This window comes from Pinus tabuliformis, chromosome 9, assembly GCF_031772625.1.
Source record: "Pinus tabuliformis cultivar Carrire ecotype Pingquan chromosome 9, CPIR1, whole genome shotgun sequence".
Classification (NCBI taxonomy): Eukaryota; Viridiplantae; Streptophyta; class Pinopsida; order Pinales; family Pinaceae; genus Pinus; species Pinus tabuliformis.
This window is the reverse complement of record NC_142307.1, coordinates 161448491-161520579: the sequence shown is the minus strand read 5'-3', so window position 1 is coordinate 161520579 and position 72089 is coordinate 161448491. Positions and strand designations below refer to the sequence as shown.

The 72089-nt window shown below is 38.7% G+C and overlaps 1 protein-coding gene across 8 annotated transcripts; it reads right to left on the bottom strand.

Annotated features, from left to right (window-relative positions):
- Positions 1–33451: 33451 nt before the first annotated feature.
- LOC149147628 (autophagy-related protein 9-like) lies at positions 33452–65256 on the bottom strand. 8 transcript variants are annotated; one of them, XR_016263296.1, is made up of 12 exons: positions 64842–65256; positions 61250–61923; positions 60808–61125; positions 41540–41762; positions 38509–38688; positions 38128–38334; positions 36108–36185; positions 35824–35894; positions 35586–35696; positions 34409–35439; positions 34236–34296; positions 33452–34020 (listed from the first exon to the last, which is right to left on the bottom strand). XR_016263296.1 is itself a non-coding variant. In XM_089443449.1 (11 exons), the coding sequence occupies exons 2-10, from the start codon at positions 61840–61842 to the stop codon at positions 34455–34457; spliced, it is 2766 nt and encodes a 921-aa protein (XP_089299575.1). In that variant the 5' UTR covers positions 61843–61923; positions 64842–65256; the 3' UTR covers positions 33452–34020; positions 34409–34454. The 8 variants fall into 8 exon arrangements, 5 of the variants coding, with proteins under 5 accessions (XP_089299575.1, XP_089299574.1, XP_089299576.1 ...); XR_016263297.1 differs by having other exon boundaries at positions 34443–35439; XR_016263295.1 differs by having other exon boundaries at positions 34236–35439; positions 64842–65255.
- Positions 65257–72089: the final 6833 nt, after the last annotated feature.

Genomic DNA, 72089 nt, shown 5'->3' with positions numbered 1-72089 from the left:
TCTGCATTCCCGCCAGTCCTCAAAATTCCGCTGGTGTGTACCCCACCATCTTGCGAGCGTAGCGTGCAGTTCCCATTTCAGAGCGTCGAAACGTTGCAGTTCTAGTACTTCTTTTTCAAATTTGTTTAGGAAACCATCTACCTCGATCATTCCATCATACATAGGCAGATCTATTGCCTTCGTTGTTACACAGTGTAGTGACTTTATCATCATGTTGCAATTGAGCGTGGTTACCTCATGTAACCGATTCTTCCATTGTTCTATTTCTTCATCTGAATCTGATGTGCAAGAGCTTTCGTACTCCCACGAAATCCTGCCATCCGCTGTAGGATTCACCCAATCCTGCTCCCAAGCGGTTATTTTGTAGATACAGTCCAGATCGTCGTCGTTGTCACAGTCCTGCACCGGCTCTATGTAGCGCGATCCCTCCGCAGGGTCTAGGGGTACCACTACGCGCCGTGACTTTTTCTCAAAAATCATCTTATGCTTCTTTAAATTTATTACTCCATTCATATCAGTGAGCCAATCTATTCCCAGTAGCGCGCGATAGGGATTTCTGTCATCAACAATATCTCTTACTTTGAAATATACAAGCGCGCTCGCACCTTCGATATCTACCGTTATTCCCTGCAATCTTCCCATCAGTGGGATATTTTTCTGGTTTCCCATTCACAATTGAATAGGAGACCATTGCAACGCAGGCCTGCCCATGCGCTCCCATGTCTGCTTTGGCAGAACGTTCACGTCCGATCCTAGATCCAAAATCACTTGATCCATTTCATATTCCCCGATTTGCATAGTCAATCTCATCTCCCTTCCTGTTCGCGTTATGCACTTTCCAAGCTTCCGGACTACGCGCGTTCTCCGGGTCCAGCACATCTAGTGATGAGTTCTTACAGCCCCTTCACCGCTTTGTTGTCACGCAGCAGCTTCATGCATGTCTCCAGAAAGGTAGTGAGCATTGATGGGTCCATTTCTGGTTCTAGATTGTCTTTACTACTTGAAGTGGAGGCCTCCGTGAAGCTCTTCTTAGCTTCCAGGAATGTCTCCTTCGCGCGCTCCAAATCGAACTATGGTTCCTTTGTTGGAGCCTTGCGAACCGAGGCACTCTCTTCGGGCTACTTGCCCTTGTCATATCCTGTCGTGATACCGCTTCGAAGCACGATGTTTACATTCGGATCCTTCATCCGGATTTAAATAGGAACACAAAAAAATATAGAGACAACCATATACACAAAGATGCAGCAGAAATAATAATTCATTTCATTAATGGAAAATATTGAAATATGCTTACAACCAGAAACGGAAATAAACCAGCTAGGGCGATGGTAGCTTATCTCTGAGAAGAGATGTGGTGGCTACATGCCTCTCAACTGTCTTACAATGAGGCTCGAAGGCCTATTTATTGTTTAGAAACAATGGAAAACCCTTCACATCCCAAAACCTAACCCTAGAAGATGAAACGCCAAATTATGGGCCCCGTTTGGGTAAATTGGTACATCAATTTCCCGTGGTCGTAACTTTTGCATACGATCTCTGTTTGACACGTACAATAGCTCGTTAGAAAGATCTATCCGAGCACTACAACTTTGGAAAGGGAAACACCAGTCCATGGACCCATGTTGCCCCCAGATTTCCCAAAAAACGTCATTTAGGGCCTCAAAATGGCTCCGGAAGTTCAGGACCCGAAAAACTGCTAAAAATAGTAAATTGTGCTACAATTAAGGAAACTGAAAAACTGAAAGAGATAGTTGTGGGGGTCCAAATGGGATAGGTGGGTGGCCACCAACATCCACCTGGATCATTCCTCCCCCCTTAGGAAGCAATGGTCCCCATTGCGTTGAGTTCCTCCATCTGCTGAACTTGTTCCCGGGTGAGCTGTTCTGCAATCTCTAATGTGTCTAGTAATGGTGGGAAGCATGGTCGACGACGGTCCACATTGAACACTCGGTGCAAGCGAAGGAATGGAGGAATGTTGTGCTCCAAAGAATTGTTTCCCATAGCCTTGGTAATGTTGTAAGGACCATGTCGGAGTGGTTGGAGCTTCTGATGGGCTCTTGTAAGGCGTTCTTTCTGCAGATGCAACCAGACTTTGTTGCCCACTTGAAGCTTTTGTAGTACCCCTGTGGGTGAGGAAAAGTTTTTCTTGTGTTCTGTCATGACCGTATCTCTTTGCTGCTGCTACTGCGTGGAGGAACCCTTCGCGGGGGTCATGGATGTGGTGACGATCTTCCCCTTACTTTGGGAGTGAACCAGACAGATGAATTTCCTGGTCTGGGAGATGAGCTTGCTACCTTTCTTAGCAATTATCAAAGAGGCGGCGGTAGGTGGGGCTACCTCCGATATACTGTATAATGAATCATCCAAATAAATAATAACAGCGCGAGGCCTTGACTCTTACACATCATGTCGCCTCCACAAGTATGGATGGCCTAATAGTACATCACAAACATCCAGAGGTGTAACATCAAACAATACCTCGTCTGTGAAGGGATGGATGTTGTAGGGAAGGCGACACTGTTGGCGAACTTTGAGATCTCATCCTTGGTGAAGCCAACTGATACTGCACAGTTGTAGGTGTGGTGTAGTCAGTAGGCCCAACCGCTTCACGACCTCTGCTGAAATGAGGTTCTTTTCACTGCCACTGTCGACAATGAATTGCAGCAGCTAACCCTTCACCCACATCCGTGAGTTGAAAAGACACTCCCCCTCCTCTGGATCTTCGAGTTCATTCTTCTGGATCTTGGCAGTGGCAACAATGGCACTGGGCTCCGCATCAATGACCTGCTTCCCTTTGCCATTCCCCTTGTCGGGTTCTAGCTCAGGGTCGGAACATGCATCTGATTCAGAAGCCTTCAACTCGGCCACCAGCAATCGCTTGGTCCGACACTCACTTGTGTTATGAGTGGGACTCTTGTGGAACTCACACCACTTTCCTGTGTCCTTCTTCAGCTTCGTGGTGTTGTTCTTTTCTTGTTGCTTCGACAGGTTGTCTTGGGTCAAGCCGCCTTGGCTTTGTCCTTTGGGCTTCGGATTTGCATATCCAAAGTCTCGCTTCTTCTGTTTGAACTTTTGCTCGATTTTGACAGCGTATCGATACGTCGTGCCAAGCAAGGAGATGTTCAGGAACTCCATCTCTTCCTGGTTGTATCTGTGTAGGAAGCCGCAATATTTGAGTACTGAGGAGCATCAGGTATTTTATTGTAGAGTGTGCCAGACTGAGTATAGATCAAGTCTAGATATTGTGCACGAGCAATAACTTGCTCTTCAGTGATGACTCCTCCCTTTGCCACATCTTCTGTGATAGAAGGTAATAATGACTTAATAAACCATTCAGCTAGCAGCTGATCAGGAACATATGTTTTTACCATTCTGCGACGACGTCGCCACTCATGAATATGATCAGATATGTGAGTGGTCGTTGTCTATTTGAAATTGGTAAGAAGCTATGTTCCTGTTTCGTACCTTATTGGTAACTGAAAATGGGTTAAAAAGGTTGTGGCTAAGGTGCTAAAGTTATCGAATGAAGTTCTAGGCAATTCGATATACCATTTTGCTGCCGGACCAGTTAACATTCGTTGAAAAAGGCGAAACCTAATCGAATCATCGTTTAGAGTGTTAGATGAACACAACAGATAAAAGGTCATCACATGATTCGACGGGTCTTCACCCGGATTTCCATTAAATTTAAAAATATCTTACGGAAGTTTATGCGGAATCGCTGGCCACCAAGGGGCGTAAGCAATTGGATCATTCATCAGCCGGTTTAGATCCGGTGATTCTAGAGTTGCTGCAAAGGGCAACTGTTGATTTAGGTTAGGCGAAGCATACCCAAGATAAGATGAAATCACCTGAGCAGTGGGTCTTTGCATACCAGCATAATGTATTTGATGTTGGTAAATTTGATAAGGTTGATGGGCATAACCATTATAGTATGGTTGTTGATAACCGCTTTGGAAATGCGGTTGCCCATTACTTACAAAGACTTGTTGCTAAGGTCCTTGATATGATTGCTGGAATTGCGGTTGTTGATATTGAACTAGCCATGGTTGTTGGACCATTTTCTGTTGTCCAATACTAGATGATTGACCAAGATGAGGAGTCATAGTACTTGTTTGAGCCTTAGTCGCTCCAGATAAGGAGGCACTAACCTGAGGTTGTGATTGAGTCGTTGAGACAAGAGGTTGTTGTATTGCAATCAGAGAAACTTGGGGTTGACATACAACAGATAGCGCTTGTACTTGCGATGCAGTCACCATAGCAGGTATAGTGGGAATATTCGACACAGGGTGGACTGGTTGCATTGAATATACAACCCTTGGTTGCTGAGGCAGTATTGGTACCCAACTGCTGGATGTAATTCCAGTTTGACCTGAACTTTGTTGTAAACTCCCATATGGTTGTTCTCCGGGAGGGAACAATGAAAAGGCATACTGCGCTCCATATGGTGGCAATCCAATACTTAAAGGGTAGATTGGCCTTTGAAGACACATTGGATCAATTTGTTGAGTTTCAACATAAGAAATACCATATGATAATCCGGATGAAGAAATAGGAACTGACCATGTCGTCGAAACAGTCCCTGATTAGACTCCGGCTTGTTGTTGATAACTTGCCGAGAGAGATGGTATACCGGCGAACATTGTTGGAGTAGCAGCAGGAGGCTCTGCCGCTGCTGCGTCAGATGAAATAGTCCTGGATGTCGACGGTTGTTCAAAAATATCTAGTCTATCCAAAAGATTTTCTAGCGATTTCAATTGACTTTCTTCCACGATTGCGGATTACTCGATCAACTCAAAATAAAGGGGAAAATGATTCCGAATTAAATGAATTTTAGATGCTTTGAAACAAATTGTTTTTTCAATTTTTAAGAGTCGAGAAAAAACAAAAGATGACTCTAGTCGCCTTCGATTTTTAATGAGACTGAAGTGACAAGTGCTCAAATGGACCTTTTCCTTTAAGGAGTCTGAAAAGGAACGAAAGAGACTACTCTGGAAATCGTCACAGAGGGATTACCAAACCAATCGCAAAACTACAGAATACTTTTTACGGTGCGGCAGTCAATCTTCCCGAATGTTGTGTTCAGTGCATTGCGATCGATAGGGCGGCAGACACGGCTTCCTATGGATAAAGGATATAGCCTATTGTGGTCTCCCAATATATACTCGACAGTACGTGGGAGAACAAGTCCGTACTGGCACTTATCGTCTCAAAGTGGAGGAATCACCCAACCAGCGATGAAAACAACAGTTACCAAGCTTTATGACGCCAGAATATGTCTCTAGCCTAGACTTCTAAATGTTGTGCATTAGGTTCCAAAGCGTTTTTAGATTCATTAAATTTATTTTACAGTTGATCTTGTTTAAGAAATTTGCCTTTCAGGTTCACCGCGTGATGTAGATATACAATTCCTAAAATGCAATCTAAGATGATAAACAATCGTTTAATCTTCTTTTTGCAATGAAAATCCTGGCTACTAAAGAAAAAGAGATGATATTCTTTCAACATAGAGCAGAGAGAACACACTATATGCACTATCCTAAATCAAACCAACAAACAGTCTAAATGCAAATGCGAATGCATGTATTTGTTTTCAACATTCTTAATGTGTGAATGATAAAAAGAAAGCTAAGCGCAAATCTGAATTATTTTTCAAAGTGACATTACTAACAAGCTTCTTTTCAAGACAAAATGAATACAATGGCAACACTTTGCGATTTGGAATTGAAAACTTGCTTTCGACACTTGAAAAAATACTAATTCAAATAAAATACAAGAGTAACAGTGTAATCGACTATCAAGAACAATCGGATTCTCTTCTATGACTGAAAACGACACTTGCGACACTTCCAAATTAAGAAACGACAGTTCAGTTACGCTACTTCTTTCTAAAAGAGAACTGAAAATGGCTCACAATACATAAAAACATTTACAGTTCTTTGCACAATGGAGGCGGAATAATGGCAAGGAAGGGGGATTCCAACAGAGGTATACTGACTACAGATAGCAAAACTCCTTAATAGAGCTGAAAAGAGTGAAGAAAAACCAAAGTCTGGAGGCAAAATTAGCCTTCTCTTATCAGCGCACCTGTTACACAGGGATTCCAGTATGCATCCCACCTATAGCACATGGAAAGTGTGATGCATACGATATCCTTGAAGAGAGGGTGCGATGGTACGGTGCGAGACTTTTGATTCAGTTCTTGATCACAGTTTGCAGCACAGTTCAGGGATTTAGGCCGAGCAAGTGATAATCAGTAAATAAATCACAAGGGTAGATCTAAGGAGGTTACTAGAGTCGCCACAAGGGAAATTAGAGAGTTTGTAAATCGATTTTTCAGTTCATAAACAAAACCCGGAGATAGATTGAAGCAGCATTGATCTAATTTGCACTTGCATAGCAAATGCAGTGCGAAGGCTAGCTGGCTTGACTTCAAGCTCCGTCTGTAAGTTTATAAAGAAAACAAATATAGACAAACAAACAATCTATTCGCTCACTAGCGGAGTCGCCATTTTGTTATCGGGAAATCTAGTGTCTATGCAAAGCTGCTAGTCCCACTAAGACTGGTAGCTATCTTAGAAACAAACAAACTAAAACTACTTTCGTTTTCCTTTATGAGAAGTAGATAAGAGGGGAACAAAGGAGACCAACCTCTGTCTTGCGCTTGGTTCCTTGCTTGATTCCTCTCCCTTCTGATAGATCTTTTCCACTCGCTTCCTCGTCTACCCAGCTTCAAAGAGCACCTGTAGAATCAAAGCAGCATAACACTATCCAAGAACAGAGATCTACTATCATAAACAATATAGGACCAGATATATATTGACCACACAAATGCATATATCATCAATCATACAAGAATGTGGAGGAAAACTTGAATAGCTTTATTAATATCAAGAAATAGCAAAGAGGATTACAACCAATTGTTCTGACCCAACGTCATCCTCTCAGCAAGAAAGCCCTTCTTCACCTTATGAAAAGCTTAGATCACCCAACACTATGATGTTACACCAAGAAACCAGCAGCACTTCCTTACAAGATACAAAATTCCAGCCCCCTAACCTATGGATCTCTGGGATGAGAGATCTATATATAGATATTTGCAGAGGTGTGAGTCAGCTCTAGGTTTTTGATTAGTGTCTTCTCTCTGATAGTTCTTGATTCCACTTGGAGATCTCATTGATCTCTTACCCATCCTTGGGCGATTCTGAGAGGAAAGTGTCACAGGAGAAGTTTCTGGAAGATTCCATGATCATCCACCTCGCAAACTGTCTCCGCCACTAGTCTATTCTCATCCATCACACCCTATAGAAGGACTTTTCAGTATGCATCGCACCTCCCATGTGCATTTAGGTGGGATGCATCTCACCCTCAGCACTGAGCAATCATTATTGTCCAGTTTTGACCATTTCTGAGTAGTTTTTCATGGAGAACTTCTGGGAGATGATGTAATCAACTGACCTTGTTTCTTTAGAGTGTTAAGCAACACTTTTAGGGACTTAGGAGCCCTTGGTTTATGGACATATATGATTGGGGTTGCAGTGGCCAAAAATTTCTATAACATTTGCCCCCTAAAGCATGAGGTCGTTAATCTTTTGATGTCAGGTGAAATGCTTTATCATGAGGATCCAAAGTTTTTTCGACCTGGAAGACGACCTGTAATAAGATACAATACAATACATTATCTTCATAATATTTTCATGATCTAGCTGAGGCGGGCATTCCCATGCTCAGCTTTATAAATTCATTTTCATGTACATAAGACAGACAATCATCTGAATGCATACTGATGATTCTGGTAGAGCCATCATCCCTTAGATTGGATAATTATCTGTGCAGCAATGATGTACATTTGATGTCTTTATTTTCCTGAATATATATCGTATCCCGGATGGATGAAACTAGATCCGGGGTCTTCAATCTCGTTCGATCTTCACTCAAAGTACAAGTCGATCCATGTGAGAGATGTTCTGGAGTCGAACATGGAAAGACATCGCCTGATTACCAGCTAGTGATATAAGTTATTAACAGGCGCGAGAGGAATCACCGATAATGATGATGACCCTCAAGGTATGACGGTACAATTCACGTTGTGTGAAAAAGGTACTTGGTGTCGAACACCACGCAAAATCTCTCGGTCGAAGGCCATTGATGTAAACCTGTCGCCGGAAGTGAGAAACTTGCCATTGAGGCATGCAAGCTTCAAAGTACTGAAAGGGTTGTTCCTAGATCAACTTCCTGGATAATGAGCTGATGTCGACAAGAAGCAATCAGTCATAGGAGGGCCTTAATGAATCCCACATCTACGACACGGAATGGAGCAAATGATTTTAATTGAGGTGAAAACGATATGATGATATAAGGTTCAGGGTGGCGGTCATGAAAGAATGGAGCGTAAATGTATTGCAGTGGATGAGACACAGGTGAATTCTCTGAGCGACTTCTCTTGAACATATCGGCGACACTGACATGATGGATTGGTAGCGTTAACCCCAAATATGGATGGTGTGATGGACCAATGGCGATAAGACCAATGAACGGAACAACCCAACCTAACTCAGATGCGGAGTGAAAGTGTCATGTTCAAGAGCGGCTTGCTACCAATAAAGTTTCTTCAAGTTTTCTTCCCAATTTTTCCCCAGTCATTGCTGACCAGTACCTCTTTATTTTTGTCAAGCTTGAGGAGGATAACATATGCTTGTTTTATAATTTTCCCTTCGGGAAAACCCATCGCTATGTTTTAATGAGCCTAGCGATAGTGAAACTCGTTCTTGTCTGTATGGACAAGTTTGTCGCTATTCGGTTTTAACGAGTTTAACGACAAAGATAACTCGGTCCTTTTCAATTTTAGAGAGTTTGAAAGGGATGTAAAGAAAACTCCAACAATCCTTTTTCGTCATATAATACCTTAAGTCCGAAAAAGTATAAAATAATACAAAAGGGATGAATTTTCGGTAATTTTAATGAGCCGAACAAAACAAGCGGTCGATCTTTTTGTGTAATAATCCCTCAGGTCCAAAAAGATTAAAATCTAAATGAGGGATAGCACTTCCGGTCACTTTAACGAGCTGGAGAGGCGAATTACTCGGAAATCTTTTCATATTTTACGAGTCAGATGAAAAGAGCTTAAAGGAGACTTGTTTTTCGAGGAACGAGTAATAAATTCGAGTAGCAGCTAATTCCAGGTAAGGTTTGGAATTTTCCAATCACGACGGTGTCACAAGGATGGCTAACAGGATCACTCTTCGCAGCTGTTCCTCAAAAAGGGTAAACAATCAAATGGAGGTGAATGATTGGCCAATACAGAGTGGAGGTGATGATGAGAACACAACCAAGGCTTCAAAGGTTAATGATAATTCATTCACAATGGTTATTTACTGGAAATTGGTTCATTTTTTAATGAATGAGCTTAAACTGTGGGGGAAACATTTGCTCACTGCTTACGTTTAATTTTTAACGAGCTTGAACTCCACATAAAAACTGCTCAAGGCGGGTTTATTTTTTAACGAGCTTTAACCCTGCGGTAACACTGCTCATGATAAGTTTGCATGCCCCCAACATAATAACGCAAATCGAGGTGCATGCCCCCCAAGCTTCATTGCATTCATCTCGGTGGTTGGAATGAAGGTTTACCTTCGAGATCTTTGAAAGACTCGACTTTGATTTTACGAGATCGTAATCAAAGACTTGATTTGGAAAGGGAGTCGTTTCATTTTTTAATGAGGTTGACACAGTAAAAGAACTATCCTCATGACTCCTTGTTTCATTTTTTAACGAGGTCGACACGAGATAAGAACCATCCTCGAAATCCATCGTATTTACAGTATTTGATAGAAAATCAAAAACTGAAGGATGATTAAGGTTGTTGGAATAATCTTCGTGGTAATCCGGAAGATGGGAGCGATGGTGGTAATCTTCCCATGGTGCCTCTCCTATCATCATTGATTGAATGATTTCTTCGTCTGTAGAATGTACATGCGACCAAGGATCTAGAGAGGTGCCATATTCCTTAGACCTATCTATCCAAACACTCCATGAGCGTTGATTTGGGTTTGACCCCCAGGCCAAGAAAATTGATTGCTACAATATTTCTAAAATGGCGATGATCCATGCTGACAAAATGTTTAGGAATCTTCTGAATCCATTAGATATAGAAGATTTCATATTGCAGGTTTCCATTGTGGCCACTTCCACCAGATTACTCGGAGGCAGTAGGGAAAAAGTACCCATTAAGGCAAGGTCTTTTAGGAGGTCTACTCCAATATTTTGAAGCGAATGATTGCTTCCATGGATCATTGGAATGCTTCCCGTAACTTGTGAACTGTTGGGGAGAAATGTTTGTTGGTTGACGATTGGAATTCCTCCTTGGAAGGGAAATGCAATCTTCCTGAAGTAGGTCGACACAACTGCGGCCATGGCATATATCCAGGGCCTTCCCAGTAGGATGTTGTAATCGAGGTTTCCGTCGATTACTTTAACATCAATTTCTATTGTTTTGCCCCCCAGTTCAACTTGCAAGTTACTTAAAATCCCGTATGGAGTGTATGATCGTCCATCAAATGCTTTTAACATCGTTGACGATCGCGACAAGGTTGGTGAGCCTAAATTTTTCCAGCAGCTCATAGACATAATACATGTAGATGCCCCCTCATCAATAATTGTTCGATGAACAGTTTTGTTGAGGGCTTTCACTTGAATAAGGAAAGCTAGTTGAGCTGGTAACTGAGGGTCATATCCTTTGTGATTAAAGGATACAAGATTGGAATCCTTTGGGTCAATCCCACCTATTGCTGATAATAAAGTCTGCTTTTGGGAGGGGAAATTTTGCAATACCTCAAGTTTCGACATAGCAGATGGCGATTGGGCCAGATCTTCCACTATGTTATAATGTTGTGCTGCTCTGGCACGAGGATTAAATATCGACTTGTGTACTACTCCCTTTGGCGGTTTTATTGTTAGCTCTGGAATGATGGGCGACGCACCTTCTGTCAAATTTGTTGTCGAACTACTAAGTTGATATTTATCCTTGTTGTTCGACAGCTGTGGATCCCCATAATCTTTATTCCTTGTCGTTATCAAAGCATCATTTTGTTGTTTCGAAATGGACAACATCAGCACTTGGGATGGGGAAGCACTTTGATTAGCAACCAATTTGTTTCCCAGGTTTGGAAACGGATCAGTCAATACCGTTGAGGTTTTTGAACTCTTAAATAGTTTCTTAACTTCAGCTTTATGTGGACAATCTCTCGTCCGATGATCCTCATAGCATATCTGACACCCCGCAGGGGGTTTCCTTTGCCCAGAAGGGTTTGCAGAAGGTTTTTCAGGAGATGACTCATCCTGCTTCTTTTTTCTCCCTTTCATTTTTTTCTTGCCCCCTGGTTGCTTCAGTTGTTTGCCCTTGTTGGTCGACACGGCATTTACCTCCGAGGCGAGAAGTTCTTCATTTGCATTTTGATCAGAAATCTTACGAGCTTTCTTAGATGTAGCTTTTGTCGATTTCGTGCTTGTCGTACCTATCACGCCATTGTCGGCATGAGAGTTTTTGTTTGATTTAGGAGGGGAAGGAATGAAAAATTCCGGTCTAGGAGCATCAGGTATTTTATCGTAGAGTGTGCCAGACTAAGTATAGATCAAGTCTAGATATTGTGCACGAGCAATAACTTTCTCTTCAGTGACGACTCCTCCCTTTGCCACATATTCTGTGATAGAAGGTAATAATGACTTAATAAACCATTCAACTAGCAGCTGATCAGGAACATATGTTTTTACCATTCTGCGACGACGTCGCCACTCATGAATATGATCAGATATGTGAGTGGTTGTTGTCTATTTGAAATTGGTAAGAAGCTTTGTTCCTGTTTCGTACCTTATTGGTAACTGAAAATGGGTTAAAAAGGTTGTGGCTAAGGTGCTGAAGTTATTGAATGAAGTTCTAGGCAATTCGATATACCATTTTGCTGCCGGACCAGTTAACGTTCGCTGAAAAAGGTGAAGCCTAATTGAATCATTGTTTAGAGTGTTAGATGAACACCACAGATGAAAGGTCATCACATGATTCGACGGGTCTTCACCCGGATTTCCATTAAATTTAAAAATATCTTACAGAAGTTTATGCGGAATCGCCGGCCACCAAGGGGCGTAAGCAATTGGATCATTCGTCAGCCGGTTTAGATCTGGTGATTCTAGAGTTGCTACAAAGGGAAACTGTTGATTCAGGTTAGGCGAAGCATACCCAGGATAAGATGAAATCGCCTGAGCAATGGGTCTTTGCATACCAGCATAATGTATTTGATGCTAGTAACTTTGATAAGGTTGATGGGCATAACCATTATAGTATGGTTGTTGATAACCGCTTTGGAAATGCGGTTGCCCATTACTTACAAAGACTTTTTGCTCAGGTCCTTGATATGATTGTTGGAATTACGGTTGTTGAAATTGAACCAGCCATGGTTGTTAGACCATTTGTTGTTGTCCAATACTAGATGATTGACCAAGATGAGAAGTCATAGTACTTGTTTGAGCCTGAGTCGCTCCAGATAAGGAGGCACTAACCTGAGGTTGTGATTGAGTCGTTGAGACAAGAGGTTGTTGTATTGCAACCTGAGAAACTTGGGGTTGACATACAACAGGTAGCGCTTGTACTTGCAATGCAGTCACCATAGCAGGTATAGTGGGAATATTCGACACAGGGTGGACTGGTTGCATTGAATATACAACCCTTGGTTGCTGAGGCAGTATTGGTACCCAACTGCTGGATGTAATTCCAGTTTGACCTGAACTTTGTTGTAAACTCCCATACGGTTGTTCTCTGGGAGGGAACAATGAAAAGGCATACTGCCCTCCATATGGTGGCAATCCAGTACTTAAAGGGTAGATTGGCCTTTGAAGACACATTGGATCAATTTGTTTAGTTTCAATATAAGAAATACCATATCATAATCCGGATGAAGAAATAGGAACTGACCATGTCGTCGAAACAGTCCCTGATTAGACTCCGACTTATTGTTGATAACTTGCCGGGACAGATGGTATACCGGCGAACATCATTGGAGTAGCAGCTGGAGGCTCTGCTGCTGCTGTGTCAGATGACACAGTCCTGGATGTCGACAGTTGTTCAGACATATCTAGTCTATCCAAAAGATTTTCTAGCGATTTCGATTGACTTTCTTCCACGATTGCGGATTACTCGATCAACTCAAAATAAAGGGGAAAATGATTCCGAACTAAATGAATTTTAGACGCTTTGACACAACTTGTTTTTTCAATTTTTAAGAGTCGAGAAAAAACAAAAGATGACTTTACTCGCCTTCGATTTTTAATGAGCCTGAAGTGACAAGTGCTCAAATGGACCTTTTCCTTTAAGGAGTCTGAAAAGGAACGAAAGAGACTACTCTAGAAATCTTGACAGAGGGATTACCAAACCAATCGCAAAACTGCAGAATACTTTTTACGATATGGCAGTTAATCTTCCCGAATGTTGTGTTCAGTGCATTGCGATCGATAGGGCGGCAAACACGGCTTCCTATGGATAAAGGATATAGCCTATTGTGGTCTCCCAATACATACTCGACGGTACGTGGGAGCACAAGTCTGTACTAGCACTTATCGTCTCAAAGTGGAGGAATCACCCAACCAGCAATGAAAACAACAGTTACCAGCCTTTATGACGCCGGAATACATCTCTAGCCCAGACTTCTAAATTTTGTGCATTAGGTTCCAAAGCGTTTTCAGGTTCACCGCATGATGTAGATATACAATTCCTAAAATGCAATCTAAGATGATAAGCAATCGTTTAATCTTCTTTTTGCAATGAAAATCCTAGCTACTAAAGAAAGAGAGATGATATTCTTTCAACATAGAGCAGAGAGCACACACTATATGCATTGTCCTAAATCAAACCAACAAACAGTCTAAATGTGAATGCACATGCATGTATTTGTTTTCAACCTTCTTAATGTGTGAATGATAAAAAGAAAGCTAAGCGCAAATCTGAATTATTTTTCAAAGCGACATTACTAACAAGCTTCTTTTCAAAACAAAATGAAGACAATGGCGACACTTTGCGATTTGGAATTGAAAACTTGCTTTCGACACTTGAAAAACTACTAATTCAAATCAAATACAAGAGTAACAGTGTAGTCGACTATCAAGAACAATCGGATTCTCTTCTATGACTGAAAGCGACATTTGCGACACTTCCAAATCAAGAAACGACAGTTCAATTACACTACTTCTTTGTAAAAGAGAACTGAAAATGGCTCACAATACATAAAAACATTTACAGTTCTTTGCACAATGGAGGTGGAATAATGGCAAGGAAGGGGGATTCCAACAGAGGTATACTGACTACAGACAACAAAACTCTTGAATAGAGCTGAAAAGAGTGAAGAAAAACCAAATTCTGGAGGCAAAATTAGCCTTCTCTGATCAGCGTACCTGTTACACAGGGATTCCACTATGCATCCCACCTATAGCACACAGGAAGTGCGATGCATACTGATATCCTTGAAGAGAGGGTGTGATGGTACAGTGCGAGACTTTTGATTCAGTTCTTGATCACAGCTTGCAGCGTAATTCAGGGATTTAGGCCGAGCAAGTGATAATCAGTAAATAAATCACACGGGTAGATCTAAGGAGGTTACTAGAGCCACCACAAGGGCAATTAGAGAGTTTGTAAATCGATTGTTCAATTCATAAACAAAACCCAGAGATAGTTTGAAGCAGCATTGATCTACTTTGCACTTGCATAGCAAATGCAGTTCGAAGGCTAGCTGGCTTGACTTCAAGCTCCGTCTGTAAGTTTATAAGGCAAACAAACAATCTATTCGCTCCCCAGCGAAGTCGCCATTTTGTTATCGGGAAATCTAGTGTCTATGCAAAGTTGCTAGTCCCACTAAGACTGGTAGCTATCTTAGAAAGAAACAAACTAAAACTACTTTCGTTTTCCTTTATGAGAAGTAGATAAGAGGGGAACAAAGGAGACCAACCTTCGTCTTGCGCTTGGTTCCTTGCTTGATTCCTCTCCCTTCTGATAGATCTTTGCCACTCGCTTCCTCGTCTACCCAGCTTCAAAGAGCACCTGTAGAATCAAAGCAGCATAACACTATCCAAGAACAGAGATCTACTATCATAAACAATATAGGACCAGATATATATTGACCACACAAATGCATATATCATCAATCATACAAGAATGTGGAGGAAAACTTGAATAGCTTTATTAATATCAAGAAATAGCAAAGAGGATTACAACCAATTTTTCTGACCCAACATCATCCTCTCAGCAAGAAAGCCCTTCTTCACCTCATGAAAAGCTTAGATCACCCAACACTATGATGTTACACCAAGAACCCAACAGCACTTCCTTGCAAGATACAAAATTCCAGCCCCCTAACCTCTGAATCTCTGGGATGAGAGATCTATATATAGATATTTGCAGAGGTGTGAGTCAGCTTTGGGTTTTTGATTAGTTTCTTCTCTCTGATAGTTCTTGATTCCACTTGGAGATCTCATTGATCTCTTACTCATCCTTGGGCGATTCTGAGAGGCAAGTGTCACAAGAGAAGTTTCTGGAAGATTCCATGATCATCCACCTCACAAACTGTCTCTGCCACTTGTCTATTTTCATCCATCGCACCCTATAGAAGGACTTTTCAGTATGCGTCGCACTTCCCATGTGCATTTAGGTGGGATGCATCTCACCCTCAGCACTGAGCAATCAGTATGGTCCAGTTTTGACCATTTCTGAGTAGTTTTTCATGGAGAACTTCTGGGAGATGATGTAATCAGCTGACCTTGTTTCTTTAGAGTGTTAAGAAACACTTTTAGGGACTTAGGATCCCTTGGTTTATGGACATATATGATTGGGGTTGCAGTGCCCAAAAATGTTTATAACTACTACGCGTGGATCTGTTGGACTCCTAAATTAGGATCTTGTATCGGGGTCTCGTGCAATCTCATTGCGATCTCCAAAGCCTCGGCCTAAGTTGACAGCTTCTATTGTGACAGCGCGTTCCTTAGATGCGGCGTTAGCGACACTACAAACCATGTGCGGTGTTTCCCATCTATCAAGGTCATGTTGGCTTCACGAATCATACACTTTAGTCTCTTATCCAGCTCCCAGGGGGTCTCACCTGGAAGCATCGTGATTTCCTTAAATCCAATAATGGATTGGGTCTTTGGTTTTGGCCTGCTAAATTCCATGTTTAGCGTAGCTTGGATATCGGCAATCCCTGCGTTTGGATTGTCATTGGAATGCTTAATGCACCACGTCAAGGCGCGATCCTGCAAGACACTAACCAATGTTGCCTTCTTTATATTATCATCTGTGACTCCTTGCGCTTCCCATACAGCCTTTACCACGAACCAAAATTGGTTCGGATCTTCATTCCCTACTCCTTTGAATACCGGCAACTTTATTGCGATCGCCATATTGAATTGTGGTGGTGGCGGAGGTGGTGTGGACGAAGATGGGGATGAAGATGGTGAAATTGGTGGTGGTGTAGGTGGGGGTAGTATGCGTGGAATTCATTGCCTTATCAGACTGATCACACTTCTTGGTGAAACTTTCGCGAGCTCTTCCTCGCTTTCTCACGGGGGTGAAATCAAGGGACTAGTCTCTAATTATTTGCTACCTTCGTTTCTGTAGATCCTCCCACTTCGCATAGCCCCAAACATCAATTTATTCGCATAACCTGTTTTTCACACAATAGCATTTTAATCCAAGTGTTCAAAGATTTAATGTACTTACCTTGCGGTCCTTTGAGGAAGCGTCATTCCACCTCGTTGTAGCTTACTGACGTACTACCGCGAACTCAGTGATAAACCCTCCTATAATTCGATCGAGCCAATGGTCCACAGCGCATGCGATCTTATCTCCTATTGCTTCTAGTCTGCGCACCAACTCTGGAGTCCACACAATAGGTTTGTCGAGCCTACACCTTCCTTGACTATTTGCTAGCTTCACGATCCACTCGTACAACTCAGAGGGGAAGGATGCAAAGAAAATTTTGTGGATTTCCGTATGGAGTCATGTCAAATCAACTTTTTTGTCCAATGATGAGGGAAAAGAGAGGATTATTTCCACAAGGATAAGGTAGGCAACTTTGGTGGTGGTTTTAGATTAAATTGTTGTGGAAGGTGAAGGAATAAAAAGTGAAGGACAAGCACATTAGAGCATCAAACAATAGATGAATTCTAAAATGTTGTTCTAAAGCTGAAAACATTAATAACTTGGCAAACTAATCAGAGCATCATTAAGGATGAATTCTGAATCAATCATCTGGTTTTTTCCAAGAAATAAATATGTACATTAAAGGGATGAAAAACACATAAGATAACTCACAATTCAAAGGAGCACAAGCCACCAAAATTCTGACACAAGAATCCCTGCAAATCACCTTCTATTCCATTCATTCACTGGCAAAAAGTCTTCAAAATTACAGTGCACAAAAATTCTTCTCTCTAAACTCAACCAACCAAACCTTTACAATGCTTTTGCTATCCTTATACATCATCAAATATTCGATCTCCTATCCTAGGTGGTCAAATTCATTGACCAAAACTAATTTTAACTAGATACATTCAAAATTTGGTGCATATACTTAAAAATAGGAACTATTTTCCTTGTAGCCAATCCAAGTTTAAAACATCACTAGCTTAGAATACTAACCAATAAACATTAAACACAATCCCTAGGATAATTTTCCATCTATTTACATGCTCAAAACTATTACTAGAAGTCAAAAATTTGAATTTTAAGACAAAATATGGCTAATTGTCCAAACTCACAATGCCATTAGGCAGATTCGCAACAAAACAAAGTGACTTCCATGCTTTATATGGTTGTGGCCTCTATCTGACAAAATGAAGCAATTGGGTATGCCTCAAATGCTCCTGTGATGGTGATGGTCCTCCTGAGCAAGTTTCAAAACACTTGTAGAACTCCCTTTGGCTTGTACCCCACTTTCGCAGCGCACTGTCTATTTTTGCAATGCCTTTACAAACTAAAAACTTGATGACCTTTTCCTCCATGTGGAATGCTGGAAACCTCAGAATAAGTACTAGAACCTTCATACAAATCCATCATGACAGCGAAAAACCTTGAACTTCACTACCCCATAGCTATCGAATTTACATATGGAAGCAAGCCCCTTGAAGCAATTTTGTTATTTTCATCAAAACTTATCTTTGAGCCAAAAATGAAGTTTTCAGGGCCAGGTTGAAGTTTCTTGCTGGAGTTTCATCTTTGTACTAGCCTCTACCAGCAAGTCCAACTTACCTCTCTTCCTCTTTCTTCCAGCTTCTCTGACTTCAATAAGCCTTTTCTTCACCAACCTAAGTCTTCTTTTCAGGACCAGGTTTTGCACATATAAATTCTTCACTTGCTTATGCAAAGGCAAAGTCCATTTTAGCTTGTGTTTGGCCTTTTGAAGAGCAGGCAAAGCAGCTTCCACCTATTTAAACAAGGTCGTCTTATCCCTATGGTCTTTCTCTGCAAGTTGATCACTTGATGTTGTACACCTTCAAGCTGCTCCAGTAGCTTCTCATAAACCATTTGTTGATCAAAAACAAAAGGCTACACAATCTCCTTTTCTAGTACATGTACCTTGGCAATAGACCTAGTCTTAGGTCTCCTTGAATACTAAATTGGCTCTTTCATCTTTTCAACATCAATCACCACTTTACCCTTTCCTTTGGCATCATGTGTCAATGCTTCCTTTGATGGTTCTTCTCTTCTAGAATGGATAGTTTCATGAGACACTTTATGTCTAAACTCCTTGTTCTCCTATTGCAAATAAGTTATAGTCACATGTGCCTTGTCTAACTGATCCTGTAATTCCCTAATTTGCTGGTCTTTTTCATCAATTTCCACCTCTCTTTGTGTGCTTTTTGATTCCATGATTTGAATAGGAGATGATGGAGGGATCACAGGTAATCTCTTAGCTACAGACCTTGTTCTTGGTACCCTTACCACCTTCTCTATCTTAAGGGAAAATTATAGCTTCTTAGCACTTTTCTTACCATCCAATTTGCCTTTGGTCAAAGGTTTCTTGACTGAGCTTGTTGCAGGTGAAACTTCCTTAATCACAACTAAAGGAGTGTCTTTCCTAGTCCTTTCACTGTTTGAAGATTGTGTTGCCCAACCTGAAGAGACCAAGAACTCCTGCCATGTCTACTCTCTCCTCTCAAGCTCCTTCAAGACCAACAACTTAGTCAATGCAAAATGAAATAAATTGGCCTCCACTTGACTTCCTTTTGTCTGCACTCGATCATCCATCTTACATAAAATCCTGAACAAATAATAGGGAAGACTCATAGCTTTCTTGCCAGTGAAATGCATTAAGAGCCTGATGTGGTAGTGATAAACCCTATTGAATCTTCCCTCACATGTAAAGTACCTTTGGATGACCTCTAGCAACTTTCCATGATGGTCCTATAAATAACTTCTAGGAACAGATGAACCATACCCTTTCTTGTGTTTAGGCTTGAGAAAATCCTTGAAGGAAACCAAATCAAAATCCATTCCTTTGAACCACTCCTCTCCACCTAAAGGAATCTTAGTGGTCTCAGATATTGTTTCGGCTGAAACTGGAAATGTTAAGCTTCCCACCTTTGCTTTTACACCATCAAAACCTTTAGAAATAATTTTAGTCAACTGCAAATGGTATCCCTGAATTCTTTCACAAAATCTCATACAGCCTACTTGCTCAAAAGCTACCCTAATGGTTGGGTATGCATTGATAGTTGAGATGTTCTATGGTTCAAAACGTGCAATGGCTCCTCCTTTATGTTTTGTGTCCTCTAGTGTTGACATATTTTCTATTAAAAATAGCAACAAGAAATTCCATGTTAATTTGTCCTTGAATTAAATTGTAAATTAAATCAAAATTTTATTCTCATAGAAACTTGTAATAGTTAATTAAGTTAAATTGACTTAGTAAACTCGATTTGAAAATCTATTTAGAGTCATGTCGAGTGATCCCTAAATTTTAGGGGCCCGGGTTGAGTTCTTTTGAGTTGTAATTAATTAACTCAGCCTAATTGAGTTATAGTCAGTTAAACTAGTTCTAACTGTTGGAGGAACTAGTAGAAGGTCTAGTAGTGGGGACAGGAACTAGTGCATCCTCAGTGCCACACTAGTTAACTGAATATTCACTCATAAATAACTCATGCATGACAGTTCAGAGGAAGACCGAGTTGAGATTAGAGTTCAAGGATAATGTACTATTAGTTGTATAATTTCTGAGTTGTACAGATGGTGCATGCAATCAATTGAGGACCTCTGGATGGATTGCTCAATTATGAAGAATGGATTTCCCAATTAAATACGGTCTAATTATCTCAGGAATTGCACAAGGAAGTAGGGGCTTGGTAGGCATTATATTTGGCGAAGTGTTGGCTTGAGCTGGCTTGTGAAGCAGAGAGTTAGATTGTACTTGTGCAGGAATTGTTCGGGTTGAACAAGCATTGTATTTTCTTCTCAGATCTTCTGGTTAATGCAATATATATGGTCGGGGTTTTGATTAGTTGCTTTCCCCAGAGAAATATTGTGTTATGTGTGATTGATATTCTTCATTTTCTACTTATTGTTTTCATCGATCAATTTTGACTTTTGCTAAAGAGTGGAGTAGATTCTTTTCTTGTGTTTTAGCATATCACATAAGTGGTTGAATCTACAGTAAATCTAAATTTTCAATTTTGTAGCAATGAATTTGGTAAGGTTATTAGGAAATAAATGGCAGTGTTCTTTGGTTCCCAAACCTTGTGACAATGTTTTAAAATATAGTCCAGCAATTATGTCAAGATTCACAACTACGGGCACTCTCAACTTATCACTATAAAACTCAGAAATTTGATAACTATTGACAAGTAATTTGACCAGGGACAATCACAACGCAGAGGAAATTTTGGTTTTTAACAAACTTTTCAGCATAAATTTTGAGGGAAAAACTTTGGTTATAGTCCCTAGGCTAAAAAACAATGGAATGCAAGGTTTGCATAGTAGAAAGAGGTAAATTGGAAACTTAAAAGAAGGGATGTGATCCACTATGTGGATTCGCAATGCTTTAGGATGAAAACACAGTGCCATATTAGGAGAAAACATAGAAACACAGCGATAGAAAATTTCACTTCTTTTACAAGCTTGGCATGGTCTATACTGGCTTCTAATCACAATTGCACAATTTGTTTCAAGTCCAAAGGATAAAAACCAAACTGAATTTGCACGTGTGAGCGAGAATTTGACCCCTACATGCAAGAAAAGTAGCGTTGTATGAACTCGCAGCACCCCTGCAAACTTTGCGCAACGAACAAAACAAGTGAACTAGAGCCTCTGATGAGAATTTTGAAGAACTAAGTGCTGAGGAGTAAAGATAATAACCCAATTGAACATGAAAAATAACTTGGAGTAGGTAAAAATGATGTTGATCATGATTTTGAAAGACCAATCACGAGAACGCGACGCATATCCAGATTCGTAGTACTTTGGAAGAGAAAAGGATTGTACTCATAACCGTTACCTCCTTTGCTGAGATCATTATTTTGTTGTTGAAAAGACTTCCAAACTGACTCATCACTGCCTCCAAATTTGTGTCCATTCCCTTGTCATGATTCTTTTTTATGTGGACTTGATTTCCATGCTTGGAATATGATAACTAAAGTTTGATTACATTGATACCTAGACTCTCTTATAATGACAACCGACCTTTTATGATTACAACTTTGAATCATGACTTCTTGTGACCATTACATTTCAAATGATGGAAAAAAGACTTTTTTGACTCTATGATACTTTGACAAATCTAACCTTTTAATTCCATGACACTCATGAAAACCAAAACAAATACACTAACATGACCTTGTAAACATAGTAAGAGTATCATAATCAAGATGCCTAGACCTAGGACACTAACAGTTGGAAAGTTATTTGTGTAGAATAGCACTAGGGTATGCAGTGATTACGTGAAAAAAGTTTCACCCAAAAAAAAAACATTGTTTAATGTCTCAAATAGCTTCTGGAAGGTGTAGGACCCTAATTCACCAAACTAGGACCCACCCATAAAAATGATCTTGTTACATGATTCTTCCACTTTTTCCATTATGAATTCATCAAGATGGGTGACAAATAATATAATGATCTAATCCAAATAAATCTGGAACATATCATTAATGTCAAAGTATAATGAAACTAATGCAAACTAAATAAACACATTTTTACCCAATAGACACATTAGACCAAGTTGAACTTAATTAACTCCCATGTGTCTAAATATCCTAACATTGGATACTTGGCATCATCATCAAATTCAACCTATACTCCTAAGTCTTTCTTTCTTAGATTAGAAAATAACTATCTAGCTAATGTCATATGATGAGAGGCATCAACATCCACATAGTATGCTTTCTTAGGAACCATGTTGTTAGAAAGGCAAGATACCATCAAAATATCCTTCTCAAATTTTATAGTAAACTCTTTCCTCTGAGTTTCTACAAACATCGCTACCTTCTTATGTTGTTGCTTCCATTTACACTTCTTATCTAGACAATATGATGCATAATGACCATGCTTAAAAAGCATTTAATTGTATTCAAGTCCTTTCTTGGCTTATTAGGTTGACTCCTCACTCATTTCCTTAACATCAATAGGTCCTTTACATATTCCCTTATTTATCCAATCAATTAATGCTAGGTTCTCATCATCGCCCTTATTTTTTACTTCAACTCCATCTGAGTCCCCTCTTGCATATAGTTATCCCACAATATTTCAAAGTTACAAAGATTATCACAAACGCATATTCCTTTGACAAATGGCTCCAATGAAGCTAGGAATCCATTCAGTGTCATTTCACTAGATCTACACCTAAAATATTCTCTTCAACTTCTGCAACTTGATCACAAATCTAAGTGACCTTCATAAGGTCATTGATAACTAAATCTAATTTTTTCATCTCTAGATCTAAGGTTGTTTTACAATATCAACCTTCTATTTATTTTCTCACTTTGGTATAGGCCAATCAAAGCATCCAATATCTCTACAGGGGTTTTCTTCTCAAATATATGAGGGATTAAATGATCATTAATGGCATAAATGATCTTCCTCTTGGCCTTCACTTGAATCCTTCTTCATGTGTTGCCAATTGTTACATATGTGTAATATAATACCAAGGTAATCCTAACGTAATATAATCCCAGTTCGATATTGGCTTCTTGGTGTGCTTGTCATTGGTCTAGACTAAACGACTGGAACAATACACTATCCAACCAATTAAGGCACAACATATGTTCTAATAAGAGTGTCACTCTCACTTTCCATGACAAATATTTTGAAGTGCCATAAAATTTATCCCCAAATCTAATTCTAATCAAGATTATCTCTGAGATCTAATGCACAAACACCTAGATCTAAAAATTAGTCCTTACAATCGAAACTCTCTAAGTATTAGTCCTTAAAATTGAAACCCTCTAAATGTTAGTCCTTTTCAACAATTGATTTAATATTGTAAGGGATCTTGACAATGTTAGTAAAAAAATTGCTCCAATACCATGTAAGGTGACTACTATCCTAATGTTCTTTACTTAAATAGCTTAAAACATAACCTATCTAATAGTAGAAAAATAATTTTTTGAACATTGCATCAATCACACAATGACTAAAAAATGAACAACGGAAGAAATAAAACACGAACACATAAATTTATTCTTCTAATCCCCATTTCATCCCTTTGATCAAAGCTGACAAAGTGACCTCTACATCTTGCTTGAATGGATAGTTGTACAATCAATAAAATCACTTCAAACAACAATGTAAGGCTTTTGAAAAGAGGTATATCTACAACAATATGACCCACTTTGTTTCTACCTTTCCTAGATTGAAAAACACTCTCCTCTCAACACTTAAGCACACTTTAGCAAGATAGTGTATGGCATATGCATAGAAAAGAAATAGTTGAACTAGTGATATGGCATGTATAGCTTGTACTTCTTGATCACTTTAGCAATCTACTCTCCTTCTCCTTAAGTGCACTTCATGTCCTACCAGCTCTCATGCTCTCTTTTCCTATGTGGTCAACCTCTCGCACCTTGTGCTCTTTATGCTTTGAGAGACATTACTATTCTCCTCAATCCTAGTTGCCCCCTATTTCAATAATGAATGTACAGTTAAAGATTAAATCCTAATCTAAATCACCAACACTCTATAACTTCTAGAACATTGCATTCAGATCTCTAAAACTAATTAGACTTCAAAACATTAGATTTTCACTTTAGAGAGATTGCAAAATGGAATTTGTGACCACCTATCCATGGTGGTCAACAATTAAATGTCTCAAACCACTTTCTACTCTAAGCCTATGTAATTTCATATTCGGGCTACATTTCTCAACATACCTTACATCGGTGTATGGTCCCTTCTTGGGCTCCCCTTCGTTGTTCTAGATCACATTATGTAATACTTTTACTAATACCACTAGCACATGCCTAATGTTATGCAATGTTAATTTCATATTTAAAATTCGCTAGCTAGGCCTTATCCTTGGACCCTTACTAAAAAATGAATATAGTTCTACGTAATTTTGTGCCTTCTCATCATTTTATGTACCGATATTCCAAGGAGTCATTTACCCCACAAGTGTCCTTTGTAGTACCACACATGCATGCCTTAGCCAAATCAATGACAATTTGTTGATTAAGAACACTTTGCTTCACAATACTACATAACCCACTTTGTACCATGTGACCCATAGATTATTACTTCTTGTAGATGCACCACATAGACAACACTCATGTTGTGTGTACCACATAAAGCATAAATACCACACTTGCACCACAAATACCACATTTGAGCCACAAGCACCACTTGTGACGCAATAGACACAACATACACCATTGTGACGCAATAGACACAACATACACCAAAGTTGAATCCCTTGCACCTCATAACCCTCATTTACACTATATAAATCATCATATCTACATAATAATGAGGTGGTGAGTCTTCTTATAAACACTTTGACCTAGATGATGATATGAATTTTACACATGTAAGCATTGGGCCTTGAAAACATATCAGTGGATGATTATTTTGTTTTCTAAGAAAAACCCTCAAAGAGAAACTAGAGGGAGGCTTCCCCACATCCGTCAAGGGATCCCCAGTAAAATTTGTTGTTATAGACTAGTGTGCTTAACCTAGGAGATTCAAATCAAGAACCTACCAAAGCGAAACTAGCCAAATGTGTGATAACATTAACCACAACTAATTCAGCAACCACCTAACATCCTTAAATTTTTGGAGATGTTGTGTCCTAAAGCACTCAAGCAAGGGTGAAATTGTTTGTGCGTTGCAAACACCAATCAGCTCAAAAAAAGGCAAACATCTGACAAATGAGATTAAACCCAAGTAGGATAATAAATCAAGAGATAATTATTATGCCAAATTGAGTGACCAAACAAGTGTGGGGCACTACATAACACATTAAATTAAATTATGAAGTTCATGTGGAATTGACTTTCCCTAGGACAAAAAGGAACACTACGATGCAATAAAGAGCAAATAGGTGTGAAAGAAAAATGCAAGTTAAAATTTGTTCCACGAGAAAATGGATTATCTCCATTTTTGTTATAACTTTGACATGTCATACCTAGCATGTGTGTCTTCATACAGAAATCCATGCATCACTTTTGGCTTATCCTTCCCATTATCATTTTTCATGTATTGTCACTTACATCCATGATTTTTGCATTGCACAAAGAAGCATTGTTTTATTAGAATTATATAGTTACCATATCCTTAGGAGGAAATTGTTGTCATTAGCAAAAACATGTGAGGATTCTTGATTCCACTAAGTTATAGGTATTATCTAGATCCAATAATAAGATATTTAGTGAGGGAATTTTTATGATATGTGCTATCTAAGCAAGGCCTTTACCATAATCGTAGCAGGGTTAAATCTTCATGCCATAATGGTAACCTAATTGGGAAGGGTTCCCAAGGTAAGGTGAGAAGCTTAGATAATTGAATGGTTGAACCAGGTGAGTGTCAGTGTGGGAGGTCTTCTATGTTGAGTTCCCATAATGGGTGCCACAAGAATAGAAGAAACAAAAGACAAGGTTTTCACAACCATCAAAAATAGGGTATAAGATCAAAATATGGCTTAATACAAAAGACGATCTAAGAATCAATGACAACATTATTGTCTAACAATGACCACAACATGGCCAACAACAATAGCAGTGGCAACACTAATGACAATGAAATTATATCTCATAATAAAAAGGTCATCAAAGGTGAGTAGTGGGAGACAACACCAATGAAGATAGCATCGATGAAGTTACTCACAAAATGGAGGAATGACCATACAATGTCCAAACAGCCACTTTAGCACCACATTGATGCCTCGCCAATGGTGCAAACAAAAAACAACACTAGTAGGCGCGGCGAATAAAGTGCCACATGTTAGATTTTGGGCACTAGACTCAGTGCACAACCACACCGGATCTGGTAACTGCTTCCTATTAACTTTACACAGCTAATGAACTGAAACACATTGATGTGTCTAACTAGAAACAAATTTTGTGCAACGCACAGTAACACACTACACAAGTTTTTCCCAATCAATAGTTCTTCATTAAATTCTTCTCAAAACCTACTCGAGCTCCCTTACTAGGATAATGGCCTTCAAGGAAATTACAGATACAATAATTACCCTAGATTTGATATGGCGGATGAAGCCCTTGATATGTTCTCGATCTGGCTAATCAAGATCTTCTTTGTTGCTTGGTTCTCTTTCCTCAGACCCAACACAACTGAGTATCTCAGTCATCGCAAACTTGCAATATTACTCATGCAATCTCTTGCTTACTTAAGAGAATTTATCTTTCAATTTACCATGTTCCTACATGTCTTTGTTCCCTACTAAACCCTCTCGGCTCTCCATAGGTCCTCTCGGCCCTCCACAAACCCTCCCAGCTCTCTTGTCAAGCTGCTAGAATGAATCACTCACCCTTGTACTTATACTTTTCCAATGGGTGCAATACCATCGGTCTATACCTTGTGTTATCAAAATACCATGGATCTATGGGTGCAAATCCCCATCACTTAGCCCACTTGCCCCAAACATGAGATTACTCCTAATGTTACCCAAAACATCAACACTCCCTCTTAGTGAGAGATGTATTCTCACAATACCACCTAGAAGTAGCTCTACCTCGAACCTAGAACATATTTCCACCCTTGATCCATAACCACAATTGCTACATATGACACAGATGCTCCATACGACACAGAAGCAATTCCCAATGTATGACAAGGACCATTCTTCGAAGACACCTTGCTCCTAGAAGCTTCTCGCTCTTGAGCATCCTGCATTGTCATATTGTACCATGACTCCCTGAACCTAAAGGTTGTCTTCCTCTGAGCCTCTTGACTCCCTCTAAAGGTCGAATCCCTCCTTAGCCTACTCACTCCCTCTAAAGTCTAACTCCAAATCGCAGGCCTTCTTGGCCCTGAAGGTCTCTACTTGAACTACACTCCAAGTTTCTCACTTGAATCTCCAATAGCTATCTCAACCCTTTGACCATTTCGTTCCTACCTTCTCGGCCACTCTCCTATCATAGGAACAAAATTAGTGTTTACTTGACACCTCCAAGCTTAGATCTCTTCAGAAGACCTTCACACTTGCACCATAATTAATCTCTCATTCTCGTGTGTTGATCTCCTCTCCAGATCCTAACACATTTGATGAGTAAATCTCTCATCCATTTCTCTTTGTCTGCCCACAAAGATGCAACTCCTTGTGTGAATGATCTTCTCCATGTCTCAATAGGCCTGTTGATTTTTGCCTTCACGACCCATACAAGCAGTGTGCCATACTTAGAAAACTCTCTTGCCATGGGTATTCAAAGCACTATTATTGCGTGCAACAATTCCTACAATTCCCTCCTAGAGTTGTCACATGTGTAAATCTCAAATCCAACTGCCCTTCTCAAAGGCCATGCTCTGATACCATGTTAGGTTTTGGGCACTAAACTTGTGCACACACACACACACTAGATTTGGTAACAACTTCCTATTAGCTTTACACATCTAATAAACTAAAACACGTTGATGTGTCTAGCCATTAACAAATTTTGCACAACGAGAACTAGCAATTAGATCATATACAGTAACACATTACACACAAGGTTTTCCCAATCAGCAACTCTTCATTAAATTCTTCTCAAAAGCTACTTGGGCTCCCTTACTAAGATAATGGCCCTCAAGGAAAATTACATATACAACAATTACCTTGAATCTGATCCAACGGATCAAGCCCTAGATTTGTCCTCAATCTGGCTTATCTGGATCTCCTTTGTTGCTTCGTGCTCTTTCCTCAAACCTGATACAAGTATCTCACTCACATCAAACTTGCAATATTACTCATGCAAATCTCTTGCTTATTTGAGGGAATCTCTCTCTCAATGTCTCATGCTCTTGCACGTCTCTATGCCCTGCTCGGCCCTCTCAACTCTCCACAAGCTCTCTCGGCCCTGCTCAACCCTCTCGACCCTTCACGAGCCATCTCAGACCTCTTACCAAGCCGCTAGAATGAATCACTCACCCTCGAACTGATACTTTCCCAAAGGGTGCAATATCATAGGTCTATACCATGAATTATCAAAATACCATGGGTCTATTGGTACAAAGCCCCATCACTTAGCCCACACATGACAATACTCCCAATGCTACCCAAAACATCAACACCACATGTATAACACACTAGTTTCCAATCAATACCACACTAATAGTGTAATTACCAATCAAAAATCAAGGTAGTAACAACATACAATGTATTGATTGGACTACCAGGGAACATGACCAATTTATATTCAAATCTTGGAGAGGAACTAGTTGAAAAGGAACTAGAGACAAAAAGATTCTACTTGTTAGGATATTTGGCCACTTTAGAATTGGATATTATCAACTTGATCTAGTGTATCTTTAGGTAAAAGAGTGTTTCTTTTATGTTTATTTTCTATGCATTTGTTGTAATGTTCCAAATGGAAAATTAACAATGATATTAAGCAAAATACACATGCAACACACACAAAAATCAGAGAACAATTAAACACCCATAAAATTGCACCAAAATTGCGCCAAGCTAAGCCATTTTATTATCAAAAATGAGAGTACAATGCATGGAATGTGTGCGTCTGGGATTGCCAAAGCAAGCTAGACAATCCTAGGTGAGAGAAATGTTGTCCGGATGCAAAGGAAAGACTTCTCCTCGATGCACTGCGTTGGCCCTGGAATTTCTGCAACTGTTGGCTAGAAGATCAAAGATCAAGGTAGTAACAACATACAATGTATTGATTGGACTACTAGGGAACATGACCAACCTATATTCGAATCTTGGAGAGGAACTAGTTAAAAAGGAACTAGAGACAAGAAGATTATACTTGGTAGGATATTTGGCCACTTTAGAATTGGATATTATCAACTTGATCTAGTGTATTTTTAGGTAAAAGAGTGTTTCTTTTATGTTTATTTGCTATGCATTTGTTGTAATGTTCCAAATGGAAAATTAACAACAATATTAAGCAAAATACACATGCAACACAAAAAAAAACACAGATAACAATTAAACACCCATAAAATTGCACCATAATTACGCCAAGCTAAGCCATTTTATTATCAAAAATGAGAGTACAATGCGTGGAATGTGTGCACCTAGGCTTGCCAAAGCAAGCTAGACAATCCTAGGTGTGAAAGACTTCTCCTCAATGCACTCCATTGGCCCTAGAAATTTGGTCACTGCTGGCTGGAAGAAAGCCCTGTTTGAGCCTCCAAAAGTGCTCAGAAAATTCTACCAAATTAATCTTGTGCTCTCCACCACAAACCTAGAAAAACCCAAGAAGGGTTTGGACAAATTTTACTGAACACTCGGGACCCAAAATTTAAGCTCACTGCCCCCGCTAGCTGTCAAATAATTCTGTTCTTTTGGAGCATCAAAACCCCTCCAAAAATTCTGCAAAATTAGGAGCAAACCCCTTGACCCCTAACCGACAAAACCCAAAAATGTTTTGGGCTAATTCTGACCTCCCGAAATTAACCTAAAATTGGTGCTATGCCCTTCTCCACTGGTTTTGCATCCCCCCTGAAATGGGAGGGAAAATTCAAAAATGCTTCCTTGGAAATTTAGGCCCAAAACCCTAGCTCCACTAGCTTCTCCCTACTGCAAATTTACCCTTGTTTCCTCCCTCGAAATGGGAGGGAAAATTCAAAAATGCTTCCTTGGAAATTTAGGCCCAAAACCCCAGCACCACTAACTTTTCCCTACTGCAAATTTCGCCCACAAATTCTGCCCAGAAAATTACCGTGTCGGCGCTAGACAATGAATTTGGGTTCTCTTTGTAGTTGTAGACTCCACCTCTACAAATTACCACAAATTCTCGTCCACCCTCGAGATTTTCTCCTAATTCCTCTAGCTTAAACTCCCTTGGAAACTCCTCAAATCAGTGGTACGAACTTTGGGCCCTACATCCTCCTAGAGATTCTAACTGGCTAAGTTATGGCTCCAAATGTCCCACAAACCCCAACAATCTCCTTTCCATTAAACTCTAAAATTCTCTCCTCTGGTGGCACTCTAAGTCCACCGAAGAATGAGCTGATATTTCCGCCCATAAAACTCCTTGTGCTAAGCAGCTCTAGTAGTCTTGGCTAAGCAGCGCAAGAGTACTCTAAATCAAAAATTCAATTTGTCACAAGGCCCCAAAATGAGAGCCTCACCTCAAGTTTATAGCCAACCACCCCTCATGCTCCTTGTGGGATCCACACATCAAATTCCCTCTCTCACCCAATTTAAATTCATCCAAGGGGTGTGTATTCCCTTGGAGTGGCCCCCACTCCACTTCCATCGAATTTCTTGTTTTTTCTAATGCTTGGGGGTGGCACCTTTATAAATTTTCCTTTGTCACCCGCTTTTCCTAAAGTGTATATGCCAAATATTTACTAACTGTCAAAAATTGCAAAATTGAGAATTCCCTTAGTAAAATTATTAATTGGGAACATGACATTTGTAGTTATGTAACAGCGACGATATGATCTGACACAAAACGATCAAACAATTCATATTCTCCTTGATACTTATGGTTATATTGATTTGTGGCTTAATCCTCGATTGGAGCATAATCTCTATTTAAAGAGCATGAAGGATCATTTTTTGAAGATTTATTGTGAGAAACACTTATGTATAGTATTTTTCTTTTATATTAATATATTGTGTCAAATGGTTGCATTGGCTGGGGCGATGGACTATTCCCTCGTTAAGGACTTCAACCATCTAAAAAAAATAGTGTACTGACCTTTAATCTGGTTGCGTGTTCAACCTGTTTGGAAATACAATGTTCGTTGAACACTACTTTGATTGTTTACAATATAAACTACAAACAAAGGAGGGTTTTACTTTGATTGTTTGCAATTTCTACTTAAATTTTGAAAGCAAAGAAAATTGGGTTTTGGAGAGTGAAGCACAATAACAAAGATCACTATAGCAAAAGCTCAAAGAGTTGTCCCTAGAGCAAGTGACCCAAATCAAGGTAGAGTTGAAAGCCAATGCTAGAACCATCGGCTTATGTGAGAAAAGTTGTCAATGCCCATGAGCCAAACTTGTTAAGGAATGTTGCTAATAGAATGTCGTGGCTTATGTGAGAAAAGTTGTGAATGCCCAGGAGCCAAACTTGTTAAGGAATGTTGCTAATAGAATGTCGTAGCATAGCTTGGATAGGGAGATATTGGGGTCTGAAGGCTTTAAAAAGCTCCTGGGCCTTTCCAAATAATCACAACATTGTTCAAAGAACTCGAAAAAAAGTTATGGCAATAAAGTGAATCAAAAATAGTGAAGATTATAATGAATTAGGTTCATAATATATTTGGAGTTAATTACTTGGACCCTATTTATTGAAACATGGGTCTCATCATTGTTTTCTTATTGAAAGGCCATGGTACACCATACATAAAACAAAAACACTGAATGATGAATGTTTTCGAATTTTTTTTCAATGAATCTATTTTCACTGCCATTAGTAATTTTGACTTGTCCATTGGACATGAGTCATGATTGTTCAACTCAAATAATGCAACACCTTATTACAAATTATGTTCAACTTAGATTACCTATATGCAGAGTTTCACTCATGTTGCTTCGTAGTTCCAAATTATGTTCAACTTAGATTGCCTATATGCAGAGTTTCACTCATATAGTCAAACTGATACCTACAAATTGGAGAAATAATTTTCCCCCACAGATCACAGGTTCAAATCTCATGGTGAGAGGTTGAGGGTGGGTGTCAATTGTGCTGGATAAAACCTATCCCAAGGGTTGACAAAGCTTGACTAATTTTTGCACAATCCTGGTGACAGCATCTTACAATTGGTCAGATCGTTCTTTCATCCAATATGTGATCTGACCTCAATCCAATATGCGATCTGACCTCGACCTAAACTGACCTTATATATATATATATATATATAGATATAGATATACACGCACGCACACACACAGCCATTTGTGCAGCATAAAAACTATCCCAAGGGGTGACAAAGCTTGACTAAGTTTTGCACAATCCTGGCAACAGCATCTTACAATTGGTCGGATCATTCTTTCATCCAATATGTGCTCTGACCCCAACCTAAACTGAGCCTATAGAGAGAGAGGGAGAGAGCGTGCAAGAGAATTTTTGTCTAATATAGAGAGAGAGCATTTTGCAATTAAACAAATCGTTCTTTCATCCAATATATAGTTTGACCGGACCTAAACTCTATATATATATACACACACATTCACATTCAAATTCTGCATATCGGATTGGGTGAAAATACTGATTTACGAGACGCTAGAAACTCCCGATGGTATAATAGTAATCGAGAGAAATTTTGGAAAAAATTCCAGTGGCTACCCAATGGTTGGAAAGTAGCCGGGGCAGGCCACATAACCCTCGAGTATATGCTCCAAATGGAGATATATAAAAATTGCTTATACAGAAATCTGAACCACCAAATCATCTCTACTTAGATATTGCTACTGGGAGCAAGCCGGCGAATCTTTATCAGAATTTAGTAACTGAGGTCATATAGGAAGAAAACATTATTAACTGAGCATCAACTCTTGAGGCAACTTTTAGGTCAACCCTAGGAAACAACAGCATTGCATAAGGTTTCAGCAAGTGGTGTTACAATCTTCCCCATCTATGACATACGACTATTCAGTAATTTTTCCAAGCCACTGCATGCTACCCATGGAAAAAAGCATTGTATATACATAATAAGTATATATAGCGAGCCTTAAAGATACTTAATGTCGAGCATGAAATGATATAATATCATAAATGGCACATCAAGCATACCAAAATTCTGTGACGCTGGAAAGAAACATCATGAACATTGCATATATGAGCAGGCTATTTGTCTTCAGGCTAATGGGAGCAAAAGATCGCTTCACGACAATAACTGATCCCAAATAAAAATAGAGATCAATAGTTCGATACATCACAGAGATATACTACACCACAGCTCTCATGTACTAGAACCAAGGATACTTCCCGGTGCTTCTAAGATGGGTGTAGCACACTTTCTTCACATCAGTTTGCTATGAAATAAATACATTCCTGAATAGCAGCACTTTTTTGTGTCTGCACATTTTATGAGTCCTAAGAATACGAGTCAATTTCATATTTACATATGCTGTTTGACTTTTTCTACCCAGAGTGGAAAAAAATCGTTATTACTTTGTGCTTGCAAAGAATATCTGTAAGAATGGAAGCAAGCTTTTCTTTTATGGCACTCCTTCGTTACCAACCAATCGGGTTGCTTTTTAGTGTAAAATGAAAGCTCCCAGATATCTGATGTTAATTAGTTGTTTTCATCCTTCCACAGAGATAATAGTGGAGTACTTCAAATAAAATATCTGGTTAAACCACAAAAGTTCAGATTCTTGCTGAAGGCTCAACAGCCGTATACTGGTGCTATCATGGTTTCCCTTACAGCACCTAACCAATCATTCAGGGAAAATCAACAGAATATATCAGCAGAGGATATATATAACATGAGTACAAATTCTGCAACATTTGGGCTTAAATCTTTTAGTACATAACAATGGTAACTGAGGTCAGAGAAATTAAATATATCATTCAGCAAGAAGCAGTTCATCAAAAAGCCCATCCATCAACCTGTTAAACTTTTTGATGGGCTTTCTTGAAATTACCATTTCAACAGAGTGAAACAGCTTTATTCTAAGAAGATGAAGAATCAAATGAAGGAATGCCCTGCAGAAACGAAAAATTACAAATGGGGCAATGAGATTTCAATATGGATGAACTGCGTCTTTTCTTACAATCATAGGAATGATTTTGAATATTTAAATCAGAAATCATGCACCTTTCAGGGGGGAATCGACACAAGACCAGCATACCAGTACTCTATTTCATTCTTCTTTATCCTCATTAGCGTCAAGTCTCAGCTTCCATTTGGACGTAGTAACTGGACGTTCATACACATCACCAAAGGGTAGATCAAATGCAGCACTGTTTTCATCTGTAAAAGGAAAACCTGCAGAAGATTCTTTCATTGCCAGTATTGTGTCGCGCATTTTATCACCATAGGGAAAATCAAATGCATCCAAATTGTCATCAGTGAAAGTACTTTCATATGCAGCAGAGGATCTTTTCATTCCCCATGTTGCATCGTGCTCTTTGTCACTCTCATAAGAAGCCTCGTCAATAGTATTTTCTAAGGGAGTATTTTCTAAGTGACCAATCCCAAACAATGGAGGCGGCTCCAAGAAGCTTCCCTGGCCATGAACTGATGCAGGTCTTTTTCTTTCCCACCAGTTTTCACCCACGCGTCCTGGCTGCCCAATGTCACTTTGTCGAATCATACTCTCGTGAAAAACTGTACTTGAAGTTGAGGCTTCCATGTTACTTCCTAAACGTTCCCCCATGCCAAGTCCATGAGCTTCCTTTTGGCCCCTTGGCAGTTGTCTGCCTGCAGAATAAGATATACCAAAACCACCCTCGCTTGGAAGCAAGTCATGTTGCAATCCAGATGTACCAGCATTGTTGTACCTCACATATGAACCATGAAGTGACTGGAAAGTATAGTACCGATCAAGCCAGTACAAATGATCTTTTTGTTCCATCTCGCAAGTTCTAGATGGGTCCAATTGACCAGGCTGAACTTCAATAGAATATGATCTAGGCAAGGGCCACCTGTACGGAAGTCCTTCCCTCAAACCTGAACTATAGCCACTGCCTGAAGCTCTTAAAGCTGGAAATCTTTGTGAAATTCGATCAGGTGAATACATCTGTATTGTTTGCCTGTCCTGTTCTTGCTGCCGGAAATCCAAAAGAGTAGATAGGAACTGCTTTCCCTGGGCATTTGGCTCCCAACTAGGGTAGCTGCTCTTAAAACTAGTCATGGCAAGGGTACTCATCAGTATTTCATGGGTCTGACAATCTTTATAATACTCACCAAAAAAATCACCGCATCAAAACCAAGTGAATTATCAATTTCACCATTTTCTTAATCTCAAATAAAACATGGAAAGCAAAAATACCTAAGGAATGATTTCTCCATTTTCCCTTGGCAGCTCCTGCGGTCCTTTGACGTATTGAAAGGTGACCCATACTTACTATTTCCATGATGCTCAAAATCAAAGACACTTAAACTGCCAGTGAAAATATAGGTTACGACAGTGAAAATATAAGAGAGAGATACATACCAGGCAGGGTAAAATAATCATTACAGTTCTCATCTTGATATATAACCATAACAATGCAGGATTGTCAACATACCTACAAACATCCCCAACACCTTCTACATTCACAGTGAAATCCATTATGAACTGCAGAATATCATCAACACGCTGCATATATAAAGAAAAACTTAGTCATTAAATATTTAAGAATGTTCTTTAAAGAAAAACTTAGTCATTAAATATTTAAGAATGTTCTTTATCTATTAGAAGACTAGCACCATTAGAGAAAAAAATTGATCACATTTAGCCAATTGATAGCTCGCTTGAAAAATACTCTCGAGACTAGTGAAATGCAAAGGAAAATAGCTTAAAAGACAACACCTTTGGTAGTAAAAAGAAAAGAACGTATGGGGTCACAAATATTGAGATCATCTCCTCCAATAACATCATGCCAGTATACTGCACCAAAACTGATACATAGGTCAGTCCTGACTCCTAACATAGTATCCCATGAAAATATTTGAACAAATCTTGAACTTCACCAAATAAATAGTTGTTGGATGACATTTAAGACAATATATGGTAACCTTAAAACTGTGCAGAAGTAGGAATAAAGGATCATTACTCCAAGAATGCCATGCTAAAATGTTCCTTCTAAACTGATACATATTAACACAGTTTCTTCAATACCGGCTACTTGTTATAATACAGTAATCCATCAGCCCATTCACAAAGAGGCACAGGTGACAGAAGACCATACAATTCAGAAGACACCTAGGAAAGTTAATATCATATGGAAACATAACCTTTTCCAATATGCTGGAAATAATTACTAGTCGTCCTTTGGAATAACCTGGGGTCAACCACCTAGTTGAGGATAAGGAAGAAAAAAACAAGCAGACTCAAACTGGACAGAGATTGACTATCATTGCTAATAATTACAACTTTCTTTCCTCCCTTTTTTTGTCATGTTCCTATGGTTGGTGGGTTTAATTATTAAAAATAAATAAATAAAACTCCTATCTCTAGTACTTAATGATCAAATGCTTTATTAATTAGTTTCATAACCTTCCGAATTTTTTATATGTTGATACATTTTAGAAACAAAAGCAACACGGATTCCAACAACTTCTCAGGAATAAACTCAATCTCCATAAAATTTCAGCAGGTATATATTGATTTATCATTATTTCAGTAACTAATCAATGTTAAATCCACTAACTTCAACATGCAGATATGCAACCTAACTGGCAATTAGGACTAACCATACTAAGCAGATAAAGACTGTCAAAGCTATTAAATTTCAAACAGTAAACCTTACTTTGAGAAATTCTCTCTTCTTTTTGGTTTCTGCTATATGCGGCTATCTGTAATTATACTACAAATTGATCATACGCAACCTACGTAAAAAATCCCATAATAAGAACCTACATTTTGTCTAAGACAGCTTCTGACCTTAACCATTTGGATAACAATGACTCTGTTTCATGTGGTTCGGCACTGTTTGAATTACATTTCACTGTTTCAGAGAGATTTTTACTAATCTCTGGAGAAAAATTCTGGCATCTCCCAATTCGCAGGCTTGGAGTACACGTCCATTCTGTTTCTTGTTTGAATTTAGATATTCCATTGCATATAAGATCATTCATATACATTTAGGTCATTCATGTTGTGTTTGAAAATCGTTTATATGCTGAAAGTAATGATCTCAAAATTTCAACTAGAATAGTTTCAAGACGTACTGATCTTTCCCTCTATTTAGCTCTGGTGTCTGAACTAATAATTACAATAAGGATCATTTCCTTGTCAACCATCCAGGGCATTTTTCTAAGAATACGTAAAGAGTATATCTAAAGGAGAATATTGACAAAAATCATTGAGGGCAGAATTAAGAGCAATAAGCATAAAATGCTTAGTATAATATACAGGCATACAAACTTCATGAGGTTGGTAATCAGACGGAATCCCAGAAACCGATGTTAACACTCATAGATATATGGCTTTTATGCAATATCTGTCCCAAATATGTACCATGATATGCAAGTCCAATATGTCTACAAAACAATCCAAACACAGACTACAAAAAATTTCAATAACGAAAATTTGTTTCTTTTGTTGATATGCATGCTTCCATATAATCCATCGGAAACATGTATATTGCTATAGTTTGTTAAACACCTCTATAGTTTAAGATAGTAGCCTAGATGTGTGGGCCTTTAGTTTAAGTCTTTTCCATGTTCAGTAAAGTTAATCTCACCTCTGTTCAAGGTGATCAAGATATGCGACTCAGTCATATCATACCAACTCAACTTGGCATTACATACATGATAAACACCGTTTATAACTCCGCATTGTACAAGAATTTTACTTGTAAACAAAAGGGACACAAACTTATTTCTACCTGAAAAAATGATTCAAATTCGCTTCGAACATCTTCAGAATTTTCTGCTCCACGCCAACTCTTTGGCATATAATGTGTATGTTGAGCTACTAATGCCATCGATCCTTCAGGATCAAATACTAGGAACTCATCAGTAATAGCTGCTCTACTGATTGCTGTCACAGTTCCAAAGACAGCAGCATACCAAAACAAATTGCGGCCAAACAGCTGTGGAATCAAATAACAAAAAACATTAGGAATTATTAAAATTTAAAACCATTATCCTACCTTCTGCCTTCTGCCTTCCCCACAGACAGTAAATGTCAGATACAGCAAAGAAGCATTCAAGTTAATGCAGACAGGTGATTCCCTTGTTAGTATTAAAAGTCACAAGTAACATACATGTGCCTCAAGAAGAGATTCATCCAAGAATGCAATAATGATAAGAATTGCCGCAAAACCACCCGCCACAAATGCGATGAACTTAGCAATCAGAGATACAATTGGAGAAGGAAACTGCTTCACATAATCAATTGCATGTTTGATGCTAGCATTTAGCCTGTGTTTGAAAAGATGGTCCAGCTGTAAAAAAAACCAATAAGAATGCCGGTTAAACCTACTCTAGAATGAACAGAAGGCATCTATAGGTCAAACTGGTTCCTTAGTTTTTAAAAAATAATTGTACATATCTATAAGTAATTTCTAGTCAGAAATGATATTAGAAATTAAACACCCTAGGGTCTACTTTTTTGTTAATGTGTATACATAAAATTATGAACAAGGTTCCTAGTATCTTCCAAAAGAAAAGTAAAATAGTCAATTAAATCTTATTTATGACCAGGAAGCAATAACAGAGTAACTCCCTGTACCACCATTCACACTATACATCTGAATAATACTAACATATTAACTGGAAGTTAAAAGCCTATCCTACATTTATATCATATGATAAAATTAAACATTTAATGGTCGTACTTAGCAGTGTTACCAGGACCGCGACTTAAACCCATGATTATCAAAGTTTGAAATGACTTTGTAGAAAATAGTGTCATGTAGCCCCACCTGGTTTCAATTTGTTTTGCTCATCAAGTTTAATGCCCAAACCCCATTGGTCATTGCTGAGATTTAATGATGCAATGGGGCCCCATCCTTGAGTTTTCTACTTTGATCTTCGATCCTTTGCATCCTTAATAAAGGACCTTCGATCCTTGATGGTAAAAGATTTGTGGTTAACTTATCTACTATTTTTTCAATGTTATGAAGAAAAATCGACAGAAAATTTTAGAGCCTTGTCGCTCCACTGCTCGATAAAAAGAAGGTTATGTGGCATATTTCTTGCCTATCTGAGGGGTGTTTCCAGCATTTTGCTTTGCCGAAATGGGGGGGTGTACTAACTTTGTCCCCAGCAATGGTGCCAATTTGTTACATCCTAGACCTACACTCAAAGATATTCAAATCCATGAACAAAGTATATGGAAGGTGTAGATAGGCCATCACAAACATGCTTTAACCAACTACATGGATTTACTTCAACACACAAAAAATCGAGCGAGGGTTCTTCCGAAAATACCCCTCACAACCGTTACAAAATCAGCCAAGAAATAACACAAAACCATGAATGATTGAAGGGCAGCCACAGGTCAAACCATAAAAGTAGACAAGATTTGGAAGCTCCATGGAATTGGAATGTCCATCATCAAGTGATATTGTTTGACCAAATCAGTGCCCCAACCTATTGCATTTTTGCTCTAGAGATCCCATGTGTCAGGCATGCCTACATTTTGCTATATTTGACCCATGCCTTATAATAAATCATGCGCAGGAGGCCACATCATTCTGGTTTTAGGGCTTTCTTCTTGCACATATCATCCATCAACGTGGTCCCAAAAAAGCCTCCATCAAATTGTCACTATTCGAAGGGGTGACAATAGCCATAGGGTGGGAATCTACGGTTGTAAAATGACTCTCTATACGTTATGGCAATTCCCATAGGTTTGGTTCTTGAAGTCTACTATAATTGATACCTAGGTGTAAAAATAACCAGCTTTAAACTTTTCGAAGTTGATATCTGTTTCTACATATGCAGTAGGTAGACTAAAATTTTCAGCTAGCTTCAACTCTCATCTTATTGAGAAGAGTAAGTGATTGTTCAGGTGGTTGGTAAGGTAACTGACTTCACAAGATGAGGTAAGCATTGCTTTTCATTTGGCGACAACCTCATAATCTGATTTCTCCAATGAATTTGAGAGGCAGGCTGCAGACATCTTCGCACATTTGGTCCAAATAATTTTGCATTTTGAAAGCCATGAGATGCAAGCCAGCTCAATGAAAGTGCAGCATTGTTAATCACCCACCAATGTTCAAATCCTCAAAGAAACGGCAGGTTTTCCTATGGCCTGGCACACTCCTGTTGCAAGGGGGCCATTGTAAAGCAATAGAGTCATGGCTGTTAAGTTGCGCCCAGCCTCATGCCTCCAAGTGTCAGAAAGGTGTCCCAACTCTAAAAAAGTGGTGGGTGCTCAACAATTAAGACTCTTGAAGCATCTTGCCAAGAGTTTTCTTTGTTTGTATTTTGAAACAAACATTTGAGTTTCAAATGACTATTGAGGAAGGGCATTGACTATTAACTTTTGCATTTAAGTTGGAAAGTACAATGTGGAATAAAATCAATTTATGAGGTTAGATTAGATAGTTTGATTAGTTAAGACTAATGGGAATACAAAAGTGAACAGCCGTTCCCTTGAGAACTCACAATAAAGGTTTTTCAAATATTGAATCAATGGCCCCATTTGAATGGTTTCTCTCTCAAGTGTTAATATGAATTCTCTGATGTTGTTGTATGCAAACTACCAACAGACACATAACATGAAACAAGACCAAAAAGGTTGGCAATGCTACAGCACAATTTCCAAAGTAAGAATTTGAAGATTATGGCATTCATTTAACGGCAGACGCAACACAGAATTTGAAGTATGAGCAGTGCAAAATTCACACCTCATACTCCTTGAATTTTGAGCCTTAGTGTACACCAATATGCAAATTTCACACTGATTGTATTAATTAACTTAGTTCTGGTCACTATAAACAAATGAGTTATTTGACTCAGGCATAGCATATCCTTGTAAATAGTGTTTGTTGGTATTCTGGACATATTTTTCTAAATATAATCTCTGCATATTCGTATAATTTTAGGGAAAGATAAATCTAACTAACCACTGACAATTTATATTTTCCATGCATATTCTTAAAATGGTAGTTTAAAATAGATCTATAGATTAGAAGGCCTTCAACATTAATATTACCTTCTAAATGGTTTTTAACTCTCTATATCAGTTCATGCATGAAAAAACTGCAAGCAAAACTGTTAGAGCAGAAGAAATATCTACTTTTTTATTTTGAATCAAGTAGAATATTTAAACATTTCAGACTATACCTCATTGAACTCTCTGAAAAGCCACCTTGACAAGTTAGACCACCTCGGTGATGCCACTGTGCTTGGACAGTTGTAAAACTGTTCTGCATGCCTTAAAAAGAAATATACCAACATAAAAATAATAAGAAATGGGGAGAGTATGAGCATTCCAAAACCAACAGCTATAAGTCTCTTTCTCAACAATGCCGGGTTATTGATGAAATCCATTCGGATAGAAAAATTCCTGCACAACCAAATAATTGAGTATCAATCTCCCAAAACTGTAGTGTTAAGTTAAAATACACCAAGAAAGGGGGGAAATAGAAATCTTGTTGATCTAAAAGAATTGCTTTTAAGCAAACCAATCCTACAGTATAACAGAAATACACTAGCTTGACAAGTCACAAATCCATATTTTTCTTTTTTGTATGTCTTTGCATCTGAATTTACATAGACTACTTTAAATTTTCTATTACTTGCAGTTCACAAAATGATTCTTCCCTTGTCATTTTCAACAAAAATGAAAGTAAGTTACAAGAGATAGGCCCCAAATCCATTGAACAAGATATACAATATGAGATCATTTTATTAATGTACGACAAATGACCACAATAAGTAGGTCAAAAGGACTCAAAACATATATCCATGTAAACACATAATGGGAGTACAAAAGCATCTCATATTGCTACTCTATGAAATGCAAAGAGAGTACCCGGGGCCAAGGGAGCACTATTGTAGGGGGATTCACTACAATAGTGCCTTGAACACTATTGTAGGGGGAGACACACACTATTGTAGCGGGATCCACCACTCTTAACATCCAAGACCAGGGGAAAGAAGCTTCGGACAGAGGACTGATTGCTCAACTAAACATGGAGCATAGTACTCTATGCAAGGAGAGTCCAACTCTAGGACCTCCTAGAGTTGATTTGTCCATTGGTTTGGCAGTCTGTCTTGAACTTTAGAGCATGAGCTCCTCAAAAATCTCAAGGAGGACACTCAACCTATTGAGGGAAGGGGATCAAGAGGAAACTCAAGGTCTCGCCAATCTAGTATCTGATGTGGAATGGGCATTTGTTGCCCTAAACAAACACGAATGGGGAAGAAAGAGGTTTTCCTTCACATAATCTCTAGCCAAGGTGGTCCACATAGGGACCACTATCTATGCTTGAAAGTCTCCATCACAAAGAGAGTTGAGGATCTTTGTTATGTAAAAAATCAAATATGTATAATTAGGGTTTAATTAGGAAGAAGGGCACAATCAAAAGATCATGCCCCTTTGCGAAAAGGCACTTCGTCTTGAATCAAAGCCTTCGTTCCTCCGGAGATTGTCTTCCACTGCCTCCCTATTTTCCACACTGTACCGCCCCCAAGTCCACCGCCGCATGCTACATCACACACCATTATCATTGTCTACCACCAACATCTCCCACATATCTTGTTCTATTGTTTTCGAGTTTCCTCCCGCTCCTGCACACCTGGCCCTGCTCCCCTGCACTGACCTACCTTATCCCTATCGTGTCTGGTCTCATTCCGCCGCCAATTCCTTACTGTCGTTTGTTGTTCTTCACTATCCATCAGTTGTCCAACACGGCTTCTGTCATCACACTTGCCTCCCCGTTCATCTCATTGTCAGTGTTTGTTTCCCCGCTGACCATTCCGCCCCACTGTCTTTGTGTTTCCCCCGTTGTCTCTGTCGTCTTTTTGTCCCAAGCATCTCACCCTAACCTTCAACGATTAGTCCTTTAGTTGTAGATATATAAATTCAAGTTACATCATATAGTTATATAATTTAATTATTTTATTTTATTTTATGTTTAAATTTACTATTGTTATATTATAAAAAATAATACTAATAAATAAATAAATAAAATTAGGTTCAAGTTAAGAAGCGAGTTAAGCTAGATAAATATACACCACAACACACCCAACCAATGTCATTAATGATGATGAGCAACATAGTAAAAAAAATTGACATAACTTGAAAATAAGGTCACCAGAAATGTCGAGGATATTAAAAAGCTCCAAGATACAAAGGTGAGAATAAAGAACCAGGGCCAACAAAACTATAACAAACTTAAAAAGGAACATGCAACCCTTTCAAATAAGGTTGATCAGAATCACACTGAAGCAATGATGGCGTTGAACCTTATCTGTCAATGGTTGAAGATCAAAATTGATCAACTACACCAAAATAATGAAGCTACTAAACACCCCAATTCTTCAAATACATCAAACCCATCAGACTCGCATCAAACCCCTAAATCTCCAAATGCATCTTCCATACCCAATCCACAAAACAATATACCGAATCTCTCAAATATGCAAATCTCAACCAAATTCCCCTTCACTCCATCGATTGCCACATATCAACGAAGGGAAAAACTTGAGCTTTCCAAATTTGATGGCAATGAGAAACACAATGCTGCATGGTTCAATAAGGCAGAGGAGTATTTCAAAATTTATAGTATTGACAATAGCTATGAAAAAAATAAGCATGCATCCATGCAAATGGAAGGCAAAGCTTATGATTAGTATATGTGGTGGAAGAAAACGACACATGTTATCAGTTGGAGGAAATTCAGAGATGCTTTCTTTAAAAGATTCCAAGGTGTCAAAGAAGAAGAGTTCTTCACGACACTCACCAAGCTACAACAAAAAGGAGATGTGGACGAATATACTAGAGAATGGGAAACTCTAGCTACACAAGTACCTGGATTATCAGAAACACATCTTATTCAATCATACCTCACTAGACTTAAACCATATCTCCAGGATGAGCTTAAGCTTCATGACATCACCTCTATAGAAGAAGCAAGACAGAAAGCAAAAGCCGCAGAAAAGAAGTTCAAAAGAATACAACTGCCAAAAGTTGAAAGAGTATATTCAAGACGAAGGTTTCCCCAAACTTCTGATGTGGAGAATACAAAGTATGTTCCACCACAGCTACGTGAAGGAGGAAAAACTAATTTGGAAGTGCAAAGAATAAAAGAGGGTAAGTGCAAACGTTGTGGCGAAAAATGGGATTCTAGACATAAATGTGTTAAAGGAAAAGAGACCAAGAACTTGTATACATGTGAAGCAACCAATGATTCAGATAGTGAAGAATCAGACATAGAAGAAGTTGAAGATTCTCAACAATTTTCCCTAGAATCAAACAACGAAAATATTCTTAAGTATCATTATCAGCCATGACAGGAATATCTCAACCCCAAACCTTGAAGTTAAAAGGACATATCAAAAAGAGCAATGTAATGGTTCTAATAGATACAGGGAGCACTCACAATTTTTTGGACTCAAATATTGCAAAAAGGCTTAACATCTTCACATATCCAAATGCCTAATATGAAGGTAATGGTAGCAAATGGAAAGAAAATCGAAAAAGTAGGGAAATACCATAAGCTAAAATTGCAAATTCAGGACGACAATCTAGAATCCTCGTTCTACATTGTACCACTAGGAGTGGATGTGGTCATAGGTATCCAATGGCTACAAACCTCAGGCACTTACTCCACCAACCATCAAAAGCAATTTATAAAGTTTAAATGGGAGGGGCAGAAATATAAATTATATGGTTTTCAACCACCTCAAAATCAAATTGTATCATCCTACAAAATGATGAAGTTGATCGGAAAAGGAGCACCAACATATATAGTGCAGTGTCAACAAATGGAAATGCTAGCTTCGAAATTGGTTAGCGAAGAACCACCTGAAGTTCAAGAAATGATTCAAAAATGCAAAAAGGTGTTCCAACATTTTCCAATGCATGTGCCTCATTAAAGAGAAATCGAGCACATAATCCAAGTCAAATCGGAGTCAAACCCTGTCAACATCAAGCAGTATAGGTATCCACATCATCAAAAAACTGGGATCGAAAGATTAGTCTCGAATCTGTTAACGTGTGGTATCATCACAAAAAGTAGAAGCCCTTACGTTGCTCCAGTGGTTCTAGTCTGAAAGAAGGATGGATCATTTAGACTATGCATAGATTATCGAGGGTTGAACAAGATAACAATTAAGAACAAGTTTTTGATTCCCTTTATAGACGAAATGCTAGATGAACTTCATGGAGCCAAATATTTTTCAAAATTGGACTTGAGATCCGGATACTACCAAATCATAATAAGGTTAGAGGACATAGCGAAGACTGCCTTTCAAACACATGAAGGTCATTACGAGTTTAAGGTAATGCCTTTTAGGTTAACTAATGCTCCAGCAACCTTCCAGGCTACCATGAATGAGGTATTTCATCCATATATAAGGAAGTTTGTGTTAGTGTTCTTTGATGATATTCTAGTCTATAGTAAAACATGGAAGGAGCATCTACAACATCTGGAGCAAGTTGTCACTATATTAGAAGAACATCAGTATTATGCAAAGATGTCCAAATGCACCTTTGGGAAGGAAGAAGCACAGTAACTCTATTAATTTTAGTTAAAAATGGTATGTTCTATGCTTATAGCACAATTTACCTCAATGTTCCTTTAGTAACCCAATACCAATTTCCAATTTCCGATAGCAATCACAATAATCACATTGCCAGTAAATGCAAATAAAACATAAAACAAAATGTAGAAGACAAGCCAAGACAAGTGAACACAGGATTTGGCAGATGCCGAGGAAAAACCCTAATGTGGGGAAAGCCCTTTGATCAATTCTTCTTATTATTATTCAATAGTTCAGCAAAAAGAGAGTACAAAAGTCAAATAGACTAGCCCAATACAAAGTCAAATCAACCCTGTCAAATTCTATAGTCAATTGCAGTCAAACTTAAATCAACGCTAGTCAAAACAACAGCAAATCTTCCTCAAAGCAACTCAATCTTCCTTGGTCAATCTCGGCCTGATCAAGAAGATAAATTCAGCCCAAAACAACACAGTCAAACTCGGTCAAAGGAGAGATAAGACTATTAATTTTCTGCGGTCAAACAACAATCAAACTTGAAGTCAACACAGGTCAACCAACCCAAAATTACTCAATTTTTGTGCCCAACAATGCGGCCTGAGAAAATCAAATCTTTGACCCAAAAACCAAAGTCAAACTTGTTGAGAAATTTAGGGCTTTGATATGTTAATGATTTCTCGATCTAGGTAACAACTTGTGAAGTCCTTTTTAACTTTTTATTTATACAAACAATTTCTTCCTTATGTATGTGTTCATTAACTTCATCAACCAACTACCATGAACAATAAACAAAAGAACAATAACACAAGATATAGGCAGCAGCCAGGGCAAAACCTCTCCAAGACCTTGGGAGGAAAACCCATAGAAAATATTCTTATAGAATCTTCACTTGACAAAATTTCCAAGACCTAGACAAAGACCCTTTGACTGATGTGTCTCCAAGATCAAGGCAAGTACCTTTGACTGTCGTTGTCCTCTTACGGCTACTATACAGTGAACTAGATCAGCGTCTAGATGAGCTAGGAGCAGCTTCAACCTTCCTTGTACCTTTCCTCAAATTGTACTTGTTTAAAGGGTGATTACAAATCGAGTTTTTACCCAACAACTTGATCTTCCTCTTGCAATTTCAGTCAGCCCTGTAAGTCTGCATGTTCACTGTGAATGACTTCACTAGATGTCAAGGAGTGGCTCTCCTGGCCCTCCTATATCTTCACTTGCCTTGAGGATTAGTCTGATTTTGACCGAGTCCATGAGTATGAGAGAGTGACCGAATTGATCTCTTTGAATGAGGTGAGAGGGGTCCTTTTATAGTCTTCTTGTGATGTCTCATTAGGCCAACTTGATGATTGTCCCTAAGTCGACTTGAAATCTGCCTTTAAGTCGTCTTCTATCAATGCATGTGTAAGCCTTCTTTGTGCCAAATTAATGGCTCTTTTGCCTTGCTTTTGGAGGAGGAATTTTACATGGTTATTGCCCTTGATCTTGGAGACACAACTTCTCATTTTGACAAATTATTTGCAAGTGTAACAATTACAATAATGACACAATCCTATCACCTAACCTAGAGCTCACAATGGGAGCTACTAAAACAATTTTGAGCATGAAACCCGTGACTCAAGTTTTACAAAATAATTTGCTAGATACAAATTTACATCATGTGCCATTATAAATACCAAACCTAATTACACTTTTTTCAACATTCCCTCTTAACTAGGGAGGTATTTATACATACATGGTCCTTGGACAATTTTTCAATTTCTCAGAAGAATTCTCATAAGAAGATCGGATTTGCAATCCATTTGTTATAGCATCATTTCAACCAACATTGTTTTCATTTAGCAAGGCCTTGACTAACAGCTCTATCTCTCACTTAGATTAGAGCACACAATGTTGGCGAGACCAATGAATGATTGGAGCCTTTAATTTGGGACCAAGGCAACTTCAGAGAATAAACCTAATTCCTTCAAGAAAGTAACTCTCTATTAAATAGATGCCACATCATCACCCCCTGGGGATTTTGCCCATTTAATGGGGTTTTGACCTTTGAACAAGCATATCTCTCAAACCATGATGGATCTCATGACGAGCCACATACCATTGGAATCGGCATGACAAGAGAAAACTAATGATAGAGGTCCTGAGCCGAAGATCCTTGATCTTCATCCCCAGATGCTTCAACAAGTGTGGGGCTTCTAGGATTTTCCATGGGCTTTGACCAATGGAGCTTCCAATTGATGATGAATATTAAGAGCATTCAATAACTATCGTTGGCATAAATGACAACACCATTCAACATACTATAGATAAATGTACATGTGGAGCATACATATATGGTGCACAATATCTTTTAAGGTTGTATGAACCCATGGTTTCTATTGAAAGCAAAAGTATTAAGCTATGGACTATAATATTATTGCTACTATTCTGAGTCGCCGATAAGCTCTTACAACAAGACAAATTGAAGAAACAATTATATAGCAGCAATCAAATAGAGGGTTCAAAATAGACCTTTACAACAAATGTCTAGGGCAAAGGTGAATGTGTAAAGAGAAGAGACTCAAGTGGTGGTGGAGATGCAACCAAGAGCCTAAAGACCATCACCTACCACTATTGTGGCAAGATGGACCATATGAAGAAGCACTATAGAAAGAGATTGGTTAATCAGAAAACCAAATAGGGAGGGCCTCCTCAGAAGGCTAGTGTCGGAATATCTTTTAAGGTTGTATAAACCCTTGATTTCCATTAAAAGTATTCAGCTATGGATTGTAGCATTATTGCTACTATTTTGAGTTGCAAAACTATGCAATAAGCTCTTACAATAGGATAAATGGAAGAAACAATTATATAGCAACAATGAGACTGAGGGTTCAATATAGGCCTTTACAGCCACTGTCCAAGGCAAAGGTGAAGGTGTAAAGAAAAGAGACCCAAGCAGTGGTGAAGATGCAACCAAGAACCTAAAGACCATCACCTACCACTATTGTGGCGAGGTGGACCATATGAAGAAGTACTACAGAGAGAGGTTGGTTGATAAGAAAACCAACCATGGAGAGCCTCCTCAGAAGGCTAATGTCACAAAGTATAGAGGTAAAGGAATCAACCTTCTATGCATTCATGGCCAAGCAGCCAGCAAATCAATTCAAGACATCTGCTTGGTACAATGATTCAAGTGTATCACAACACTTCACTTACAGGTAGCATGGGTTCACAAAGCATATTGCTTGTTCTTCCAAAGACTCAATGGTCTACGATGGTGTGGAAGAGTACACAGTCATTGGCAAAGGGAATATTTTAATTTCCCTTGAGGCAAAATAATGACTTTCTTGAATGTGTACTATGTGCCAAGCATGGAACTAAATCTACTATTAGCTAGTCAAATTATGAGAAATTGCCCTCAACTATTAGCAATCACAAATGCTACATGTTGACAAGGAGACAAAGAAGATTATTGCTCTTGGTGTGGGGGATTATGGACTATTCGGATTGGTTGATATTGGACAATTCAGGGTGCATGCATTGACCCCCAAGAGTGCATCAAACATCAATACCTCTCTTAGCAGTATAGGTATCTTAACTTGACCTACCTCTCTTAATTATCTCGAAAGGATTTGGTAGATGGACTTCTTAACATCCAACACAATATTTAGGGTGTATGTGGAGTTTTCCCAGCAAGGAAGCGACACAGTGTCATTTGATAAAGTGTCATTTGATTAGAGAGTACTGCAATTGGTGCATGTAGACATTTGTGGACCAATGAACACAAGATTGGTTACCTGCACTGTGCTAGGTATTTCCTTCTTTTTGTTGATGGCAACATTAGGAAAATGTGGGTGTACTTTTTGAAATTGAATCTGAAGCATTAGCAGAAAAAGAGACGAGGTGTCACATTACCACTATTAGGTCAAACAATGGCATTGAATCTTATGCAAAAAAATCAATAACTTTTGTGCTAAACATGGGATCAAAAGATAGTTTACTACAGCCTACACCATAGAAAAATGGAGTGATTGAGAGACAAAACCATATTGTCACAAAGATGGATCTGTGTATTAAGGAGAACAATTGTGTTCCAACAAGTTTTGGGCTAATGCAATGTTTATAGTTGTATACCTATTGAATTGATCTCCAGCAATGGCATCAAAGCAAACCCTAAGGGAAGCATGGTCTGGGAGGAAACCCAGAGCGAGCCATCTCAAGGTCTTTGGCTCTACTGCTTAAGCCCAGACTCCAAATGAGAAGTGTAGTAAGTTAGACCCTAAGAACAAGACACTGATGATCACAAGGTACAACGACAATCATAAAGACTATAATTTGGTTGATGTTAACACCAATCGATGGAGCTTTAGTAGAGATGTTGTAGTTGATGAGGAAGTTAGACCATTCTAAACTTCTTCAAAGATCAAAATCATAGAATAGTAGTCTAGGGTTCTGCAATTTGTAAAGGTTGTCTCCCTTCTTTTGGTACTTCCTGCTCTTAATCCTTTACCTCAATTGGCATCGATCCACAAGACTTTCTGAAAGCCCTATCCTCCTCAAACTTCACATCCCTCTGCACCACTATTCTCCTAAGTGCAAGAATATAGACACTGTAAGCCTTTGAGGTTTCATTCTACAGTAGGCTCAAGCTTGGTCTTCTTCTCTGATGGGATGTGGCAATAAACCAAGCACCCACAAATACGAAAATGCCCAATCTTTGGTTTCTTCTATGTGTATGCCTCTTCAAGGATCGGCTTCCCCGACACCTTGGGTGGACTCTTGTTTTGCAAATAAACTGTCGTGTTACATGTTATTGCCCATAAGAACATAGGCAGATCTTCCCCAACAATGGCTTTATTCTTCCTTTTTGTACTCCATTCTCCTAGGGTTATATGGAATTACCAATTCCCTCTTAATTACAGAATCTGCACAAAACTCCTTTAAGGCATTTGAGTTGTACTCGCCACCATTGTCAAATCTACACAACTTCATCTTTCTCCCCTTCTAGTTCTCCACAAGAGCTTTAAAATCTTGGAACCCACTGAAGATATCGTCCTTAGTCTTCATAAAATAGATCCAAGTCTTCCTAAAATGGTCATCTATGAAGGTCACGCAGTAGTTGAACTGTTGAACCCTCCAATAAACATGGCTGACATGGGCCCACATACATCTAAATGGATCAAGTCAAAGATCCCCTGGGACCTGTTGTTATTGTTGGGAAACACAATCTTGGTGTACTTTCCCATGGCACACCCTTTGCAAACCTCCTATTGATTTGTAGTGAAATCTAGAAGACCTATTACAACCTCCCCGAGCACTTTGAGTGCTCCATGGTGCAAGTGTGCCATCCTCCTATGCCACAGCTCCCCCACGTCATGGCTATTGTTGTTGTTACTCACCAATGCTTTATCTGGCTCGAATTGAAGTTTGTACAACATGTTCCTTCTTACTCCAAGCACTTTTGTTGTGTTGAGGTCAAAACCTTCAAGACAAATATACACCTTCCCCTTCCAAAAAGTCACCACATAACCTTTGTCCTCCAAAGCTAAAATAGAGATCATATTCTTCTTTAATCATGGAATGTACAGGGTGTTGAAAAATGTGTAACTAGGTTCGATCTTCATAAGTATGAAATGTATTCTTGTAAATTATAAAATGAAAATAAATTATTATTATTGGAGCATGGGTTTCATGCTAAAGTTCTTTTATTTTATAGGTCAAGCACCCATTGAATGCTTCTAGGGTTTGTCCTAGGTTTAAGAGTCATTGTCATATATTGAAGACCCTATGGGCACATTGTATCTTGTAAAGAAAAATTTGTCTTTAAAGTGTCGAAATTCCCTCCAAGATCAAGTCAGCCTAGAAGTTGTCAAGTTGACCTACATGAAGAGTCACGTATACCCTTGAAAAAGCCTATATATAGAGAGGAACTCGTCCTCCATTAGACACACTCACTCACATCTCATTTTATGCGAATAAGAGGACAAGAAGAGGTCGAAGAAGGACAAAGAAGAAGTCGAAGAAGGACGAAGAAGAAGTCGAAAGAAGTCGAAGTGCTTGGGCTAGTTCTCTCTCTCCCACGTGCAAGTCAAAGCTAGGGTTTCTGCATTGGGGTTATCTTTAGTTCGATCTTGGAGGAAAGAGAGAAAGGAAGTCAAGCGAAGGTCACTTAGGGTGTCTCACTAGCCCTAAGTCTCAAGGAAAGGCAAGTGAAGGAAAGAGGAGGCCATACGAAGAAGATTGAAGTCTTCAAGAGGAGCAGCAGCAGTTGCCGAGAAATAAAATTTTGGATCTACAGTAGGAGGTCGAAGTTCTTACAGTAGGAGGCCGATTGATCTTGATCTTGGAGGGTATTTGTCTGAGACACTGGGTTATGGTATTCATCTATTGAAGGATCTATAAGAAGAGAATAGATTTAAGGGTTTTCCCGTCAAGAGGAGGGGTTTTGGCCCTTGCTTGCAACCTATATACTGTGTCACTGTTCTTATTGTTTTGATAGATGTTTGATGTATCTCACACTATAATAATAAGGAACAAAGCTAATAAAGTAGAAGGTAACACAAACAATTATCAAGTTAAAGAGAATTAACATATTCATTGCCCTATTGAATTCTCAACATGGTATCAGAGCTAAGGTTATCTAAGGGCATCATGACGATCTCCTCTACAGTGAAGAAGTTCATCATATCTCCTCTACAGGCGAAGTTCATGAAGATCTCCTCTACAGGCTAGTATCTCTTGTGGCCCAAGCCCTAGTTCACATTGAAATTAGCCCATGTGAACTTTGGCATAGAAGATTTGGTCATTTGCATTTAAAACCCTTCCAACTCTAAGTTCCATAGTAGATGGAATTCCTTATTTGAAGGAAGATCATGAAGGAGTGTGTAAGGGATGTGCATTGGGTAAGAATACCAAGAGACCATTTGGAAGCAGTGCTTCAAGGTCAAAAGAAATCTTGGATCGCATTCACTTTGATGTATGTGGCCCTATTACTCCTAAATCACTTGGAGGTCATCTAATATATGTCACATTTATAGATGATCATTCAAGAAAAACCTGGGTTTACTTAATGAAAACCAAGGATGAAGTATTTACAAAATTTCAAGAATTCAAAGTGGAGAACCTTACAGAAAGGAAAATCATGATACTAAGATCTGATAATGGAGGAGAATATATATCCAAAGAGATTATAGCATTCTGTAAGGAGTCTGGGATTAAGAGGGAGTTGATAGTCCCGTATAATCCCAAGCAAAATGGAGTTGTAGAACGAAAGAATAGATCCATTGAAGAAAGTGTAAAAGCAATGTTACACAATCAAGGGCGACCTAAGTTTCTGTGGGGTGAAGCCACAAAGACAATGTCTACTTTCAAAATCGAAGTCCCCACAGATCTCTAAACAACAAAACTTCGAAAGAAGTGTTCACTTGAAAGAAGCCATCTGTAGATCATCTTCGGATCTTTGGGTTGTCCTGTATATATCCATATACCAAAGGACAAAAGAAAGAAGCTAGATCCTTCAGGCATGAAGGGAACATTTGTTGGGTACAGCAACACATCGAAAGCTTCTAGGATCTACATGAAGGATGGACATCACATAGAACTCAATCGTGATGTCATAATTGATGAAAGCATAGCATTCAAGAAATCAAAGGAACTTTTCATAGACTCTGATGATGAAGAACTTCCAGTATTTGAGGAGGAAGTTGACAAGGGGGAAGAAGAATCACACCATGAAAAAGAAGGTCCTAGTGAGCCTTTTCAACCTGTGGTCATCCCTGAAACAATAAAAAGACCTAATTGGTTGAAATCTACTCTACTTGATGCAAAAGTTCATGGGGCAGTGAAAGGATCATCTAGAGAAAGCAATAAACCCTAAAGATATTCTAGGTATGTTGCATACATGACAAAACTAATAGAAAGCAAAACCATCCACTTTTGAAGAAGTTGTAAATAATCAAGAATGGAAAGATGCCATGAATGAAGAGTATCAATCTATAATGAAGAATGGAGCCTGGGAGATCGTACCTAGGCCCAAAGACAACTCTGTGGTTACTTCCAAGTGGATCTATAAGATCAAACATGTGGCAGATGGAAGTATAGATACGTATAAAGCAAGATTTGTGGCTAGGGGCTTCTCTCAACTTGAAGGCGTCAACTATGAAGAGACATTTGCTCCAATAGCAAGATATACAACGATTCGATCATTAGTCTCTCTAGCAGCATCAATGGGATGGAACATCCACCAATTGGATGTCAATATTGTGTTTCTGAATGGCACAATACGTGAAGAATTCTATATAGAGCAACCCTTGGGATTTGAAGTTAAAGATAGGAAGGAGTATGTTTGCAGATTGAAGAAAGCATTATATGGCCTCAAGCAGGCACCAAGGGCATGGTATGCTAGAATGGATGCATACCTACAAAGAATAGGCTTCGCAAAAAGTTCTGCTAATCCGAACCTTTATATTAAGGTTGTAGATGGAGAACCTGTAATCATTCTTCTGTATGTAGATGATATTCTCTTGACAGGTGTAGAAGGTAGAATTGAAGAATGTAAAAAGAAACTCGCAGCAAAATTTGACATGAAGGATCTTGGGTTGATGCATTACTATTTGAGACCAGAAGTCTAGCAAGGACCGAATGAAGTTTATTTGGGTCAAGGAAAGTACGTGATCAAGATGCTGAAGAGGTTTGACATGATGGATTGCAAACCTTTGACCACTCTGATGCTCACAAACTTAAAGAGACTAAGGAGTTCTAAATCAAGCCCTGTGGAGTTTAAAGAGACTAAGGACGAAGAAGAAGTCAAAGAAATTCAAAGTGCTTGGGCTAGTTCTCTCTCTCCCACGTGCAAATCAAAGTTAGGGTTTTTGCGTTGGGGTTATCTTTGGTTCGATCTTGGAGGAAAGAGAGAAAGGAAGTCAAGCGAAGGTCACTTAGGGTGTCTCACTAGCCCTAAGTCTTAAGGAAAGGCAAGCGAAGGGAAGAGGAGGCCATACAAAGAAGATTGAAGTCTTCAAGAGGAGCAGCAACAGTTGCAGCAGTTGCCGGGAGACAGAATTTCAGATCTGCAGTAGGAGGTCGAAGTTCTTACAGTAGGAGGCTGAGTTGATCTTGATCTTGGAGGGTATTTGTTTGAGTCACTAGGTCATGGTATTCGTCAATTAAAGGATCTATAAGAAGAGAAGAAATTTAAGGGTTTTCCCCTCAAGACAAGGGGTTTTGGCCCTGGCTTGCAACCTATATATTGTGTCATTATTCTTATTGTTTTGATAGTTGTTTGATGTATCTCACACTATAATAATAAGGAACAAAGCTAATAAGGTAAAAGGTAACACAAACAATTATCAAGTTAAAGAGAATTAACATATTCACTGCCATATTGAATTCTCAACACAGGGTACAGCCCGTCCTTCACCAATAAGGGTTTCCAGGATTCCCTCTAAAACTTGAGGATTCCACTGCCTACTGGCGTGTACTTGGCATTGTTACCAAAAGTTCAATGTGGAATTCCAAATTGTGATCCCCTAAACTGGTAAAGTAGTCTCGCACTTGAGTCATGTGACACGAAGCGCCACTATCAACGTACCACACACTGGTGGACAACAAACTAGTGAGACATGCGATGAGTGAAAACTCATCCTCAAATCTACCTGCAAACACGTTTACCTCAATTGTGGCAGCAAACTGCTTCTTTTGTTTGTTCTTTTCTTGTTAGAGCACTGGCTAGCATAATGTCCCGACTGGTGGCAACCAAAACATTTTACTTTGTTGATGTCTAACTTCCTTTTCTTGCCCTGTGAGGTAGCTCCTTTAGTCGAGCCTTTCTTGGCCTTTCCCTTGCTATTGGATGCTAAAGCCTCACCAAGTTTTCTTCCTCCTCACCCTTCTTTTGGTCTCCCCACTAAGACCCTTTTCAAATCTCTTCATGTATGAAATCATCCCACAGCCTTTCCCATGTGGGAAGATGCTCTCGTCCAATGATGCATTTAATAAATACATCCCATTGCTTTGTAAAGCCATTCAAGGCTTTTCACACTAATTCAGTGTCAAGAATTGTCTACCCTACGACTCCCATCTCATCTCGTACCTATGTCAGCCTAATAAGGTAAGAAGTCACACTTTCTCCCTCAGACATATTGGTGCTATGGAGTTTGTCCCTTAGTAACATCTTTCAATTCTAGTTGTCTCTAGTACAATTTTGTGAGTGCATCCCACATCTCCTTTTTTGTCTTCTTCTCTAAGGAATGGGGAATTAAGTGATCTTTTACCCTGTCCAAGATGATCCTTTGTGCCCTACCTACTTTCACCTCGTGGAGGTTTAACACAATAGGATCTGATGTAAACACATCCACTCTGGAGATAATTTGAGGCTTCCTCTAGTATGTCTTCATACCTGACAGTGGTTGCCATGGTAGATCAAACCCTTGATTAATTGTTGTTGAAGACCACGAACACCTTTGAGCTTGAACCTGTGCAATGCTTGAATTTCTTTCAAAGTCTTGGGTCTGATACCATGTTAGTTTTTCAAAACCCAGCAAAATGATTTAATGTGCCAATTAATTTTTATACCCAGATTTTCATTTTAGCAGAAAACTCAAATCTGAATTCCTGCACAGAAAATACTGCTTAGCTTCTAACAGATCTACACAGCAGAAACAAATATCAAGCACATTAAATTTGCCACAGCATTTTACTCTGAAAACCTAACTTGGGAAAACCAGCAATCGTGGTTTGTATTTCAGCTTGCAGAGGAAAATCAGAAGTTTTATTACAGCAACGGAACCTGTCCCAGCATCTAGAAATTTGAGCCAGACAGATCTGTCGAGGTCTGCACACCAAGCAGCAATCTGCTGCCTCGTGTGTGACAACAGTGCCGAGATCTGTATGCTGACAATGCCTCGATCTGCATGTCAACAGTGCCTAGATCTCCATGCTGGCATTGCATCAATCTGTGCGTTGCTGTACGCTCTTCAATATCTATGTACAGATCCATGTGCAGCCCTTTCACACGTGTGACATATCTTGGTTTGCGTGCCTGGCTGCCTAGACCTGTGTGTCGCCCTTTTCCTCTCCTTTTCCCCGCTGCTCCTAGGCTTGTGTGCCAACTTCCCGGAAGTTCATGTTGCCTTTGGAATGCGTGACAAGATCTCCTCAAGCAATAACTTTTATAATTTTTCCTTTGCCTTGAGATCATAAAGTCAGAGATTAACGAAATCATCGTCGCAATTCACAATCTTGAGATCTTTAACATTAATTAATTAATGTGCTTAGGAAAAATAAAAAGTCACTTTGCTCAAAAATTTTGTCAGGCATCTTCTGCATGCTCAATATTATGCCTATGCAGAATCACTTGTCCGAGCTACCAAACTTTAACACTTTTATGGTCTGAAACAGGTACTGCATGCATGGTACCCCAAGATCATTCAATATCTTTCAGATTTGTGTTTCAATAAGACAGATGCAGATTCCAATCCTTAATATTTAGTTGATCATTCTAATCTAGTTGGTTTAGTCCTATATGTAGATGATCTCATACTTGAGGGCATGGTGCATTTTGGACTAAGGTGTGTTGGTAATGTTGAAGTGTTATGAGAGGTCTTTCAGTTTAGGCTGTTTAGTTTCCAGTAAAAATTATTTTAAATTGCAGAATCTGTTTACCGTGGTTTAGAAAATTCTACAGAAATCTCTGAAATAATAAATCCCATAGGTCCATGTCAAAGCTTAGCAAAAATCTCCGAACAGCAAAAGACCATGTTTAGTGGTCTTTGTTTTCCTCAATAACAACTCTCACTTGTTTGATGGTTCTGTCTGGACTCTGCTTGGTCGTTTGCACAACAGTGCAGCAAATATTCACCAAGAGTGACATCAATTGCAACAAGGCATGCAATTAATGGAACAATGGAAGTGGAAGATTATATATAAAAAAAGGATCAAATCACTCAGACCACTAAAATCATTTATAAGAAAGAAAAAAAATGAGACACAATCTGATCTCCTGAGGACCCACACAAGACTTTTTCATTTAAAATTATTTAATCTGTGTTTTGTCTTATCTGCATTAATAGCAATATAACTAGAATTCAGGCACAAATATCAAGATTTCCTAGTATTAGGATGACATTGTAGGACTGTCAGTGGGATAGATACGTGGTGAATACCAACAGTTTTCTCACCTAACTGCATTTATGGCAACAAGCTCTGAATAAAGTGAAACGAGCTCTCTATCATGAATTTGATGTTACAGTTGAGAACGCCAGTAATTCAATAGTTATCCAAGAGGTTTTGTGGACTGATAAATAATGTCAAAGACAGGCAAACAAAAAAAAATAGCTGTAAATGGACCAACAAATAAAGATATTATTAAAAAAAAACAACAACAACAACAAAAACACATGGTAAAATAAAAACCTCAAACTATAACCTAGTTTAAGGAGACACAAAAGCAACCACAGAATTTCCAAATAAACATAAAATCATGCACAATCAATCAATGCCACCACATCAAGGTTCTTAAAGGGCTTCAGGCTCTTGATCAAATGGCAATCTCATACCCTCACGCATGATAGAATCAACTGGAAACATTGCAAACCCCCCTCACCAAAACACTGCTTGCAAGATGATTCTGTTTGCAGTAATGTAAACAAACAATCAATGGGATTGTACTCTAGACACATTGCGAGGTTTGTGCCTCCTTTTCCCTTCACTTTTGATTGCATTTCCTTCCCCGGGTGAGCGAAGTAAAGGAGAAAGGGAGCACTATTTTCAGTATAACTTTGAGGACTAACCCTTTCTCGTTTTCTTTGAATTATTCTCTCTTCTTCCGTGACTGTAGGAATGAGGTGTTGTTCAGATTACTGTTCAGCTTGGGTAGTCTAAATATCTTGATATCATCAGGTGACTGAAATAGCATTTTTCCACCTCTGCTAAAGGGGACCCTGCTTGGAGGTTATCACTACACTTGGACTCAATGTGCCTTTGTGCTTGGGGTGTACCCATTGGAGGAAATGACTCCCCTCCTTCCTTAGCCGTCCTGAACGCCCTTGGACTCCTACAGCATGAAATCAGCTGGAGGTAGACAGGTCAATCTTGGGATCTTTTTTATTTTTTGATTGTACAAATTGTTTTTCTTCTTACGTCTTTGAGTCTCCTAGAGCACGAAATCAAGTGTAGCTAGATAGATCAATCTTAGGAGCTTTTGATTCTTTGATTGAAAAAATTGTTTTTCTTCTTACATCTTTGAGACTCCTACAGCATGAAATCAACTGAAGCTAGACGAATCGATCTTGGGAGCTTTTGATTCTTTGATTGTACAAATTGTATTTTCTTCTTAAACATCACTAGCCGAAATTGAGATTGATCATCTTCATTGCTTCATTCCTTGTTCCCCTAAGATTGATTAGGAGCAGAAGGAGCATCATGCTAGCAATTCCTAACAAAATGCCCAAATCTGTGGCAAATATTACACCAGCTATAGATGAAATGCCTCCAAGAGACCTTCATCCAACTCGACTTCAACACAAATACAAGCACACAAAAATTGGCATCCCTTGTGTTCTACCACTTCAAATAACTTCCCAAAGTCACCATTGATATCCTTTGGAATAGCTTTGTCCCAAAAGATCAACAAAAAAGGGGATGCAAACCCATACCAAAACGAGGAGAATTCCTCCATTGGATTGAAGTTTAGAGACTGATGATTTAGATACAGTGCAGCAGTGCCTGGAATCCTGTAAAACAAGGGCCTGAGCAAAAGATTAAATCCTAATCTTCTTCAGATATGGACAAGAAAGCAAAAAACAACCTCTTCAACGTGCAAAAACAGAGAGTTGTCCCTACATATTTGGAGCCCAATAATCTGAGAACCATATGTCTACTGCAATGGGACTATGACGCAACCCAGTGAATTTACATATCAATGCTCATCCTGTGAGGATGGACACTTTCCATCAAGTTTCTGAGGTCTAGATCGACAGAGATGGGATCATTGCCTTCTTCACAAATTGACTTGTTGGGGGCAACTTCACAGGCATCAATAAGGCGGCTAACAGATCTTCAAGAAATGTATTTGGATGATCAAAACCAAGTTTGGACAAATTAGTAGAGACTTGTGACATGAGCAGAATCATCCAGCTCGAGCAGTACCAAGGAGGGGTGTCCTAGTCTCAGGGAGGCTAGAAACCCTAGCCAAAAGGAGATTGAGCGGAGCTAGACAGCATGTCATTTGCTCTCTTAATCAACCTATACCTTACAAATTTTACGTGCAAGATGTAAGTGCTATTAGTTGTCTTTAATGTTGAATGATCTATGACATATTCCAATATGGTCAATTGGGTCTCTAGGTTGAGTAGTTGGGAGGAATGATTGTTATACTCCCCACCCAGCTTCAATTCTTGCAAGTGCAAAGTTGGGATCTTAATGAGCATATTGTTGTGATGGCCTTAAGCCCTTTGTTCAGAATGCCATAAGCTTCTGGGGAATGTGCTTTGCCCTGGGTACCATCCACAGAGAGAAGAAGGGCTACCCAATATTTATTTCATGAAAAAGAAAAAAAATAAAATTTAAATATAAAGATCTCTCTCCCCTCTCTACACACACACACAGAGTGTATATGTACATATGTATGTGTTTCAAGATGGCAATGAAATAGCCTAAAAGAATTGGAATTTATTTGGAGCTTTTCAAAATTTCCCTTTGCATTCATAAATGAATAGACATGCATATGAAAGAATTTAAAATGCAATCAAAGTATTGCAATGAGGGAAAAATTAACCTGAACAGCAATCACAAGACTTGTGTACCCTTGCAGAACATACATTAATGCAGAAACCAATCATATCACAATATGTTACTTGCATGAGTATTTATGTTGCAAAAGACATCTTGAGTCAAAGTGATATGGTTCAAACCTGTCAAACATGTTTTGCAATATACACCAGTTTAGGGTCCATTCCAGAGTCTTTGTCAACATCAGGCGATTCTCAGTGCCATTGGCTTTATGAACCACAGGACCTGCACCAGGAACCCACCGAGGAATAGGCATGGCAAGCACACCCTTGTTCAACATCCCGATTAAGAAATTGTCTTTGCGCATGATACGCATTACAACATCATGAGCTGAAAGATCTTTGACAACACAGAGTCGCTGAATGCTTTGAAATTGAACGGTCTTTTCCAACACAGATGACCAGGAGATAGTTTGCATTTCCCGATCTGTAATTTTGAGGCTGCAAAAGAGGCACACACAACAATGTATCTAGTCATTTGAATGCAATATTACTCTGCTTTTGTAAATCATAAACTTAAATGCTAGTCTACAATCAATTTATCAAAAAGAGAGAGAGAGAGGACCTGTTCTTATAAAAATCGCGGATCTCAAGTGTGTCTTTCAGCTGGGCAAAAAATCTCAGAAAACAGAATATCCAGTATAATGAAAATATCCCTAAATATACAACCACCACCCCAGTGAAAACAGTAAATGGCCTAAAGGGATTCTTATAGAATGCCTCCTTAGCAAGATCACAAGGCTTACTGCCTGATCCAACTGCAAGTCCACATTTTCTGAGACCGTGCCAATCCAAAAATAATAAGATCAAACCTGAGACACCAATGGTGAAGCCCAAACATGAAATCTCAACTATCCACCGAGTCACAATACACCAAAGCCCCTTTTCACAATAGTAATTGTATAAGCGTTCAAAAAAGCGATCTAGATCTGAAATTGGCCCCACTTTTACTCTTTCACCCTTAAGAAGGTCCGAAGGATTTTCAATGTCACCACTTGGCAATCTTTGATAATCAGAAAGCTCAATCTCAGGGGGTTCACTACTTAACAGCCCTGCTGTTGAAGAAGCCTCGCCATGATACATTGTTGACGGCCATTTAAAAAACCTCCTTGACACATTTGCACTCCACCTCTCACTGGACATTTTCATTAACCACATGGTGCAGTTTGAATACAACACGCCATTATACAAGAAGATCACTTCCTAGTGCAGGTTGATCTTAATTGTTGGAGCATTAGCCTACAAAAATAACAACACAGTGCACAACTCTGTCATATAATTTTGAGGTCCTAGATCAGAAAGAAATGTAATATTTCCACAATCAACTCTGTATAGTTGTGCATATCATAATTCCCAACACAAGCAACTTCTCATCCTACAAAGACAAACATCTTCTCAACAGACAGAGTCAGAGTGTGATGACCCTTGTCAAGGTTTTATGCATAAACATCTATAACAACTCTCAGGGAAAATCATTTCTTCAGTTTGCCATATTTCAATAACAGATTAGAAAATAGCATAGTATAAAATGTTAAGTAATTCAAGATTATAAACAACTCTCAGGGAAAATCATTTCTTCAGTTTGCCATATTTCAATAACAGATTAGAAAATAGCATAGTATTAAATGTTAAGTAATTCAAGATTATAAAAGACACATCCACTGCAAGCATTTATACATTCACTAGTAATGAGATTCTAATTGCAAATTTTGAAACACAAACGCACAATGCAACTCCTAACAGAATATTTATAGAGTATTATAACACTCTCAATTCTTGCCTGACTTAAATAGCCAATTTGAGGTCCACCAGTTAACCGATCAATGAATGCTATCCCTAAGAATACTCTAATTATGTGCAATCTACAAACAGGATCCCAATCTCCATAACTGCAACTTCGGTTCAAATAATCTCAAATAGTCTGAAAGAGATACATAATATACAAAAACAAAATAAAAAATGCACAAAAGTAATATAACAACAATACACACAAGTAATAGAACAACAATACACACAAGTAATAGTATCATCGTGTTAATAGAGTAGAGTTGATATAAAGGTTGACCCAACTTGATAGGGGCCGTTCAACAAAATTTCCACCAAAGATGAATGCACAATTGTTCCCTTGACTATAAATTTACAATGATTTCATAACTAATACTCCCAGGACCCTTACCTGCAGTTTTCAACGCACCAACCAAAATGAGTCAACTTAACCCAAACTAAAGTTCTCCGACAAGCAAGGTTCAACCAGTCAAGCACATGCTAAGATCTAAAATTACTCTAATTATTTGTACTCTTTGAGCAACGATCTACCCCCCAAGTTGATGTAGAACCTGTAGCAATGAGGTTTGGAATGGTATTTACCAATATATTGTCTTTATCTAAACTTGATGGACAGCATACAACAATCCCCGCCCGTGTATGGAACAAATTTATGGCCCTGTATCTTTTACAGGAAGAGCCATTGCAACATTTGATCTGCAGAAACTAGGGAATCATAGATCCTAGAAACATTTAAAAGTTAATCATTTCCAAAAAGCTTGCTACCCCTGCCTCTAGATCCAAGCATGCAGAGAAGCAACAAAAACCAAATTTTTAACCCTAGGGTAACCAGTAACAATTAACTGGTGAGGGGCATTGCAAGCGATCCCAGAAAGAAGTGCAAAACACATATCCACACACACTGGAATCAAACCAGTCACCAGGACAACAACTAAAGCATGAACCTTAGCCAGTCAAAAATGGCCTCTTAATGATTTGCTGTCTGCACCCCATGAACAAAATTTACAGAGATGCAGCAACGACCAGCTATTTGAAACTAATGCAGGTAGTGGTGAAGCATAAAAAATAACCACAGAAGCCACAAGTGCAAAACTCATGTCCACCCACACCGGCATCAAGCCTGTCGTCAACTTGCCATCCAACAGATGACAGAAGCATTAAAAGTAAGTTCTAACCTAATGCTTTACCCTGACTTTAAGAAAAAACACACAGCGAAGCGGCAGAGATCTAATATTTCAGCCTAAGGATACCTGGCAGATGGAAATGATTGTGGAAGAATTAACAATTACTTCATCAAAAAGTGCAGCACCCATATCCACCCACACTAACATCAAGCCCGCAACTTGACAATTATTCAACATTATCAGCCAAAAGGTGTACATGATGACAACAGCGTGAAGCGACAGAGATCTAATATTTCAGCCTAAGGATACCTAGCAGATGCAAATGATTGTGGAAGAATTAACAATTACTTCATCAAAAAGTGCAGAACCCATATCCACCCACACTAACATCAAGCCCGCAACTTGACAATTATTCAACATTATCAGCCAAAAGGTGTACATGATGACAACAGCGTGTTGGTTCACTGGTAAACCGTAAAGCCAACGGATAATTGAGCCACGCACCAGGGTTCCATTCTGTTGTTGTCTACACCACCCAAATGGCATAGCCAAATACTAAATAGGGATGATGCCAGGTGCAAGTCCCAGGCGATTTTTGTGAAATTATCCCTCTGGCCTGGCAACAAAGCCGAAGGAAGTCCATGTTATGTGTTGCAACCTCCCTCGGGCTGTGTTTCTCGGAAAGCAACCTCGAAAAAAAAAAATTAAAAAAATGTAACTGTAGGCCAAAAGCAGCAAAGGAGCATTGTGCCAGCAGCCTAAAAACACTATTGACACGCCTCTATGCTGGCAGTGTTACACGGGATATAACTTTGTTCAATCATTTTCCGAGTTAACAACTAAATGTACGCTCCCATAAATTTAGTTACATGTCTCAGTACTACACAACATATGAAGCAAGAACCCGTGCCAATGTATTTGGCACTGGAACAAGTAAGGAGCTCACAGACAGCACCACCAGATATCCTATATCTTAGGGCTTGTTATTTTAGGAAATAATTTTTATTCACGATACCTACCATACAGAAGGGAATAACTCTAAAGAGTCAAGTTCAATTCAATACAAAAGAAAACAATATACCGATAAAAAACAATGATTCCGATTGCATAATACCTAAAACCAGGAGACAGCATTCATTCAGGCAAAAAAAAAAATGTTTGTATATATTTCCGCCACAAAACCCAGCAAACAGATCAAATAATCTCCAAACCCTCTATCACGGAAAGCGAAATTGAACCTTGACATACCTCCGTGGTGCCAGAAATACGCGCCCGAAACCCTGTATTGCGATTTTCTCCGCCAGGAAACCCTTGAAGCAGCAAATTCCCGTGACCCAAAAGCAGTCCCTTTACACAATCGCCCAGAAACTCATCGCCGCGAAAAAACGAGGAGTTTTCTTCGAGCGCTAGTTAGAAATTTGGACGCCTAAAAAATAGGGAAACACATATATTATTTTAAGGCGTTGTGTGAAGGATGAATTGAGATTCAATGAGCACCACGAATCATAGAAATCACAATTTCAAGAACCACGCCAAAGTGTGGGAAAGCTGGAAATGGCCCCCGCTCGTAAGACGAACGGTTCAGTCGAGAGATGGAAATTGTAATGCTTTTCCTGCTAATTTTCACTTATTTATTTAGATTCGTCTTTAGTTTTAAAAGAGGTCGCACACTTTGCGATTCCTTGTCCTTTTATACATAGATATATATTTATATCTTGCTGCCAGCGGTCAACCCGTTTGTGTACCGGTTTGTGCGGGAGCTTTCATAGCCTGTAAACGGGGTTCAATATTTAGGAAAAATAGTTACTGTGCTCTCGCAAAACGTTGTTTGGAGCGGTTGAGCTGTTATAATCGTTGAATCAGACTGAATTATTATTATAAAATCCTAATGAAACGTGTTTTAATGAGTGGTGTATACTCAATAATTAAGTATAGTTTTGAAATTTTCACATATATTTGGAGGATATATATTGCGATATTTTTGAAAATTTTTATCAGTTTTATTTTTTTAATATAATAAATATATCTATTTATATATTTAAAAAGGAAAATTATACAATCATTTATTATTTTAATTTAAAATTGACATTTTTAATCACTTATATTGCGATATTTTTTATCAGTTTTTTTAATATAATAAATATATTTATTTGTATATTTAAAAAAGGAAATTAATACAATCATTTATTATTTTTATTTAAAATTAACATTTGTAATCACTTATATTGCGATATTTTTGAAAGTTTTTATCAGTTTTATTTTTTTAATATAATAAATATATTTATTTATATATTTAAAAGGGAAAACTATACAATCATTTATTGTTTTAATTTAAAATTGACATTTTTAATCACTTATATTGGGATATTTTTGAAATTTTTTATCAGTTTTATTTTTTTAATATAATAAATATATTTATTTATATATTAAAAAAGGAAAATTATACAATTATTTATTATTTTAATATAATAAATATATTTAGTTATACATTAAAATAGGAAAATTATACAATCATTTATTATTTTAATTTACAATTGACATTTTTAATCACTTTTTTTTTAAAATCAAAAATAGAATTCAAAATTATAATATAAATAATATTAGTTATATAAGCAATAATTGGAGTTTAATAAGTTAATTTGAGTGTATAAAAAAGTTATGGGTAAAATTTTTTGTATTATTACATCTTACTCAATATTCTTACAGAGTTAGGTTGCCAAAATAGTAATAGATTAGTTTATGCTAGGTACTATTCTCTAAATGAGAAGAAGTATCTAAAGGATTTGTATCATCCTCTAAATAAGAAGAAGTGAGAATTTGTTGTTGGTTTACCCTACTAACTATCTTCTAAATAAGAATAAATATCTTTAACACCATCTTCTAAATGAAGGGAAGTGCCCACAAAATTTTCACAATATATGTATTTTATCGCATTTAAAAAAAAAAAAAAAAAAGAATTATATTTATATATAATTGATTAGAATGTTTACCATATTCTTCTATTTAATAGATGGCTTAAATTAATCCTAAAAAAAACTAAAAATAAAAACCTTTTATTTCTATTTAAAAAAGAATGACAAAAATCCAAACCCATTTCATTTCATTTTCATCACATTGTTTGTGATCTTTCTTCTCATAATTACTATGATAGAGAGTAAAGTCAATAGCTTTGCCCAAAAAATTATAAGTTATAATCTTGGACCCACTTTATATAGTGTGTTGTTATATCTTGTTTATGTGAAGATAAAATTTATATTTTTATGAATTGCAAATATATAGAACTACTTATTAAAAAAACATTATTTCTATGGTTGATGTTATGTTTTATAACATTTTTTTAATTTGTGATTGTTATCTATGTAATGTAATTAATATTTTTTTTTTTTGGCATTTGTCTATTTTATAGTTGTTGTCAATGTTCTAATAACAAACTTAAGTGATTAGACAATTTGTGGTGATGATATTCAAGTTAAAAATTTGGTAAACACATTCCTTATGAGAAAATGATAGATTAAAGTATTCCAAAATGTGACTTGTGTTAAAGTGATAATATCAATTCATGATAAAGTGTTAAATATAGTTTACATTTAATGTGGATTTTTATGGGCATAATTTAAACTTATTAAGTTTATGTGGATTTTTATGGGCATGACTTAAACTTATTAGGTTTATGTAGATGAAATAAGTGTAAAATAAATTCATCTTCATTTGTTAATAAAATTTGATCAATTAGCATTTATTGGTTTCTTATTATTTCGGTCTCTTACGAAGGCTAAAAAATTCACTATCGAGGGGGACTATGAGGATATACTTCTGGATTATTCAAAGGACCCATTTATTAATGAGTGTATATTCATCTTGGTGACAGTCTCCTCCCAGTTGACGGTAGGCTCCTCATTTTGTCACAGCACTGAGTATCTATCGAAGCCCATACCGCTTTCTAGGGTTTCACCCCTTTTGTCAGCTCTTTCTTTGGATGGGCTAGAACTATTAGGGTCCATTCAGTCACCCCAAAGTCTATTTGACACATATGAGACCACAGAAGCCACCTCTGAGGGACTGAGATCAGATGCCTTTTCTACCACACACCCCCTTATCAGACCACTGACCCCATCACTACTTTACACCCACTAATCATTACTCTCTCGCTTCCTTCTCGGACTCCTCAGCCTTTTTTTTGTTGCTACTCTATCACCATCCCTATTCCTTCCTCTACCTCATACATTTCCCTCTACTCCAGGCTCCCTTCCCCTACCCTCCTCCCCTATCATCGTCGTCAGACCCCATCCTCCTTTAGTCCCACGACAGCACAACACCTCTATACATTTGCGGAGAGACCCCACCTCAATGACAGTCGACACTAATGTTCCTCTACAACAGATGGCTAGATACTCAGAACTGGCTATGATGGGTTGTGTGTGGGCCCAACGTTTCAGCAATCAAACACTTCAACAATGGGTTGCCAATTCTTAAGACCCTTTTATCTACCCACTACCGACCATAAAAGCTATGGTCTAAGGATGGTTCATTATCATTTTTTAGTCTAGAGATGTCATTGAGTGGTCTTTATCAAGGTTATGGAATCTTGACTCCACACCAGTCCTCCTAAAGAAATGGACACCCCTCTTTAACCCATGCAAGAGAGGGTAGACAAGGCACCTATCTGGGTAAGATTACCCAACCTTGAACTACAATTTTGGGAGCAAGACACCCTCGAGGCCATTGGTAACCATCTTGGCAACTGCTTGGATGTAGATCTCTCTTTCCTCATGGGCGGAGATATGGAAATAGCCCGCATACTTATTGTGTTAGACATTAGAGGGGGGCTTTGGGATGAAATGATTATTATACATGCAAGCATTCGTACACACTAGATAATGGACTACGAGAGCATTCCCTTTAAATATCGTAGATGTCACGCCCATGGACACAACATTGAGGACTATAGACTGAGCTACAAAGGTAAACAGGGACATGTTGGACATCAATGTTTTGTGCCCCCTCATCTGCATGGAAGGACTTCTAGGGGCTTACCTGAGCCGAACTTAAACAAGAACACAACAAATTACAGATATAACCATAAATACAGAGATGCAGTATAAATAACACTTCATTTCATTAATATCATAGTACTGAAATATGCTAACAAACAAAATGGAAATAAACTAGCATGGGTGATGGTAGCTTATCTATGAGAAGAGACGTGTGGTTACATGCCTCTTAATGTTGTTACAATGAGGCTCAAGGGCCTATTTATTATTGAATAACAAAAGAAAACCCTAAACAACCAAAACTCTAACCCCAGGAGATTGAACGCCAAGAGTTTGTGGGCCCCGCTGGGGTTAGTTGGACAGTCAACTTCCCTAGGTCGTAATTTGGTCATATTATCTCTGTTTGGCGCGTACGATTCCTTGTTGGAGAGGCCTCTTCGAATATTACAAGATTTGTGGGAGGCCCTTGCCCATGATTATAGGCCTGTTGGGGACCTCAAAAAAACGTCGTTCAGGGGGTCAAAATTGCTCCGAAAGTTCAAAAGTGCAGGTATGTGGACCGTTTTTAATGGATATCGTTTTGTAACTACCCTTATGTCTATATGAACTACAGGGGTTGGTGGTGTATGTGGATGACCATTTCCTTCCCCATAATGTAATGCTTCCATTGACTGCAGACCTGCATAATGGAATACATTTCTTTGTCGTAAGTGGGATACTTTCAGACTATGTCTGAAAGTGTCTCACTGTGGTAAGCTACTAGATGCCCCTGCTGAGTAAGAACTGCACCAATAGCATAATTGGAGGTGTCTGTCTCAATCTCAAATGGTTGTTGCAGGTCTGGTAATGTGAGCACTGGCGCAGAGCATAGGCGATGCTTCAACTCAACAAATGCCTTCTATTGGGTTTGGGCCAAAAACACTTGGCTTTCACTCCGCCCTTGGTGACTTGACTTAAAGGCCAAGTGATATGAGAGAACCCCAACATGAACCTGCAATAAAAATTGACAACACCTAGAAAGATGTGAAGCTCTATTAGAGTAGTTGGGGTTGGCCAATCCCGAATGACTTGTATCTTAGTTGGGTCCACATGCACACCCTACTCATCAATGATGTGCCCCAAATATTGAACCTGGTCATGCCAAAAATGCACTTCTCCAAATTAGCAAACAAATTGTGTTGTCATAAGGTTTGAAGGACCTGTTGAATATGGTGGAGATGCTCTTCCCAACTCTGCCTGAAGATCAAGATGTCATCTAAATACACCACCACGAATGCGATGGTTAAGGGTTGCAGGACGTCGTTCATCAATCTCATGAAGGGGGTGGAGGCATTCATCAACCCGAAAGGCATGACCAACCATTCGAAAAGGCCCTCCTTGGATTTGAAGGAAGTCTTCCACACATCGGAGAATTCGATAGGCACCTAGTGATAACCGAACTTCAAGTCAATCTTACTGAAATATTTGGCCCCCTTGAGCTAGTCCAAAAGGTCATCAATCAGTGGGTTAGGTACATATTTCGAACAATGATCTTGTTCAATGCCCGATAGTCAATACAGAGTCTCCAGGTCTCATCATTCTTCTGTACCAATACAATCAGGCTCCCATAGGGTGATGAGCTCGACCTGATGTGCCCTTTCTGCAACAACTCCTTAATGTACCTCTTGATCTCGGTCCATTGGGTAGTGGTGCGCCCAGGGTCAAATTGAGGGAGTGCTTGACCTGACAGTGCATAGGTACCCCTATTAATGAGGCAAAAATGACCCTGTACTCCTCCATGACCATGTCCATTTGTTGCTATTGTGTGGAGGAGCCCTGTCTGGAAGTCGTGGCCACAACCTTCTTCTTGCCCTAAGGGCGAATCATAAGGAAAACAAATTTCCTGGTATGGGAAATGATCTTACTACATTTCTTTGCATTTATCAAAGAGATGGTGATAGGTGGGGCTACCTCTAGTATCTTGTACAACTTATTTCCTAAAGTAATAATCATAGAGCGAGGTCTAGACTCATATATAGCATGTTGCTTCCACAAGTATTGTTGTCCTAATAATACATCACAAACTTCAAGAGGAGCAAAATCACACAATACCTCATTCGTGAAGGCCTTGATGTTGTAGAAGGTGGCACTGTCAACTGACACGGAGATCTCCTCCTTGGTGAAACCACCCGATGGTGTATGGTTGCAGATGTGTTGTCATCAGTAGGTCAAACAGCTTGACAACCTCTGCTGAAATGAGGCTATTTTGGTTCTCGATGTCGACAATGAACTGCAATAGAGAACCCTTCACCCACATATGTGAGTGGAAGAGGCGTTCCCCCTCCTCTGGATCTCCAAGCTCATTCTTATGGATCTTGGTGGTGGCCATGGTGGCACTGGGCTCCTTGTTAATGATCTACTTCCCTTTGTCATTACCCTTATTGGGTTCTGACTCAGAGTCAGAACATGCTTCTGATTCGGAAGCCTTCAACTTGGCCACTAGTGACTGCATCAACTGCTCTATGTTGGCTTGGTTTGGGCTGACCCAGGTTCAATCTATATTACGCACCAACAAAACCCTCAATCACTAGCCCTTGCAGCAACGACCTGCAAGCAGATCGTAGTTTCACCTGAAGTGACTATGGGAGGATGCAAAACCAGGTTTCTACAGCCTTGAAGGATTAGGAGATGTGGTATTATTATGTTATCTTATTCTTAATTAGATTAATCACTTAAATTTGCCATATAAACCATTATTGTGTTGAAGTAAAATGCAACTGTAACTCTACAACAGATAATAAGAAATATACACATCCAAAAACCAATTTACCATGGTTCACCCTAGTGTAGGGCTACGTCCACAAGAATTGTTGCTTAATAAATCTTTGAATCAACAAACGGTTCTTGGCCTGCACACTAAGCTACAGGTTATATGTGCACTTACCTACAAACTCAGGCCTCTACGCACTCACCTGTAGAGTCTCGCCTTCTCTACCAAATGACTTATCACAATAATTTACCAATAACATTGATTTGGATCGATTGATGATTCTCTTCTTATTATTTTACCCTATATATACTATTACATCGAAGGGTTACATCATCAAAATACCATGGTCCAAATACCATGGATTCCCTAAAATAAGAAACTATGGTCCCAAAACCATTGATCCCTTACAAAATCATGTTCTTTTACAAAAAGGAGGGGCTTCAACCCACCCTGAATCCCTTACACCGCACGGTATATTTAATTCCTCAAACTATGCTCAACTGTGCGGCCCACTTCATTCTCCACTAAGCGCTTCGCTCCACAAAACGCAAAGTTTTTTCCAAAATTTAGGCCAAGTTGGGCTACGCCCAACAAGCCCCTAATACTCACATGTGACTCATCTCGAGTCACTCAATCGATTTGCCTTTAATCTTCGCTACAATGTTGTTGTAGGCACTATTGAACTACTGCAGAATGTTTGTGACCTACTTCTCTTCGTTGCGCACTTCCTCCAACAGTGCTTCTGTGGCAAGTTCT

Bases quoted from the DNA above. Each gene is read 5' to 3' on its own strand.
- LOC149147628 (XM_089443449.1), bottom strand. From the start codon at position 61,842: ATGTGGTTAATGAAAATGTCCAGTGAGAGGTGGAGTGCAAATGTGTCA. The intron at 61,126-61,249 runs GTCCTCTCTCTC...CCTCTTTTGCAG, and splicing joins CGCGATTTTTATAAGAACAG to CCTCAAAATTACAGATCGGG. The intron at 36,186-38,127 runs GTAGAAATAAGT...GTTTTGGTGCAG, and splicing joins AATTTGAATCATTTTTTCAG to TATACTGGCATGATGTTATT.